Source organism: Cavia porcellus, unplaced genomic scaffold, assembly GCF_034190915.1.
Source record: "Cavia porcellus strain 051 isolate PalLab524CR breed Dunkin Hartley unplaced genomic scaffold, mCavPor4.1 scaffold_9, whole genome shotgun sequence".
NCBI lineage: Eukaryota > Metazoa > Chordata > Mammalia > Rodentia > Caviidae > Cavia > Cavia porcellus.
In genome coordinates, this window is record NW_026947492.1 from 10,681,519 (window position 1) to 10,739,644 (window position 58,126).

At 40.9% G+C, this 58,126-nt stretch overlaps 2 protein-coding genes across 2 annotated transcripts; one reads left to right on the forward strand and one right to left on the reverse strand.

Annotated features, from left to right (window-relative positions):
* Positions 1 to 304: 304 nt before the first annotated feature.
* Ift46 (intraflagellar transport 46) lies at positions 305 to 15,242 on the reverse strand. Its single transcript, XM_003472654.5, has 12 exons — positions 15,044 to 15,242; positions 14,295 to 14,391; positions 10,300 to 10,379; positions 8,419 to 8,555; positions 7,400 to 7,474; positions 7,150 to 7,243; positions 6,295 to 6,423; positions 5,508 to 5,629; positions 5,129 to 5,195; positions 1,724 to 1,784; positions 1,442 to 1,527; positions 305 to 799 (listed from the first exon to the last, which is right to left on the reverse strand). Exons 3-12 carry the CDS (start codon positions 10,342 to 10,344, stop codon positions 704 to 706), a joined length of 912 nt encoding a protein of 303 aa, XP_003472702.2. The 5' UTR covers positions 10,345 to 10,379; positions 14,295 to 14,391; positions 15,044 to 15,242; the 3' UTR covers positions 305 to 703.
* Positions 15,243 to 23,910: 8,668 nt separating this feature from the next.
* On the forward strand, positions 23,911 to 57,238 carry Arcn1 (archain 1). Its single transcript, XM_003472653.5, has 10 exons — positions 23,911 to 24,076; positions 38,309 to 38,572; positions 39,321 to 39,500; positions 39,633 to 39,838; positions 41,126 to 41,290; positions 44,195 to 44,360; positions 47,389 to 47,536; positions 48,244 to 48,352; positions 51,668 to 51,872; positions 55,383 to 57,238. Exons 1-10 carry the CDS (start codon positions 24,074 to 24,076, stop codon positions 55,470 to 55,472), a joined length of 1,536 nt encoding a protein of 511 aa, XP_003472701.2. The 5' UTR covers positions 23,911 to 24,073; the 3' UTR covers positions 55,473 to 57,238.
* The last annotated feature ends 888 nt before the right edge of the window (positions 57,239 to 58,126 follow it).

Sequence of the window (58,126 nt, forward strand, 5' to 3'; positions counted from 1 at the left end):
ACTGGGAAAGCCAGCAGGGCCCAGTACTGCTTCCCAGAGAATATGGGGTAGGACCCTCCTGCAATGGGGGGGGCTCAACATCTACTACACACAAGGTGGGAGAGAGCATTTAACATTAAATTTCTCTGACCTGCCTTGAGGAAAAAAAAAAAGGTGGGGGGGGGGGTAAAAGAAGGCAAAAGGCCAGAGGTAGTGGGGAGCTGTCTGAGGCCTGTAGCTCCTCAACACTATTCTAGTCACTTAGGAAATAAGAGCAATGGAAGTCATGAACCAGGAACTGCAGATACAAAACCAGAGCATCCTATCACAAACTGACACAGCGTTTTAATGTAAAATCACTGCCGACTAACGTAAGGAAGGAAAGAACAGCTGCGCTGAGACAGGGATAGCCAGTTCACAGTGAGCCTGAGCTACACAGTGAGACCCTTCCTGAATGAAAGAGAGTAATGCCATCCCTGTCCCCAGAAGAACATCTTGTAAGTGTTCCACCCGATCTTCATCCTCCAAGACAAACCCCACAGTGCTGTGGGTGTGTAGCCCTCCTGTTAAAGCCACCGGGCAGGCCGAGCCTGTCGGCAGACATGTGCAGTGTTCTCTGGAGGGAGGATACAGTGCAGTGCAGGCCAGCATGGCTGCAAAGCAGGCAGGCACTGGGGCGGTGACAAGGACCAGTCCCCTCAGACTCCACATGGCCTTCGGGGTCTCAGCTGAGGGTCAGCGTCTCTGCATCTCCGGCTTGGGAGGTGGAGTTGGATGGAGGGGTGAACACTTTCTTGCCTTCAGCCAGAGCTTTAAAATGCTGCCAGGAAAGAGGAGAGGGCACGCTGAGTGCACGGGATGTGACAATTGCTACATTTTAGAAAGAGCTGTCTCTTTGAAAACATTTTAAACTCCCAATTTTCTCCCAACCCTGCTCCACACCAATTCCAATGAGAAATCTGCCCAATCTCCTTCTGCTATGAATCCCTTTTCCTTCTGTGCTTCCATTCATGAAGCCACTTGAGCCTCCTCTAAGCACGGATGTCCCCTGCAGGTCCTCATCATCTGAGGCCTGCCTCCTCTGCTGCTCTCTTTCTTTCTTTTCTTTTCTTTCTTCTTTCCCTCCCTCCCTCCCTCCCTCCTTCCTTCTTTCCTTCCTTCCTTCCTTCCTTCCTTCCTTCCTTCCTTCCTTCCTTCCTTCCTTCCTTCCTTCCTTGTGTGTGTGTGCGTGTGTATGGTTTGCCTTGAACTTGTTCATGTGGTCCAGCCTGGCTTTGCGCTCATGGCAGTCATCCCGCCTCAGCCTCCCCCACCACCAGAGTGCTGGGATTACAGGTGTGGGCCACCGCACCTGGCTGCTGCTGGCAGGGATGTTCTCCACTGCTACAGGACGCAATCACAGCAGGCCCGGGACCTGAAGACGCCCTACTACAGCTCCATTAACCTCCCCTGCGTGCCTCACCTGTGAGTTCTTGAACTCTGAGTAGAGGGAAAACAGCAGGTGGAGGGACTGAACGCGACTCTTGTAGACAGGAATGTCCAGGATGGCTGAAATGAGAACAGCTGCCAGGAACGGAACGCGGAGACAGGGGATGGGGGCGCTCTGGTCGGCACAGTCAGCCCCTTCCCAGGCGGCATGTGTGACTGCGAGCTGGGTAGACACCCAGTGAGTGGTTTCAGAAGCCTGAGCACCACCTTCCCAGGGTCAGTGAGCTCTTGCAAGAGCCTAGAATGCAGCGCTCACCACAGATCACATCGATGTACTCGGCCAGGCTGCAGTCCATCTCCGCGGTAGGCAGGCTCACCTACAAGGGTGCAGATGGCCCGCATTAAAGAGGCACAGAGTGCGCGGCACCACTCCCTGCAGGGAAAGGACTTCTACCGTAAGGCAGGGGTAACTCTAATTTTCTTAGGCGCCTCAGAATTCCTATATTGAGGTCTTACCCTCTGAGCCTCAGAATGTCTACATGTGGAGACAGAGTCTTTACAGAAGGAATTATGTGGAGATGAGGTCACTGGGGTGGGCCCTAATCCAGCATGACTGGTGGCCTGACAAGGAGAAATCGGGACATAAGCACAGAGAGGGAAGACTGAAGACAATGAGACTCCAGAAGAAATCAACCCTGCCGACTTGATCTTAGATTCCCAGCCTTCGGAACTGTGAAAAACTGTTCCTGCTGTTTAAACCACCAAGTCTATAGTATTTTGTTACAGTAACCCTTGAAAACTAATACAATTTGCATAGCAATACAATTTCCATCGGTAAGATGGAGTCAGTTGTACTCATTAACTACAAAGATAGTGAATGGTCTATCGAGGCCAAATGATTTTGTAAGTAAAATATACTGATAGGCTGTCTTCTGCTGCAGATCATGAAGAGTCTGGTCCCAGTTTTATGGCTGGGAATTTAGTAACTTGTTCTAACATGAACAGTTCTAGAACACCATAGGAACGGAGCAAATGGACAGAGCATCTCACTCAGGTGACAGACTTTGGATTTAAACAAGTCATACTGTAAGATTAAAAACTACTGGCTGCTTAAAACAGTTTTCTGTTTTTTTAAAAAAATTGCACATATAGTTTTACAACTCTTTTTCATTTCACAGTATATCATTGTTGGCTGGGGATGGGGCTCAGTGGTAGAGCTCTGGCTCTGCGTGCACAAAGCCCCAGCACCACACACACAGACATGCAAAAAAAAAAAAAAAAAAAAAAAATATATATATATATATATATAAATATAAATGTGTTATTTACTTATACTAGAGCAAAATACCAAATAATATTGAGTTGCATAGCCTTTCACTGGATGGATGTACTAGTCTAGCTATTCGATTTCCTGACCAAGGGCTGGGGGGGTGTGGCTCAACTGTAGAGCACTCGCCTAGTATACAAGTCCCTAGGTTCAATCTCTAGCACCACAAAACCAAAACAAACAACAACAAAAACCCTACCTTTCTTCTATACCAAACTCTCACGTTTACATGGGTTTGTTTCTGGACTTTTATGGTCCACTGATTTGCATGTTTATTCCCATGCCAGTCTTTTTTTTTTTTCCAGTATTGAGGACTGAACTCATGGGTCTTTGCACCAAGCTCATCCCCATCCCTTTTTTGAGACAGGGTCTTGATAAAATGCCCAGGCTGGGATCATCCTGCATTAGCAGGAGATTACAGGCATATGCCACCAGGCCTGGCTCCGTGCTAGTACTGTATTATTTACTATAATTTTGTTCTTTGTTTTTTGAGATAGACTCTTCCTATGCAGCACAGGCTGGGCTGAACTCACTGTGATCCTCTTGCTTTACCCTCCTGAGTGCTGGGATTACAAGCATGTGCTATTTATTGTAGTATACTTTCATAATGTGACATCTTATGGGCAAATCCTTTTTCTCCTGTAAAATGTTTATGATGTGTTAAACTATTTTTGCACATTAATTTATAGCTTCAGGAGCTGGGAATTTAGCTCAGCGGCATAAGCGCCTGCCTTGCAAGCAGGCAGTCGTGAGTTCGATCCCCGGTACCGATAAAAAAGGAAAAAGACAAAAAAAAAAAAAAAAACCTTCCAATTTATAGCTTCAATTTCTAATAAATATGGTAAAAACTCTGATGGAAATGGCATTACACTTACATAATATGTTAGAGAGGACCGATAACTCTACAACCGAATCCTTCCATCACAGAGCGCAATCTGAGCCCTCGGTCATTCATATCTCATTTTATGTCCTCTATTAAAGAGTTTCGTTGTGGGTTTGGTTTGTTTGCTTGTTTTTGTTTTGAGGCAGGGTCTGGCTATGAAGTCCAGGCTAGCCTTGAGCTCTCTCTGACCCTAGGGTAGCCTTTAACTCAAAATTTTCTTTTGCTACTATGTCTGCCTCCATTAAAAGTTTTACAATTTATTTTCAGAAAAAATCTTAGCAATCTTCTTGAATTTTTCTTAAGACAGAGACTCACTACATAGTTCAGGTTGAGTTTTTTTGTCTTCTTTGAGACAGGGTCTTACTATGCAGTTCAAGCTGGCCTTAAGCTCACTTTGTAGCCCAGGATGGTCTTAAACTTCCAACAATCTTCCTGAGTGCTGGGATTATAGGCATATGCCATCACACCCAGCCAGGCTGGTTTTGAATTTGCTATGTATCCCACGCTGGCTTTGACCTTGCAGTGATCATCCTGCCTCAGCCTCCCAGCTGCTGGGATTACATACATGTGCCACCATGCCCATTTTATTCTTGGATATTTTTAAAATTTGGAGTAATCTGGGCTGGGGATATAACTCAGTAGTAAAGCACTTGTCTAGCATGTATGAGGATCTGGGTTTAAATTCCTACACAGAAAAGAAAAAAGGAATAATTATAAATGGGACATTGGAATAGCATGAACACCTCCTACGGAAGAGATCTGAGTATAAAATAATAGTGCAAGAAGTACAATGTTCATCAAAGGTATGTGGTAGACAGAATGTTCACAGCAGCACCACTGTGATAACCAAAAACTAAAAAGTACTCACACGCCTATCACAGAATGCATAAATTGTCATAGAACATGTATGTAGTGATGGAATAACCTACAGTTACAAGAAACAATGAAGAAGGGGCTGGGGATTTAGCTCCGCAGCATAAGCGCCTGCCTTGCAAGCAGGCAGTCATGAGTTCAATCCCTGGTACCGATAAAAAAGAAAAAGACAAAAAAAAAAAAAAAAAAAAAAAGAAACAATGAAGAACCACACAAAACAATATAGATGAATCTCCCATAATAGAACAAGAAGACAGCCATAAAGAGTATATTTGGACTTAGAGAAAGTACAAAACAAGGCAAGCCTAGACTTCAAGACAGTGGTTATCTTGGGAAGTAGGAGCATGGGGCTTCCAAAATGGTGCTTTTCTAACTACTAATCTGATGTGCCGGTTACACAAGGGGGCTCAGTCAGTGAAAATGGATCACCACTAATGGTACATGTACATTGCTGATTGTGTGTTACACTGTGATGCTGAGGAGCTGGGGACGCAGTAGAATACTTGCCTAGCATGCTCCAGGCCTTGAGTTCCACTCCCAGCATCAAAAACAGTCAATAGTGACAATAATAACACAGGAAAACGCTGGATCCTCTAATAAACGCCACATGCTCTTACCTCCTGCTTCTTCCCACTCACCTTGCCCAAAAGGTCTTCAAACTCTGGGGACCATTCCTGCATCAGTGTGTCAATATCAGGCATGGGTCTGAAAGTTCAGAGGTAAATATGAATAGGAAACCTAGACTAATGACATCAGTAGCCTGGGATCAGGATATTATAGGATAACAAGAGGTCCTCAATCTAGCACCCTACAATTTTAGGAAAATCTAGACCACAGATCAAATTTACCCAGAGCGCAGGGTTTGGAAGGGCTGGCCATGTAGTAACACCAGAGAGATTTCAATCTTTATGTTTATAAACTAAGCTAGCAACTGTCAAGTTTTCGGGCCCTCGGGTTGACCGTATTTGTCCCTAAGGTTTAGGCAGTGGCTGCAGGCCGACAACTCGAGATCACTACCTGGTGTAGTGCACAGTCGCAGGGGGCTTGGAGCGGTGTAACTCAGAGATGCTCTCAATCCACGTGTCGATGGCTTTGGGATTCTTTTCTGCGTCTTCCAGGCTCTTTACTTTCATATGTTGCTAAAAGAATAAGGAAAAAGCTGGCTAACAGTGTTGAAAACAATTTTTTTGACCAAAAAAAAAAAGAAAGAAATAAAAGTGGAAACAATAAAATATGGTACATCCACACACTGAAATAATATTCACCATAAAAAGTGGTTACTTCCAGAGTTGAGGAAAAGAAAATAGGTACAAGGTTTTTTCTGCAGCAATGAAAATTGTTAGAGAGCAGTAATAGTATACTCACCCCATGAATATACTAAAAGCCAATGAACTGTACAACTTAAAAGCGTGAATTTTAGGGTTTGTACTTATATCTCAATAAGCTGTTGTTAAAAAATGGGGGGGGGGGCCCTGGGGATTTAGCTCAGTGGCATACGCGCCTGCCTTGCAAGCAGGCAGTCGTGAGTTCAATCCCTGGTAATATTTTTTTAATAAAAATTAAATTTAAAAAATGTTTTAAATTAAAAAAAAAAAATAGAGCCGGGACCAGGGATTTATATCAGCAGTACAAGTTCCTACCTAGCAAGTGCAAAGTTGAGTTTCCCTGGAACAGAAAAAAAACAAAAAACAAAAAATGGGCTGGCTGAAAGCCACATGACCCCTTTTGATAGGCTGTAAAGGCCAGCAAGACTGCTCCTGCCCACCCTCTCGGATGGGGCCGTGGCAGGAGGCCGGGACCTTACTGTGATGTTGTGCTGCTTGGAATTCTCTGTCAACCAGAGAGAGAGCACTGTGGGGTCTGACTGCTTGGTAGAAGGTTCATCCAGTACCAACAGGCCAAGGTTGTCAGGCTTCCCGTCAGGACGTGGGACCTGGTCAGAGAAAGGAGAGGAAGCAGAAAAACATTAAGACTGAACCAAGGCCACATCCGCTGTTTCCAAGGTGGTGAGAAGGCGAGAGTCTTCCTGTTCATCATCAGTTCTGGCAGTAAGAAGCTTGTTCATGATATGGTTCTCAGTGCTACTGAATAAAAAAACCCTCATCTACGGCAGCTTAAATACAAACTAAATTAATGGATAATTAGGAAGCAAGTATGTGACAATCTTTTATTATATGATAAGATAAATAGGCACCCCTAAATGACACGTTTTGAAATGTTCTATTTTTTTTCTTTATTTTTAAATTTTATCCTTGAAATAAAATAGATTTGGGAAAAAATAAGAACAATGAGTACAATCTGGAGGAGAAAGCAAGGTTAAAAACTCATATGAAATGAACACGATTAAGTCAAAAAAATTTAGCAGAACTGTTAGAACAGAGGAGTCAGAACAAACAGCTAAGGCAGCGACAGTGAACCTTTCAGAGACTGAGTCCCCAAACTGCAACCCAAAGCCCACTCATTTATTGCAAAGTGCCAATATGCAGTTAAACCTCAATACCAAGATTACAGTTCAGAAAAAACAACTGTCAGCCAATGCTCAGCTGCTGCTGAGGCAGCTTGCCTCACGTGCCGACAGAGGGGTCCCCGCTGTGGCACAGGTGCCACAGGCTCACCAGCACTGACCTCAGGAATCGTTTTTAGAATACACTGACTGTACCTTTAAGAATGCATCAATATCCCCAACAGCTGGGATAAAATCGGGAATGAATGGTTTCAGCTTGTGGTCCAGGTCAATCAACTGGGGGGTGTACCTAGGAAATGACGAGGAAGCAGGAGAGCGAGAGAAAGTTATATGACAATTCAAACTAAAAATAGCCAAAAGACACTGGCCAGTTTCAGACCAGACAGGAAAAAGGTTTGGGGCAAAGTCGGGACAGTGGGGTGTGTTGGGAGATCCCAGTGCTCACCTACTGATGTACTGGAAGAGTTCCTTAATCTCAGCAGAAACTGGCAAATGCTCATAATCTGCAGGGTCATAGGCCCTGGTGGAGGGAAAATACGGTTCATTCCATGCGGTGACCAAGGAGAGCAGAGGTGGCAGAGCCACAGGTCAGCCTGTATTACTCGGAGCACAGGAGAGTGACCCTGCGCCTAACGCAGGAATTCTGGTGTGTGGGTAGTTTGCTCAGTTGTAAAACGCTTTGCTACGTACACACCTTTATCTTCTCTTTCCCAGACTGAGCCTGAAGGTGGGAACCATCTTTTAGGTTTACTTAGCAAAACTTCATGTAATCACTGAACCCAATTCAGAGTGATGTTCTTGGTCTTTTGAGTCAGGGTCATGCTACGTGGTCCAAGCTGGCCTTGAACTTCTGACAGTCCTCCTGTCTCAGCCTGCTAAGCACCACCATGCTCCGGCTCAAGGATACATGAAATTCGAAGGTGGACTTACGAAAACTGTTTAACTGTTATTAAATATATTGTAATTAATGTTTGTTTTAAATTTTTATTTACTTTTTGTGGTACTGCAGATTGAACCCTAAGCTACTCAGCCTTTTTTCTACCTTGATTTTCAGACAGGGTCTCACTAAATTGCCTGGGCTGGGTTCAAACTTACGATCCTCCTCTCAGAGAGGCCATGGCCTCTCAGAGTACAGGGATTGCAAGTATGTGCTACTAGGCCTGGTTTTGCAATTTTTTATTTTAAGTGACATTACAGGACTGAGACAGTGGAGCCAGAAAGGAATAAGCACTGATTCCTGAGTTTCTTTCTTTGGGACAGGCTCTCAATATGTAGCCCAAACTGGCCTTCAACTCCCTCATGTAGCCCACGTAGGCTGGGCTCCAAGTCACGGCCACCTCCTTCCTCAGCCTCCTAAGTGCTGAGATTACACGCGTGCACCACCAAGCCTGGCTGTATGAGTTTGAGATGTACGTAGGCACGGTCTATTCCCCTGGCTTGCGTGTACTCAGGGTCTCCGCTCACCCTTCCAGAGGGGCTCCATGCTCTTCATCATCATCGTCTTCCTCAGAGTCAGTTTCAGAGGAGTCGTCGTCATCGTCGTCATCGTCATTTTCACTAAAGCCCCGCTGAGGTGTCAGCTGTGAGGTCTTCTTCTTTTCCTGGGTAGGGCAAGATAGGGGAGAAGGGCTCAGAGACAGAAGGTGTAATGTGCTGGGCCCAGCTCTGGCCCTTTCCCCGGGCCCTGTCGCAGAAAGGGAAGGTGACACTTCCCAGAAGGGGGCCAAGAGCCTTCTTGTGTTCTGCTCCCGCTCAGTTACAACAGGGGTCTCCACCTTCTGAACCCTACTTGAGGCTAAGGAACAAATTGTATCCAAATGAAACCTACTGGACCTGTCAACTGGGAGACTCTGACAGTTCTGCATAAGCTTTATCTAGACAGACTCAACCCTGAAGTCAGGGACTTTTCAAGAGGATGACAACTCTAAATACAGCAATTCCTTGGCTCATGAATTTAATTCTTCCCACGATTCTGGTTACAGAATTTGGTTCATGATTCTGGCTGCAACTGAATTGCAAGCATAATAGATCAGACAGGGTCTATGTCTTTGCAAAGCTGAGCCTGTAGCATGCCCTCTCTTAGGATGTGAAGAATGACCAATTGGCCCCCTTTAAAAATAGATTGTATTTTATTAAGTTTAAAAATAGGTTTTAAAAGCTTGAGTTAAGTCAGGCATGGTGGCCATCTCAGCACTCTAGAGGCTGAGGCAGGAAGATCCATGAGTTTGAAGCCAGTAGGACTACATTATGAGTTCAAGGCCAGCCCGAACTACAGTACACAGGGAGAGCCTGTCTCAAAATAAAACAAGAAAAAAGCTGGATCTCCCTGTGCTACCTGGCATATACTGGTTTCAGTTTTTTAAACTGTTTCACTTATGGTAAAGCAGCTATTAGCACAAAACAATACATCAAAAATTGTTTGTACTGAGAATTGAATTCAGAACCTCTGCAATGACCTATAACTCAGCCCTTTTTAAAATTTTTATTTTTGAAACAAGTTCTTGCTTAATCACTAAGTTACCAAACTGGGCTTAAACTTATAATCCTCCTGCCTGTTTTCCAAAATGCTGGGATGATGAGTGTGCACCATCACCTTCAGCTCACAGCTCCTGGTCTTAAAGGACAAGGGTAACCCCTGGGCCACCTGCTGAGGCTGAACACAAATGGCTGTTGCTCTGAGCGCATGTGCGACTCCCGCTTAGCTAGGGCCATTCACCTGTGTAAGACTTAAAATTAAAATGTCTTTCTCAAAATATTGTCAGTATCATAGGTTTGACAGTGAAAAACATGCCTACACCAATCACTCAGAATGAGAATCACAAGAAATGCTTACTAAAAATCTAAATTCCCAGGCTTTCATCTTTGAGTTTCTGGATGGGGACTGGGAATCTGTATTTCTAAAGGTAAGTCTCCAAAGGGCTCGGATAGAACGGGTGGTAGAGTACTTGACTAGTATGCACGAGGCCCTGGGTTCAATCTCCAACACCAAAAATAAAGAATTCCAGTTGATTCCTATGGTTAGTAAAGTATGTGAAAACACTGGTCTACTTTATGAATTTTCTCACCAAAAAGCCAGCTGTAAGCCAGGGCTGGGTCAGGGATGTGGCTCAGCCCTCAGTGCTTGCCTAGCATACCAAAGCCCTGGGTTTGATCCCCAGTTCAGGAAAGGGCCAGGCGGCTGGATGCTTTCTGAAATATTTCAAGACCTCAAGGCGCCTGGTTCCTACTCTTCCTCCATGAGTCAAGGGAACCCAAGTCCTGGAGCTAAGTGTGCAGCAGTGTTTCCTGCTGAGTTGGTGTTGCCTAAAAGTACAATTCTATGAGAAGTTGTGGGTTATACTGCACCTTGTTATTTTCCTCTTCAAATTCATCACTGCAGTTATCAGCCATAGTCTTGGTGGGAAGACGGGCAGAATGAAGAAGTCCTTAAAAGAAACGTTTTGACTCTAGGTTATTGTTTCAATGACTTTCAAAGGAAAACATGTTCAGCTTATATCATGTGCTTTAATCTTTCTTTTATTTTGTTTTTTGAAACAGGGTCTTGCTATGTAGTTCAGGTTGGCCTTGAACTCACTACATGCTCTAGGTTGGCCTCAAACTCGTGGTGATCCTCCTGCCTCAGCCTCCAAGCGCTGGGAACACAGGCATGCACCACTATGCCTGGCCTACTTTGACTGTTTTATAAAACAGGATTCATAAGGACATCAAAGTAGAGAACAGGAAACTGAATTCTAGTCATAGTTTTGTCAACTCAATGCAAGATATAATTACTAAACATTACTGTACTTTAGGCATTGGGTTAGAAATTATACAACTGATTTACGTAATATGCTAGTATGTAAATAGTATAAACTGTGCCCTTAATTTACCCCTTGATTAAAAAAATGCTAATCACTAGCAAAGTAAAAAGAATGCTGGATCAAAACTAGATGTGGTGGCACACACCTGTAATCCCAGCACTTGGGAGGCCAAGGCAGGAGGATTGCTGCAAGTTCAAGACCAGCCTGGGCTACAAAGTGAGCTTAAGGCCAGCCTGAATTTCAGAGTGAGACCCTGTCTAAAAAGACAAATGAAAAGAATGCTGGAGCGACAGTGAGAAGCCTGGCTGGAAGGGCAATTCTATGGGCAAATGACAGCCTCTGGGCTCCTTATTCCTACCTCTACGGGATCAGTACTCTTCCTCACCCAAGACTGCTGCAAGGCTCAATTGAGAAGGTTTACATGAAACTGACTTCTCTAGAGCATGGCAAATAACAGCCATAAATTGTAATCCATATGTGTAAAACAAACAACAAAATAGGGCTGGGTTTGGTAGTGCATGCCTGTCATCTCAGAACTTAAAGACACTGAAGCAGGAGGATCTCTATAAATTCGAGGCCAGCGTGGGCTACATTATGAGTTCAAGGCCAGCCTGAACTACATTGTGAGACTCTGTCTCAAAAAAAAAAAAAAAAAAAAAAAAAATTTCAAAGAGCAATAAAATATTTTGAACAGGGCTGGGGATTTATCTCAGCAGCATAAGTGCCTGCCTTGCAAGCAGGCAGTCGTGAGTTCGATCCCTGGTACCAATAAAAACAAAAAAGACAAAAAAAAAAAAATATATATATATATTGAACAATTGAAAATATAATTAGATGCAGGGTATTAACTGGCATGAAAACATGTTAAATGACTTCTGAATCAAATAATGCAAATTAAACATCAATTTTTTGACTTACTAAATTAGCTAAACAAATTATGTTTATGGCTGACATGAGCATGTAGCAAAAAAAAAAAAGCCTAGTGGCTACATGTATATCCACAAAACAGCAGGAACTCAGCAGGAACTCAACAGACAGTCATATACTCTGGTCACAGGAGCATTACTGGCAATAGTCAAAAGGTACAAATAATCCTAGGCTCTACCAACACACAAATAGATACACAAAATATAGTGTAGCCAAACAGTGGATTATTCAGTCTTAAAAGGGAATAAAACTCTGATGTACAGTATGACATAAGGGAAGCTGCAGCACTGTGCTGTATGAAATAAACCAGCCAAAAAAGGACAAATACAGTTTGATTTCTCTTATGAGATACCCAGAACAGGCAAGTTCACAGAGACAAAGTACACTAGTGATTGCTAGGGACTGCAGGAGAAGAATTGGACGTTACTGTTTAATAGACATACGCTTACTGTTTTTAGTACGTATCAGTTTCTGTAGTGATGATAAAAAGTTCTGGAAATAGACAGTGATAATGGTTACCCAACACTGTGAGTGTACTTAATGCCATTTAATTTACACTTGAAATGGTTTTAAAAAGTAAACAAAAAAAGGTTACAATTGTAGGGGATTATACGCCTGTAATCCCAGCACTTGGGATGCTGAGGCAGGAGGACTGCTGTGAGTTCAAGGCCAGTTTGGGCTATATGGTGAGTTCAAGCCAGTGTGGACTACATAGAGATACTCTATTTTAAAAAAAAGTTAAAATGATAAATTTTATGGTATGTGTATTTTACTACAAATACTCAAAAATCCCGTGTCACCTTTGAATCCTAACTCAAAATCGAATCCTGCCATGTATGGGCCTGTAACCCCAGTCCTTAGGAGACTGACATAGAAGGATCACCACAAGTTTGAGGCCAATCAGGGGTACACAGTGAAATGAAGACCAGTCTGAACTATACAGCAAGACCCTGTCTCAAAAGACAAAAGACCCTGTCTCAAACCACGCCGCCCCAGAAGTCAAACCCAATGCTCCAGCAAGTTAGATTCTACAGCATAATAGAATAATATACAACATAATATAAGTTAGATTCTATAGTCTATCTTTCATTTGTCTCTTGTCTCTCTCTCTCTCTTTTTTTTTTTTGACTTTTTGAGACAGGCCTTGCTATGCAGTTCAGGCTAGACTTGAGCTCACTTTGTAACCCAGGCTGGTCTTGAACTTGCGACGATCCTCCTGCCTTAGTCTTCCAAGTTCTGGGATTACAGGCGTGCACCACCATGCCCAGCATTCCCTTCTTGATTTCCTCACTGCAGTCCAAACCACCATCATCTAAACTGAGCCATGGCCAGTCCTTCTCCACTGTCACCTTTGTACCTTTCAATCCAGTCCACACACACCAGCAACAGGGCCTCCAAAGCCCTGCTTGTTAGCTTCCTGCTTACTGACCATATATCACCCCCTACTCCCATAGGCTAATCTTTCTCCTTAGCCTTCCCCGACCACTCTATAAACAACAGGTCTTCTTTCTTATCCTTATTCTCCATAATACACACTTTGATTCCATCACCCACTTTTCACATTTATAGTTATGTTTGTTTACTGCTATCTGTCTCCCATGATTGTAAGTATCAGGATGACAGAGACAATGTATCTTTTGTTTAAACACTTTATATCCAGTGCCAGGCATAAGGCTGGCAAGGCACACAGTAGGTACTCAAAATGTTTAAGCTAGGTGTGATGGCATGTATGTTTACAGGAGGCTGAGGTATGGGAAAACACTTGAACCCAGGAGTTCAAGACCAGTCTGCAAATAGGGAGAACACTTTCAAAAAAGAAAAAAAGTTTGTTGAATAAATGAATGGTATCAAGTTCTCTAAAAATATTGAGATTTTGACTGGAGTTGCAGGGTAAAGTAGAAGCTGAGTGAAATACAGTAAAATACATTTTTGATAAGTTAAAAAAATGAATGATTTAGGGATGACAATGTGCAATGTATACCCATTGTTGCCCCATTGATGTTTTGAAATTTTGTTGTTTTTTTCTTTTTTTCTTTCTTTTTACCCTTGAATAAAATAGATTTGAAGGAGTTAAAAAAAAAAAAAAAAAAAGTCAGGCATGGTGACCCACAGCTATAATCCCAGCACCCTGGGAGGGGTGAGGCAAGAGGATCACAAATTTGAGCCAGGTTGGGGACCTTGTGATTCTCAGGATTGCAAACAACACACATGCCACGTACAAGACAAAAACAAAAAAACAGGGTCTGGGGGTATAAAACAGGGACTGGGGGTGTAGCTCAGTGACAGGGGGCTTGCTTATCCATCACACAGGAAGGAGGACATCTAGCACCATAAATAAAAACAAAACCAGGATCCCCTTTGAGACTGTGAGCAGAGCAGTAACATGCAAAGGTAACACCGAGTAGAAGGAAGATCCTGCAGTCTGGCAAGCTGTGACGTTCCCTCCTTCCTTAAACAGAACAGGACCAATGACAAGTGGAGGAACTTGACTCTGAAAGTTAGCTGTACTATTACATATACTGTAATAAAATCTGACCCTATTGAAACCAAATGGGAATCCACCTTGCTCAGTTTTGGGGGACTATTTCTCTTCTTCGCTTTTCGTCCTCTTACCTTGGCGTCCTGGGGTTGGAGTACAAATAGTCGTCACCTCCTCAGAGTCATTAATCTCTAGCCGCTCATCATACGTCTGGTTTTCAACAATCTTGGTCTAAGCAAAAGGAGATGCGATTACTTAGCTCTTACCATGGGACACACATTCAGCACTCTGACACAAGCATGGGTTCCCCTTCCTCACCTAAGATGCCAGTTTTCCATAATATCTTTATCCCCATCCAAACATCTCCGACGCCTGCTTGGCCTCAAGCCCAGCAGTTAAACCATTGTGCAGCAGCCTTCATCGAGGCTCTGCCGGCCCACTGGCTGGGAATCATGGATGGAAAAGACAGCTAGCCTTCCCACAGCTCTTCCAAAACTGTCTTTCTACGTAGACGATACCTTTCCCTTCAGCTTACGTTAGTTTTCTCAAAGTCGATGAGGTTTCTCACTGGAAACTGTAGAGGTTTAATAAGAGTTGTCTCTGGGGTCGGGGACCGGAAACCGGGTGTGCCGAAGACAGGGCAAACCTCAGTCTCCCTCTGGGTCTCACCTAATAATATCGAAAGTATCACCCATCTCCATCCAGTTTGCTGATCGGATTTAATTTAAGTTGCTTGGGGAGTAAAAGTAGCAGGAATTTGGTGCTGGGAGGGGAGAGGGGAGAAGAGCTATCATGGAGCGAAGAGGCGAATGAGCAGGGGCAGGAGCAGTCCTCTTGAGAGGGCGGACGGCAGTTCCCTCTCTGCGAAGTGAGTACGAATTACCTGGAGCTCCTCTGAATCCGTCTCCGCTAAATGGAAAGAACCCCGGCAGAGGGGGTCCCACTCCAGTGTCTGGCCAGACCACCTGAGGGCTCTAACTTGGAGAAACTAGCCCGTTCTCCGTCGCCAAGAAAACAAGAAAAAAGTCGCGAGACTCGGGTTTACTATCGCGAGATCTGCATGCAGCCGCTAGTAACGCTTCTTCCAGCGTCGGCTCTCTAGGTGCGGGAAAAGCAAGACGGCGCGGATACAGCTTCTCTAGGCTCTCTGGGCGGCCAAGTCGCCTGTTTGTCTATGGTTTAGTACATGAGTCTGTTGTGCCACCTGGTGGTCGAAGCGAGCAAAGCCCGTTGGTGACCTTCCAAACGAAACGGTTTTTTCCCCTTAGGGCAAGCATCACTGGGCCTGCAGTTTCCCTGTATCAGTTTAATCAGTATTTGGACATCCTCTCAGGGACAATTGCAACCACTTTTTTTTTTTGTCTTTTTGAGATAGGATCTCGCTATGCAGTTTAGGCTGGTCTTGAGTCCACTGTAGCCCAGGCTGGCCTCGCACTCGCAATGATCCAGCTACCTCAGCCTGCCGAGCACTGGGATTACAGGTGTGCTCCACCACACCTGACTCTTGCAACCACTTTTTAAATTACAGTCCTTCCCCGTCACCGTGTCCATTGCATGGGACATACTTACACTAAGAAATTATTCCTGGTTTATCTGAGATTCAAATTTAACTCTGTTCTGTATTTTTATTTGCTAAGGAAGACTGTGAGCTTAAGACAGGATGTGTCCATTTAATTTTTAAATTCTACTGCCAGTGCCTTGAATAAATTAGGGTTTTTTGTTTGTTTGTTTGTTTGTTTGTTTTGTTTTTGTCTTTTTCCTTTTTTATCGGGACTGGGGATCGAACTCACGACCATACACCTGCAGGGCAGGCGCTTATGGCACTGAGCTAAATCCCCAGCCCCAAATTAGTTATTTTTTAAAAACTCACTGGACTGTGTCTCGCTGGTGGTAGCAGTTTGCACAGAGCTGGCCCCCCTGCCTCAAAAAATGGAGGGAATTGAGGATTTTCTTCTCACAGATAAGTGGAAGGATGTCAAATCTCTAAAAACAAGGAAGAACAGCCAAGGAGAAGGCAGAGAAAGGGAAGCAGTCCCTGCCCCCGGGTTTGGCAGTAAAGGAGCTGAAATGAACCGGACAGACTGATGTGAAGTGTATTAACAATCTTTAAAATAGAAAAAAATGCCCCTTGGGTTGTCAGTCAAAGAATAAATGAATAAAGAGGTAAGGAACAAATTTTTTTTTTGTCTTTTTCTTTTTTATCGGTATCGGGGATCGAACTCGCGACTCCCTACTTGCAAGTCAGGCGCTTAAGCCGCTGAGCTAAATCCCCAGCCCCAGGGACAAATATTTTTGAATTACAGACAATTTTAGAGGTCAGGGATAAAGAAGCTTAGTGTAATTGAAATTTGACACAGAGGGGCTGGGGATTTAGCTCAGCGGCATAAGAGCCTGCCTTGCAAGCAGGCAGTCGTGAGTTTGATCCCTGGTACCTATAAAAAGGAAAAAGACAAAAAAAAAAAAAAAAAAAAAAAAAGAAAAGAAAAGAAATTTGACACAGAAAACAAGCCAGAAGATGACAAGAAAAGTGACTTTAAAAAGAAAATTAGAAGCATGGTGGCACATCGTTGTAATCCCAGGACTTGGGAGGCTGAGGCAAGAAGATTGCTGCCAGTTGGAAGCCAGCCTGGACTACACAGTGAGTTTAAGATCAGTCTGAACTAATAGACCCTGTCTCCTAAAGATAAAGAAAAAAGCAAAGGAAACAAATATCTCTTTTAGAAAGTTAAAAACGCAAAACAAAACAGGGGTGGTACATACCTGTAATCCTAGCTGCTCAGGAGGCTGTGGGAGGTGTGCTACAAGTCTGAGGCCAGCCTGAGCAATTCAACCAGAGACCGCCTCGAAAAAATGCAAATTATGGTGGCACATGCTTGTCATTCCCAGCTGAGACAGAAGGATCCTCTGGAGGCCAGCGGGGGGTATACAGTGAATTCCAGGTCAGCCTGGAGCGTAGCAAGCTCCTGGCCCAAACAACAAAACAAAGCAAAAACAGGGTGGAGGTTGGGAATGTAGTTCAGTAAGGCGGTGGGACTGCACCTGCCTAGTATGTGTCCCTTGCTCAGTCCCCAGAACCAAAACAATTAAAATTAAATCGACACAAAAACTGGTTTATGGGGCACCATGCGGTATTTCCATACATGTATATATTGTATAATGTTCAAATCAGAGTAAACATAACTATTACCTTAAACATTTATTATTTCTTTGTGGTAAAAAGATTCAAACTCTTTTTTTTCTGTTTTTTTAGACAGACTCTCCCTCTGCAGTCCAGACTGACCTTGAACTCCAGGTGATTCCCTGGCCTTAGCCTCAGTGTGCTGGGATTACAGGCACGGTCACCATGTCTGCCTTTTTCTTTTAGCTTTTGAAAATACAAATGGTATATTACTGTTATTGATAGTCACCCTATTGTAAAATAGGATACTAGAAAAAAAAAAAATAAAAAAAATAAAAAAAAAAAATAGGATACTAGAACTCATTTCTGTTATCTACCTGTAATTTAGAATCCTGGAGTAGTATTTTTTCCTCTCTTCTTGACCTTCTATTTTCTCCAGCCTCTAGTAACAACTATCCTCAATTTTTTTTTGTCTTATTCCTTTTTATCGGTACCAGGGATCAAACCCACGACTGCCTACTTGCAAGGCAGGCGCTTATGCCGCTGAGCTAAATCCCCAGCCCCAACTAGTCTCGATTTTTTTTTTTTTTTGGCTTTTTCGTTTTTATTGGTAACAGGGATCGAACTCACAACTGCCTGCTTTCAAGGCAGGCGCTTATACCGCTGAGCTAAATCTCCAGCCCTATTCTCGATTTTTATAAAGTCACCTTATTAGCCAGGCATGGTGGTTACACACCTGTAATCCAGCACTCAGGAGGCTGAGGCAGGAGGATCAATGTGTGAGTTTGAGGCCAGCCTGGGCTCAAAGTGAATTCAAGGACAGCCTGAACTGCATAGTGAAACCTTGTGTTAAAAAGATCAAAAAAGGGGCTGGGGATTTAGCTCAGTGGCATACGTGCCTGCCTTGCAAACACACAGTCATGAGTTTGATCCCCGGTACCAGAAAAACAAAGACCCAAAAAAACTTTTAAAATTAAAAAATGCCAGTCTCAACCAGCCAGTACTTGGCTCACCTGTCATCCTATGTTCTTGCTTGGTGGCTACTCTGTAAGGCCAGTGGAGCTGGAATGGACATGATTGGGAATAGCAGGTCTGTAATGCAGTGCTTAAAGGTACGAGCTCTGAAGTCCAACAGGTTCATTCGAATCTGGCTTTATTCCTAGCTATGAGCACTTTGGTAGGATAATTCTCCTCTGTGCCTCCTTGTCCAGTGGTCTTCACTAGACTCTTTAGCAAGCTCAGAGCCAACCACAATGATGCACACATGTGATCCCAGCGCCGTGGGAGGCTGAAGCAGGAAGATCACAAGTTTGAGCTCAGCCTGGGCAACTTAGCAATTTAGGAGACCCAGTCCAGGCTCAACGTGAAAAGAAAGAAAGTGGGGTGGTGGCGAGGAAGTGGAGTAGTTCAATGCAAAAGCCTCGGGTTCAAGGGCGATTCGAAGCTGTTGTCTATGTTTAGATTGGGTAAAAGAGAGAATAATGGAGAGGATTCTTGTGAGAATAAATGGGCCAACCCATGTGAAGAAATTAGAATAATGCCTGGTACCTTGTAAGTATCTCATGAAATGTTAAGAAATACACAGAAGATCAAGAGAAAGGCAACGTATAATAACAAGAAAGCTGGATTTGGAGCCCTGGCTCTGTCATCTACTGTGCTTACCTTCTTTAAGGCTCTGGGTCTTCGTCTGCATTGTTGTAAAGATTATAGATAAGATGTGTAAAGTATCTGACACAAAATACGCACTCAACAAAAGATTTGCTCTTATCTTTCACTGCAGACTTGTAGTTAATACGGATGAGGGGCTGGGGATTGAGCTCAGTGGTGCAGCACCTGCCTGCAAGGTCCTGAGTTTGATTGCTGATACCAAAACAAAACAATATAAATATTATATATATATATATAATACTGTAGGGTTGAGCCCAGGATATGAGATAAAATGATAATATGATATGGGAACGAACTACTGAATCAATTATTCTCTGAAAAGCCAGAAATCTAGCATGAGTTGAACTCCCAAAAGAACTAAAAGAAGTAACTCAGTGGTAGAGGGATAGCCTAGCATGTGTGTAAAGCCCCGGGGTAGATCTCCAGCACCGCAGACAAACAAACAACAAAAACCTCCAAAGACCAGATTTGAGTTCTGATTCCATTATTTATTAGTCTAGAAACTTTGGATAACTTGTTTAAGCTTGTCATCATTTTGTTCATATGCACAATAGACGTAAGAACTATGACTTCCTTCTTGTTGTACATGGGTTTCTTGGGGGTTTTAGATTTTCTTTTATAGAGTCAGGGGCCCCGTAGGTTAACAAAAAAATAAAAGAAAGGAAAAAAATAAGATAGCCAGGCGTAGTGACGCACTCCTGTAATCCCAGCACTCAGGAAACTAAAGCAGGAGAATCATTTGCAAATTTGAGATCGGCCTGGGCTACAAAGTAAGCTGAAGGCTAACCTGAACTGCATACTGAGACCCTGTTTCAAAAAGACAAAAAATAAATAAATAAAATGAAAAGTCTTGATACCCAGATCACACGTAGACCAATTAAATGAAAATCTTAAAAAAAAAAAAAAAGATAAAGGCCTCACTGAACTTTCTTAAGATCAATACCAAAAAAAGATCAATAGAAAATTTTACTAAAAAAAGTCTCTGAGCCGGGTGTGGTGGCTCACACCTGTAATCCCAGCACTCGGGAGGCTGAGGCAGGAGGATTGTTGTGAGTTCAAGACCATCCTGGGCTACAAAGTGAGCTTAAATCCAGCCCAGACTGCATAGGGAGACCCTGTCTCAAAAAGACAAAAAATAAAATAAAATAATAACCAAAACAGTTTCTGCCTTCACAGACAGACTCTGCAGTTAGGGCAACTGAAAAGAGAACGGAGAGAAAAGCTGGACTTGAGGGAGGCGTCAGATAACACAAATACCATAAAAGTTTACCAAAAAGAGTTAATACTAAAAGACCCAAAAATCTAAAGACCGAAAAAGCCAGTTCCCCTCACCCACCCGACAGAATGTGAGGAAGAAAGAGCCCCTAAGGACTGTTTGTTGTTTTTTTTGTTTTTTTTTCTACTATTTTCTTTCTTTCTTTTTTTCTTTCTTTCTTTTTTGTATGGATGATCAAACTCACAAGCTCACACTTGCTAGGCAATTGCTTGTGCCACTGAGTGAGCCCCAGCCCCTAGGACTCTTATTTAATATATAAGACACACACACACACACACACACACACACACACACACACATACACACATACACACGCACACACGCACACACATCCCTACACCTATACATATGTATGTTCTCGGTGTTAAATATAAGTATTACAGCAGATACACACATGTACACACATCCCCTTTGCTTAATCAGTAAATAAGCTGCCTTCCTAATAGGCTCTCCCCTTTCACTTATTTATTACAAACAAACAAAAAAATGGCCAGACATGCCTGAGGTCAAAAACAGTAAAAAAAAAAAAAAAAAATCAAATATCGACCAGTGCCCACTTGGAGAATGAGAAACCCAGAAGTCTCCAGTAAAAAGAGCCAGGGCTAAGAGTTTACGGGCTGGAGATACAGATCAGTGGCACAGCATCCTCCCGGCAAGCACAAATTCCAATTTCAGTTCCTGGTACAAAAAAAAAGTTTATGGGCTAGCTGGGCGTGGCGGTGCACACCTATAATCCCAGCAGCTGGTCCGGGTCGGAGGCCTGCCACAAATTCAAGGCCAGCCTGACCTACACAGGGAGACCTAGTCTCAAAAAAAAAAAAAAAAAAATTTAATTAAATTTTAAAAAATTAAAACACGAACAAAAACTCTTGGGTTTTCAGCTCTGATGGTCCCTACCACCTCTCTCCTCCTCCTTTTCCATCTTTTCTGCCCAGTAAACCGCATTTTCTTATCCTGCCTTTTGTTACACTAAATTTGGTGCAGGGTTTAAGATCGCTAAGAGCTGTGTTTTCAGCAAAAACAGTGACATGGTAAGGTGAGCTGTCTGCCCCTAGGACAATGGTTTGTTTACAGTTTGAGTGTTGTACCTAGGGCCGGAGCACACCAGGCAAGCGCTGGCTCGGAGCTGTGTCACCAGCCTTGCATGCTTTTGGTTGTTTGTTCTGTTTTGTCTTCTTTGGCTTCTAGTGTGGGGACTGAACTCAGGGTTTTGGCATTGAGCTCTACCTTCAACCCCTTTATTTTTTGCCGTGAGACAGGGTCTCACTAAGTCCCTAAGTTGCCCCGGCTGGGCTTGTATTTGTCACCTGGGTTTTAAACATGTAACTTATAAGCCATTAAAAATTCTTGCTTTTAGCTGGGTGTGATGCCGCACACCTGCAATCCCAGCACTCAGTAAAGCTGATGCAGGAGGATTTCAAGTTAGAAGCCAGTGTGGTAATTTAGTGAGACCCTGTCTCAAAAAATAAAAAGAGGGGGCTGGGGATTTAGCTCAACGGAATAAGCACCTGCCTTGCAAGTGTGTGGTCGTGAGTTCAAACCCTGGTACCGATAAAAAAGAAAAAGACAAAAAAAAAAAAAAGAGGTGGGGAGGTGGGACGCAGCTTGCTATGAAGGCCCTAGATTCGATCTCAGTACTGTAAAACAAAACAAAGCACTCTCTTAAAGTATACGGTTCAGTGGTTTTCAGAATATTTTCTTCTGTCTACTTTCAGAACAGTTTGTTTACTCAAAAAAATAAATCTCACAACCAGTACCAGCCAGTTCTAATCCCATGAACTCACTAATCTCCTTTTTATTTGTAAGGATTTGCCTATTCTGGACATTTCATGTAAGTGGGCCATAGGAGATGTGTCATTTTGCATCTGGCTTTTTTTATCTAACATATTTTAATACCTAGCATGGTTAATCCAGGTTGTGGTCTATGTCAGTACTTTATTTCTTTTTCTGACTAAATAATATTCAACTTCAATTTCAGGCTGGGGCTTTAGCTCAGTGACACAAGCACCTGTCTGGCAAGCTCAAGGTCGTGACTTCAGTACCCGGCACCAAAATAGTAATATTCTTTTCTTTTTTTTTTTTTTTTTGTCTTTTTCCTTTTTGTCGGTACCAGGGATTAAACTCACAACTGCCTGCTTGCAAGGCAGGCGCTTATGCCGCTGAGCTAAATCCCCAGCCCCTTATAATAGTAATATTCAATTTCATGGCTCTGTTTTTGTTGTTGCCACCTAAGTGGATTCCTGCAGCAAGGAATTTGAGAACGTCCTCCTCCTTCACTTGCAGGACATCAAGGGCTCCGGACATTATGAAAGTTCCCTGTTAAGTTACATGGGAATCAAGAACAACGCTGTACGGACTCCTGTCTGGGCTGCACAGAAAGTGACTATACTATATTGTGTTTGTCCATTATTCTGTTAATGGATTTGCTTGGATTACTTCATTTTTGTCCATTATAAATAATGCTGCTGTGAACGTTGGAGAATACATTTTTGCACATACACACATTTGTCGAGGATAAAACCTAGGGTCTTCGCACTAACCTATATCCTAACCCAATTCTTCTTTTGTCTTGTTTTTTAATTTTGAGACAGAATCTTGTTAAATTGTTCAGGTTGGTCTCAACGGTATGATCCTCCTGTCTCAGCTTCCAGAGATTCTAGGGGTACAGCCATGATGTGGTTTGTGCTGACATTTATTTTCAATTGTCTTGAGTAGGTACCTACTAATAGTGTATGCTGAGTCATATGTTAACTTTAGGTTTAATTTTTGAGGAACTGAAAAACTGTTTTCCAGAAAAGTGGCTGGACTATTTTACATTCTCATCAGCAATTTATGAGGTTTCTAGTTTCTCCATATTCTTTTTTTTTTTTTGATACCAGGGATCGAACTCATGACCTTGTGACTGCTAGGCAGGCGCTTATGCCACTGGGCCAAATCTCCAGCCCCTAATTTCTCCATATTCTTTTCTGTAATTTTTAATCTTTTTTTTTTATCTTTTTATCGGTACCAGGGATCCAACCCACGACCGCCTGCTTGCAAGGCAGGTGCTTATGCCGCTGAGCTAAATCCCCAGCCCAAATTTCTCCATATTCTTGTCAAAGTATTATTACTATAGTGAATGTGAGTAGCACTATTATTATAGATTCTGGATAGTTATCACGGGTGTATTGATTTTCCTAATGGTTGGTGATGTTACACTATTTTTATAAAGGACTTACCTGCCACTTGTGCATCTTTTCTTTTTCTTTTCTCTTTTTGTATCAGGAAATGAACTTGTGACTCCGCACTTGCCAGGCAGGCGCTTATGCCGCTGAGCTAAATCCCCAGCCCCATTGTGTATCTTTTTCGATAAAAGCTTATTCAGATCTATTGTCCATTTTTAGATCGAGCTGTCTTTTTTATTGTTAGTTTGTGAGAATTCTTTATATAGTCTGAATCCTAATCTCTAAATATTCACTCATTATCTTGTTTTATTACTTACATCACCGCTGTTTGCGAGAGTGCTTTTTGTAAACTGAGATAACGAGTAAAAAAAAAAAACAATTTAGGGGACGACGAACAGTGAAAAGACAGAGGCTGAGGTTCCCATCAGTGGCAGGCGCCGGTACATCGCCAGTCCGCCCGGCACCGCATCCCCGACCCCTGCTTTCCCACCCGCCAGCCCCGCCCCCGCCCTTTGACCCGCGCTGCTTCCGGTTGGAGACGTGGCTCTGGGCCGCCATCTTGGGAAGAGGCGAAGCTACAGCGGCTCCTGTCACGGGGGAAGCAGGTCCAAGGCGGCCGCTGCTCCCCCTCCCCGGACCCCAGCCCTAGCCCCAGTGGAGCGGGAGCGCCCCACTGCCGCACTCGCCATGGTAAGACCCGCGCCAGGCCCCGGACTCCCGGGCCCGGGCCCCGCTGGCTCCTCTGCCCGCGGCCGGCCTGGTGCTGGTGCTGGCGCTGGCGCCGAGCAGCCCCGCCCCGAGGGTCTGCAGCCGGCGCCTCGCCGGGTCTCGGGGCTCCTTCTTTCATCCTCGCCCTGGGCCGGGCTCCCGGGAGATCCGCGGGGCCTGGCCCGGGCCCCTCTCGTCGTGTCCACCCGCACCCCATCCACAACCAGCCGGACCCGGGCACGGACCGGTTTCTCTGCGACGGACCCGCCGTGGGTGTCGCGGGGCCCTCGGCTCTGATGGCCGGCGCGTTCCCTGGCGCTCCGGGTCCGCAGGGCTCCGGGTCCGCAGGGCTCCGGGTCCGCTCCGGGCCTCGGGAGACCCTCGTCCTTCTGTTACCGGCTTGTGTATTCGGAAAGGGAAATGGAGGCACTGGAAGGAGGGGGTGATTGCTAACACTCATTCATTGGCCCCGACCGAGTGTCCCCGTAGAGCTGTTTGCGCGACGGGGTAGACACGGTGTGTGCAGAGAAAATCGTGAGCGAGTTGCAGAGAGCACAGGTTTCCGTCTTCCAGGAACTAACTTTCAGGGTGCAGTAGAGTGTGTATGTGGCATATGGTAATCGGGTGTCTCGGGAGGAGGAGGAGGAGGAAGGGGTGTGTTACACTAGGGTTAACTTGCCTTCAGTGTATGATCTTCTTGTACTTCTCCGTTATAAAGATAGCCAAAATTAATGTGCATAAGGATAAGGGAAACCAGAACTGCTCCCGCTAAATCTTGCTATAATTATCACTGTGATTTGTGGATAGTCATAAAGTAGAAGAAAATTTCAGTGGAGCTAGTCATTTTTTTAGTGCATCTTGGATGCCTCAAATCTTTTGAGAAATTTTCTTCCTTTTTTCTTTTTTTTCTTAGTAGCTACTTAGATTTAAAGCGTCTGCCAGTATAACTAAGAAGTGGCAGAATTAGTGTTAATACGGTTCTGGTTTTTTTTTTTTTTTTAATTTTATTTAAAGAAAGACTAAACAAAACGGGTAGAAATAATACATTTTTTTTTTTTTTTGTCTTTTTCGTTTTTATCGGTACCAGGGATCGAACTCACGACTGCCTGCTTTCAAGGCAGGCGCTTATGCCGCTGAGCTAAATCCCCAGCCCCATAATACATATTTTCAAAGAAAAAATAAACAGTAAGAAATCAGTAGTTGATTACATATTGTGCTCTTACAAATAGTTGTTCAAGATACAAAAGTGAAACATACAAAGTGGGGATTCAAACAGCGGCTGCAAACGGTTCTGTTCAACTATCCAACAAAAACTTAGTAATATGGTTATCAATCCTATACACTTAGACATACATGCAGTTGCGTTCTGGTTTTTTGTGTATTTTGTTTTGTTTTTGGTACTGGGGATCGAACTCATGACCTTGCACTTAACCAGGCAAGCCCTTGAGCCAGAACTAAATCCCCAGACCGCGTTGCCCATTCTGCTTGACAACCCTTGGGAAATTCTCGCTTGGGCTCTAAAGGCTTCCCGTGTATGAACTACACCGAGCCAGTTCTTTTGCACAGAGTTCCTTCCGAGGTCTCTCCCCCTTTTAAAAAACGTTTAAAATTTTGATAACATCTAAATTGCCTGGGCTGTGCCTCAATTTGTGATCGTCCTGTTTCAATATCCTAGAGTGCTAGGATTACAGGTGTGCACCACTATACTGGGCTTCTTTGGTTTCACTGATGTGGATGCAAAATGTTCCAAACTGCTACATCTTAGTAAATATATAAATGAACAGATGCAGAAACAAATGGTTTATGATCACTTAATTGTAAAATTGTTATGTCTTGTTTTTTGAGACAGAGTCTTGCTATTGTAGTCTGGGCTGGTCTTGAACTCACTGCATAGCCGTGCTGGCCTTCCACTCATAGTCCTTCTGCATTAGCCTTCTGAGTGCTCAAATCACTTGCCCTGCTAGAAAGGCATCTTTCTTTTTTTTTTTTTTTTTTTTTTTGAGACAGGGTCTCGCTAGCAGCTCAGGCTGGCCTTGAGCTCACTTTGTAGCCCGAGCTGGTCTCGAACTCGAAACAATCCTCCTGCCACAGCTTCCCAAGTGCTGGGATTACAGGCGTGAGCCACCACACCCTACGAAAGGCATCTTTCAATTTTACCTTTTTTCTAATTTTCTGCAAAACAATGAAAAAGAACATGTTATTTTCTTAACACTTGTCAGATACCATTAATGTCAGCTGTTTTTATTACTGAACTCATTATAAACTTGATATTAAAGTCTGACCATAGTAACCATCTGTAAAATTTTTACGTACCTAGGTTTTCTTTATTTTTTGGTATCAGGGATTGAACTTACAACCTTGCAACTTGCCCAGCAGGTACTTGTGCTGCTGAGCTAAACGCCTGGCCTTTACCTAGGTTTTCTTATTTACTGGGAATAAATAGTGAATAAATGTGTTGTGGTAGTCACATGAAATATAAATGATCACAGTAAGTTCAGTTCTCCAAAGTCATTAGTTATTAGAAAATTAGATTTGAGGGGTTTTGTATGTATGTATATGTATTTTTGTAGTGCTAGGGCCTAAATCAGGGACACTGTTAACACTGAGTTATATCCCCAATCTTTTTTATTTTTAATTTCTAGACAGGGCTGAGTTGTCCAGGCAAGCCTAGAACTGGTGATCCACTTGCCTCAGCCTCCTGAGTAGTTGTGGTTATAAAACCCAGTCAGACTAAGGTTTGTGTGTCTCGTCTACAACTAATGGAGGAGAAACTCAGATCCTACATGGTGATTATAGGTCCCATTAGGGGTTATTGTTGCTTATTTTTTTTACTCTTTTATACACAATACAGCAGCTGCACAGCTATTACATTCTTTTTTTGGTTTTGGTACGGGAATTGAACTCCGGATCTCGCACTTGCCAAGCAGGTGCTTATGCCACTGAGCTGTATCTGTGGCACAGCTATTATGTTTTTGTGTATGTTTTTGTTATATATGCAAGAATGAAAATGATTTTTTACTAATTTACCGTATACTTATGTCTTTATATAGGAAACTCACTGCAGTAACCACTAATGATTTCTTTTTTGGTTTTGTTTTCTTTTAGTAGTTTAGGTTTTGTTTTAGAACAGAAAAGTAATGGACTTACAATTCTGAGTAAATTAATTTCTAAGTGTCAGCTTTTTTTTTTTTTTTTTTTTGGTATTGGGAATCGAACTCATGACCTCAAGCTTGCCAGGCAGAGGTGTATGCCGCTGACCTAAATCCCTGGCCCTAAGCGTCAGCTTTTGTATGTGGCCTAAATTTTATAGTAATCTTCCCTCTGATTTTATGTAGAATTAGTTCAAGTAAATAGGAAAGACAAAATAGTACTTGGTGACAGTTGTAAGATGTAGTTTTAGGGGCTGGGGATTTAGCTCAGCGGCATAAGCACGTGCCTTGCAAGTAGGCTATCGTGAGTTCGATCCCCAGTACCAATAAAAAAGATTTAAAAAAAAAAAAGATGTAGTTTTAATATGACTGTGAAACATATATATACATATATATATATAAAATATGTGTATGTGTCTATAAAACAGTACAGTGAATTATAAAGGAGAAAGTGACTGTAGTTCTAGAGTCCTGAAGCATTGAGGTTTAAGAAAGACTGATTTTTTTTTTTTTTTTTTTAGAGAATTGTACGTGTATGTTACATTGCCACCTGTTATTTTTGTACCACCATTGCTTAATTTCTTTTGGTTAAGCACTATACCTTTTAGCAGCTTCATCTTAATATAAAATATGGTTCTCAAGTAATTACTAGTGGAACAATCAATATAAAGTGAAAGTATTGAGTATTACTATGATTTTTTTTTCTTTTTTGAGACAGTGTCTCCTGTTTGGTTCAGGCTGGCTTTGGGCTTACTTTGTAGCCTAGGCTGGTCTCGAACTTGGAACAATTTGCCTCCCTCCGCCTCCCAAGTGCTGGGATTACAAGGAGTGTGCCACCAAGCCTAGCTACTGTGACATTTTCAAATGCTTAGAATTGTTTTTGTTTTTTTTTTTTTTCCTTTTTGCAATTCTGAATCTGGGATCTGTGGACTCAGGTCCTTTTTATTTATTTATAAATAAAGGTCCTCAGTCCTTTTTGTTTATTTATTTTTTAAATTTAGAGATAGAGTCTTGCTGAATTGCCCGGATTGGGCTCAAAGAAAGAAAAAAAAAAGAAATTTAATTCTTTAGGTTTTTTTCACTTGAGGTACTGTCCACTGTATGTACTAAGTCTGTACAAATGATGATGTACTCAAACCATGTATGCATTAAGTTATTTGACAGCTCAACGTAATGAGAGAAGTTTTTGGGTTTTTTTGAGACAGGGTCTCACAACAAACTTACGAATGTGTCAGTAGGGACAATAAAGCACAAACAAAAACCTGGAGTGGAAGCATACACTGTAGACCTAAGAAAGTACTCAGAAGGCTAAAGTTGCCCACAGCTGAATTCAAGCCTGCCCACATAGTGAATTCAAGCCTCCGCAAACCTACCTCCAAAATTTTCCTGTTTCAATTTTCTTTAATAAAGAAACATGATTCCTATAAAGTTGTTTTTTGCTTTTTGGAGACAGGGTCTGGCTTTGTAGCGCAAGCTGGCTTAGATCTCCCAAAGAGGGGATAGGGATTTAGCTTAGCAGCATAGGTGCTGACCCGGCAAGCACAAGGTCATGAGTTTGAGCCCCGGGAACCCCCCCAAAAAAGAATCCCGGAGATCCTCCTGCCTCAGCCTTCCAAGCACTAGGTTATAGGCATGCACCAAAAGCTTGGACTACAAACAATTTTTTACAGATAAGAAAAAAGATATGTTAAACCCTAAAAGAAAAACTTTCAAGAGCCCTTGATAGTCTGACAGAAAAACTGATGGCCCAAAAGTTAGATGATTTCTCTAGGACTGTTTAAAAAACCCACTAGGGTTTTGGGTTTTTTTTTTTTTTTTTTTTTGAGACAGGGTCTCACTATGTTGTTCAGCTTGGCCTTGAACCCACTAGGTAGCCCAAGCTGGCCTTGAATCTGTGGCAGTCCCACCTCAGCCTCCTGAGCACTGAGATTACAGCATGTACCACCTTGCCTGGCTAGTCTGTTTCATTTTAATTCCCATAGAACATGTAGTGAGTATGTAATAGGGGTTCAATAATGTCTTCATTTGGGGCTGGGGATTTAGCTCAGCGGCATAAGCACCTGCCTTGCAAGCAGGCAGTCGTGAGTTCGATCCCTGGTACCGATAAAAAGGAAAAAGACAAAAAAAAATAAAAAAAAAAAATAATGTCTTCATTTAATTCTTACAGTAACATTGCTAAAGTAGAGATTTCCATGCTTATAATCAGCCTTAGAACTTGCGTAATCCATAAGCAAAACGAATAAATTGCTCATCCACAGCATAATCTTTCTGTTCAGGGCTGGGGATTTAGCTCAGCGGCTTAAGTACCTGCCTTGGAAGCAAGCAGTCGTGGGTTCGATCCCTGGTACCGATAAAAAGGAAAAAGACAAAAAAAAAAAAAAAATCTTTCTGTTCTTTATTTCCCGTTCATGTTGCCTTTGTTTTTAACCTAAATTTTGTCTATATGATATGAAGTGTTTGTAATTGCAACTGGAACCCTCAGATACCCTTGAGCTTGTAAGCATTGTTTCTGATAGGCTTATTATTAGATAAGTTATGTTAAATATTGTGTACTTTTGCAGGTGCAGAATTGTAGTTTTGTTGTACATACATATTTGATGTAATTTTTTTTTTCCTTTTGGTCTTTTTGAGGCAGGATCTCCCTGTGCAGTTCAGGGTGGCGTTGAACTTACTTTGTAGCCCAGGTTGGCCTCAAACTCACACATTGTTACTTCTGCCTCAGCCTCCGGATTGCAGAAATTATAGGCATGTGCCACCATGCCTGGTTTCATTTGATGTATCTTTACTTATGTCTTTAGAACTTTACTTACTGAGTTTTTTTGAGATAGTGTCTCTTGTAGCTCAGGCTAACTTTGAACTCACTATATAGTGCGGTCTGGCCTTAAACTCAGTAAGATCCTCCTGAGTGCTGAGATTGCAGACATATAACACCACACACCCAGTTTTTAAAACTCTGTAAGAAGAAAAGAGGCTGGGGATTTAGCTCAGTGGCATAAGCGCCTGTCAGGCAAGCACAAGGTCGTGAGTTTGACCCCTGGTACCAAAGAAACAAACAAGCAAAAAATCAGTTCAGTTGGCTGGGGACTTAGCTCAGTGGCATAGGCGCCTGCCTTGCAAGTGCGTGGTCAGGAGTTAAATCCCTGTTATCAATTTAAAAAAAAGAAAAAGAAAAGAAAATCAAGAAGAAAAGAACTTTGTAAGATTTCCCCACATTTGTCATGGAGAGTTTGTATGTATATATATATATTACATCTTTTTTTGTCTTTTTTTTTTTTTTTTTACCGGTACCGGGGATTGAACTCATGACCACATGCTTGTAAGGCAGGCAATTTACGCTGCTGAACTAAGTCCCCAGCCCCTTATATATTATATCTTAATCCTTTTTTACTTCTTTTTTGCCTCCCCTCACCCAAACTTTATACATTTCTAACATGGGAGACCACAGTTTCCCAGGATTGTGGTCTTCAGTCTTTTAGGGTGTAGGAAGCTATATACCCATCTGTTCTATATCTGTCTACCAATCTACCTGTCTTATTGGCAGTACGAGGTCTGACCCAGGCCCTTCATATTGAGTTACATCTCCAGCCCTGTTTATTTTTTGAAACAAGATCTCACTAAGTCACTGGGTTGCTTAGCCTGGGCTCAAACTTGAGATCTTCCTGCCTCAGCCTCCCAGACTGCTGAGATTATCAACATGGGTCAGTCATCATGCCTGGCTAGGGTATTACATTTATAATATACACCCATTTAATAATATTTCTTACTGCCATAGAGTGATTCTCTATAGGCCATATGAAAATTACTATTCTAGAGGACCTGTGAATTCTCTGAAGTTATGTGTAAAATTTTTTAGGAAGAGTATCAATATCTATTGTTTGAATATTAATGGCAAACCTATAAAAATAAAAGTCCAGTCAGGCATTGTGGCTTACACCTATAATCCCAGGATTAGGGAGACTGAGGCAGAAGGATTGCCATGAGTTCGAGGCCAGTTTAGACTACATAGTAAGATTAAGGTTAGCCTAAACTGCATAGTAAGACCCTATATAAAAAGAAAAAAGCAAAGCAAACCAAAAAGAAGAAACTGTAAAAGTCCATTGTTTTGAAGTGGTATAAATTATTTCAGTGGATGCATGGTAATTATTTTATAGTGCTCTGAATTAACAGTTTCATTGTCATTTGGCCTTCATAATGGTTTATGAGATGATCAGGTGGCACTCCATGTTGTAAGAAAAACAGGCCAAGAGAGGTTAAGTAACCTAAAGTCAGACAGGAAGTATTTAGAAGAACAAAAACTAGAGTATAGATTTTCTGACTTCCCTCTTTTTTTAATTATATGTCAGCGTGGGTCTTTGCAACTTTAGGACATGGGTTTTTTTTGGATTTTGGTGGGGTTTTTTTTGGTACCAGGGATCGAACTCATAACCTCACGCTTGCCAGGCAGGTACTTATGCCACTGAACTAATCCCTGGCCCCCTAGGACACAGTTTTTAATTCAGTTAGTCTTTGGGAAAGAAGCAACCAGTGTAAAATAATCTCAAGTATAAGGCGATTTCTTATTTTCTTTATCAGAACTTGTTTTGAGACCAAGTTCTGCTGTATAGCTCAGGCTGGCCTTGAACTCACTATGTTACCTGGGTTGGACTAAAAATGATCCTCCTGCCTCAGCCTCCCAAATTCTGGGATTATAGGTATGCGCCACTACATCACAGGAGAGTTGTGCATTTTTTTTTATTTGTTTGTGTTTTAGACAGGGTCCCTTTGAACTCACCATGTGTTTGCAACCTGCCCTCAAACTTATGGCAGTTCTCTTGCCTCAGCCTCCTCAGTGCTGGCATTACAAGTGTGCACTACCACGCCCACGTGAACAGTCTTTTTTTTTTTTTTTTTTTTTTTTTTTTTTTTTGTCTTTGAGACAGGGTCTCAGTATGCAGTTCAGGCTGACCTTGATCTCATTTTGTATGTAACCCAGCCAGGCTGGTCTCAAACTTGTTTAGAGAAACATGTTTAACTGATAATCCAGCATATAAAATAGTGAGTTGATTTTTTTTTTTTTTTTTTTTTGGCTTTTTCGTTTTTATTGGTACCAGGGATCGAACTCATGACTGCCTGCTTGCAAGGCAGGTGCTTATGCCGCTGAGCTAAATTCTCAGCCCAAGTTGATTCTTATGATTATCAATCAACAAGGTGACTTTTTATTAGTATATACAAAAATAACATACTTTGGTATTGAAGGAAATGTGCCTAACAATGTATTTACTTGTTTAACATAAATTGAGGGAATCCTTTAATATGAGAGACTGCAGAAGAATCAAGATCCATACAACTTTTTTTTCTTAAAGTGAGAAATCCCTATTTTGATTTTTTTTTTTTTTTTTTTTTTTTTTGTTACTGGAGATCAAACTCACGACCTAGAGCTTGTGAGGCAGATGCTTTTGCTGCTGAGCTAAATCTCTAGCCCTAGTAATACCTATTTTTAAAATACTTTTTTAAGCCAGGTGTGGTGGCGCATACCTGCAGTCATAGCACTGTGGGAGACTGAGTCAGGAACACTGCAACTTCAAGCCCAGCCCAGGCAGTTTGGCAACTTACTGAGACCTTGTCTCAAAATATAAAATGAAAAAAGGGGTTGGGGAAGTAGCTGAGAGTGAAGGCCCTGGCTTCAGTCCTTCAGTACCACAGAAATAAATTAATATTTTTAATTCATATATTATCATGATATATTTTTACTTCTAAAATTATCAGTAATTCCTTAATGTCACCAACCATTTGTTGTTCAGGTATGATTTATACATTGTGATTGGTTGATATGACTAAGAGTCTTTTTTTTTTTTTTTGAGACAGAGTCATACTGTGTAGGTCAGGCAGGTTTTTGACCTCACTGTGTAACCTAAATTGGCCTTGAATTTGCAGCAATCCTTCTGCTTCTCCAGCCCTAGGATTGCAGGCATGTGGCACCATGCTTGGTGATAATTAAGTGCCTTTTGATCTATGGGTTTGCCCTCCATTCCTTTAAATTACTACTTACATAATTTACATACCATAAAATTTGGCTATTTCAGTGTACAACTTTAGCCAGGTGTGGTGGTACAAATCTGTAATCCCAGCATTTGGTGGGCTAAGGCAGGAGTATCACTGTGAATTTGAGGCCAGCCTGGAATATGTAGTGAGACTCTGTCTCAAAAAAGAAGTGTCCCAGCACTTGGGAGACTGAGACAAGAGGGTTGCCTCCAGTTTGAGGCCAGCCTGGGCTACATACATAGTGAGTTCACGGCCATCTTGCACTCCGTAGGAAACCCTGTCTCCAAAATCAAAAAAAGAAAAAGAAAAAAAAAAAGTAACTGTACAACTAAGCAGTTTTAGTATATTCACAGACTTTTCTATCACCATTTTAATCTGTATTGCTACATTTGTGTACATAATGATTATATTCTTGTGGGGAGTTGGTACATGTATATAATACCTCTTAATTCTTTTTTCCATCCCCTTCCTCTCCCTTCCCTTCCCCTCCAGCTCTTGGTCTCCCCTTGTAGGAAATCTGTCTCCCTATTTGCTATCATCTCTTTTATTTTGTCTTTATATTTTGGGTTTCTTGTTTAAAAGAAACCATGTGATATTTAAGATTGTGTGTCGGGTTTATTTCATTTAACATTACGGATTCAAGAAGCCCCCATTTTTCTACAAATGACTCAAGTTTATCCATTTTTATGACAGAGTAATACTTCGTTGTGTGTAAGTGCCTCCTTTTCTTTATTCATTCATCTGTTGAGGAACTGTAGGCCACTCCCAAGATTTAGCTATTATAAATTATGCTGCTGTAAACATGGGTATATGTTTATCACTGTAATGTGGTATCTTTAGCTCTTTCAGGAAGATAGATGGAAGAGGAATAGAGGGCTGGATGGAGTGAAATTTCTCTTTTTAGTTTTTTGAGAACCCTACATGCTGATTTCCATAGTGGTTGCACTAATTTAAATCCCCACCAACAGTGTAAAAGGGTTCCTTTTCTTCCGTGGCCTATACGGCATTTGTTTTTGTTGATTTCTTGATGGTGGCCATTCTTTCTGGAGTAAAGTATTGTTGTTAATTGTGTCTTTATTTTTTGTTTGTTTGTTTTTGTATTTGTTTTTGAAACAGTCTAACTATGTAGTTCAGTCTGGCCTTGAACTCACTATTATGTAGGCTGGCCTTGAACTCATGATGATCCTCCTGTCTCAGGTGATCCTCCTGTCTCCCTAGCGCTGGAATTACCAGCGTGCCTGGCTTCAGCATTATCTTAATTTGTATTTCTCTAATAACCAGAGATATTGTACATTATTTTATGTATTTGTAGGCATTTTTAGTTCTTCTGTGAAGTGTCTAGTTATTTCAGTTGCCCATTTTTTGATTGGGTCTTTGCTATCACCATTTTCTAAGCTGGTAAAATTTGTATATACCCAAAAAGAAAATCCTTACCTGTTATCAGTCACTTCCTATTTCTTCTGTCCTCGGCCCTGGCAAACACTACTGTAATCTCATTCCTTCTTCATGGATTTTATTGACTTTCCTCTCCCTCCTCCAATGCTAGGGACCAAACCCTGAATCTAGCACTTACTGGGTAAGTACTCTACCATTGAGCTACATTTCCAGCCTTTTGATTCTGATTTCTTAGCATAATGGGTTTCGTTCATTTTGTTTTTGGTGTTTTTGTTTGTTGAGGGGGTTTCTGTTCTGAGTGATGATCTTGCTATGCAGGCCAGGCTGGCCTTAAACTCACTATGTAGTCCAGGCTGGCCTCAAATTTATAGTGATCCTTCTGCTTCAGCCTCCTTCACAGGCATGTGCCACCATATCCAGCTCATGTTCGTGTTTTTTGTGGCACAATTCTTTTCTAAGGAATAATTTTGGCGCAAAAAGCTACATTATATTTGGACATAGGTGGCATATGAATCTTGAGTGAACCATCACAGAGATCCTACTTGTCCGATGAGAGCTGAAGCAGCTACCCCATTAAAAAAAAAAATCAATTAACTTATTTTTGCCAGATATGTAGATGGTAGAAACATGAATCTCCTGTGATACAAATTAATGTGAAGACAAATTTCTTTGTTGTTTTTAAAGAGAGAGAGAGGCTCTTGTTATAGAGTTTATATCATCCTTAAACTTGCTATATGGCCCAGGCATGTCTCAGTCCCAGGATTACAGGCATGTGCCACCATCTATGGCTTTAACAGATCTTAAGTCCCTTGAGTTTTATCTTCTAAATAAAATTCAAGTCTGGTGATAATTTTAGATCAGCTTCTCCTGATTAAGGTCATTATTTGTATGCTAAACATTATAAGTGATTTTGTTCTTGTTTGAAGAAATCTTTAGCTCACACTGTTAATTAAAGTTAGAGGCATGAAATAAAGAATTTCTTTAGAGAAATTCGGGTCATGAGTTTTGCATTTGGATACTTTTTCTGGCATCCTTTTATATCCTCAGTATATCTTCTTGCTTCATATCTGGGTGGTGCTAAAAACTTTCAAATAGTAATGGTGAAAGATACATTTTTTAAAAGCAAAAAAAATGACTTAAAGTTTCTAAGACAGCTTGTTTGCCACTCTAAGGGTAAGCAGCTAGTAATTTTTAGGTTATCTGTTTCTCTGTCTAAAACAGTTTTTGATCTTTTTAAAGAGCAAATGTATAATACTTAAATTATATTTCTGATTTATGAGCACTTTTTGTTTTGTATTCTTTTTTTTTTTTTTTTTTTTTTTTTGAGTTGGAATCTTGCTATGTTACCTAGAATTCTTTCTGACCTGAATTCTTTCTGGGCTCAAGCAATTCTCTTGCCTCAGCCAGCTTCTCCTGAAAATACCAATTACTTTTTTTTTGAGACAGAGTCTCATTATGTAGTTTAGGCTGGCCTTGAACTTGCTGTGTAGCCCAAGCTGGCCTTAAGCTTACCGAGATCCTCCTGCCTCAGCCTCCCGAGTGCTGGGATTACAGATGTGCACCACCATGCCTGGCCTTCAGTTACCTATTCTTGAATGGTAAAGGCATTGCATTTCCCTGTAATTCATATAAAACTATATTAATTTTTTTTTGTCTTTTTCCTTTTTATCGGTACCAGGAATCGAACTCACAACTGCCTGCTTGCAAAGCAGGCGCTTATGTCGCTGAGCTAAATCCCCAGCCCCTATATTAATATTTATAAGAATATTTTTTCATATTGACTAACAGGTTTTTTTTCCTTTAAACTTCTCAGGTATAGGTGATAGGTTTTTGTGAAGTTGAGAGGTCCAATCGTAAGATTTTGATATTTCAGAGGTTATAACTTAGCCTTAAAACTTCCCAAATGTGGGGCTGGGGATTTAGCTCAGTGGCATAAGCGCCTGCCTTGCAAGCGGGTGGTCGTGAGTTCGATCCCTGGTACCGGTAAAAAAAAATAAAGCTTTCTAAATGTGTAGTCTTGGGGCTGGGGATTTAGCTCAGCAGCATAAGCGCCTGCCTTGCAAGCAGGCAGTCGTGAGTTTGATCCCTGGTACCGATAAAAGGAAAAAGACAACAACAACAAAAAAAGTGTAGTCTTTTATTTATTTATTTATTTGTACTTATGAATGCTTGAATTCCTTCACTGAAGAGATGTTAACACTCTTGTACTTAATTTTCTTTCCTTCAGTCAGCAACCCTTTATTATTTTTAAAATTAGGTAAAAAGGAAAGGTTAAGGACTTCATTTTTTTTAATTTTAATTTTAATTTTTTAAATTTTACAGAGAATAAAACCAAGCAAAATAAAACAGAAGAAAGCCAATCAAAACAAACCAGTGGAAGTGAGACAGGACTTCAAAACAATAGGAAATCAATAGTGGTTACCATAATGCCTCTTGTTGTCTTCAGAATAGCTGTTAATACCTTTAGACATAGTAAAAATCAAAACAGAAGGGCTGGGGATTTAGCTTAGCAGCATAAGTGCCACTATGACAAACGTAAGGTCATGAGTTCGATCCCAGGTACCAAAAAAAAAAAAAAAAAAAATCAAAACAGAACAGAATAGAACCAATAAAAACAAAACAATAAATGCAATAAAGGACTTCAAAACAAGGTAAGAGTAAATCCAAAATGGCTACTGTAATATATCTTGTTATCTTGAAATAGCTGCCAGTATCATGAGATATAATAAAACCCAACTCAACAAAACAATGAAAATGGTACGACTTCAAAACAAGATGATAGAGAATTACCAATGGCTACCACCTTCGGAAGGAGATCCCTCATAGATGCTACATTGCATATTATTATCCTTTGAATAGATGATCAGAGTACTGGCTTTAGACCTGCAAAGTCAGTGAAACACTAAACACTACCAGCATTAAATTGTATTTTACCTCAGTAGCTATCATTGCAACCTGTGTTTCTCTGGATGCCGGTCACTTACAGGGAGGGTTCTTGTTTCCAACCGGTGTACTGAAGGGGGCTGGCATCTGGCTGTCCCCTCAGCTGCCCGAGCATAGCATGGATGTGTGGTGGGGACTTGTTTCTTGTTGTCTTGTTCGCTTTCTCTGTAGTCTGTGAATGGCCTGGCTTCTTTATTTATTTATTTATTTATTGTCTTTTTTTTTCATTTTTTGTCGGTACCTGGGATCGAACTCACGACTGCCTGCTTGCAAGGCAGGCATGGCCTGGCTTCTTATATAACCTTAATCTGCCCAGTCAACTTGTTTTGTTTGGAAATCTCTGTACTTTTTAGAGAGAAATTGAGGTAGTCCTTGTGTGTGTCAAAGCAGAGAGCAACCCATTCCTGAGTCATAGCATACCTACTAATAGTGAATGTGTAGATTTGGAAAAAAATTTTATTTACTAAATTTTTGTAAGTTATTGAGAAACAGGAAAAAATGACTTCAGTTTCCACTGATATACCTTTGTCTTATGAATTTTATACTGTAATTAATGAAGCAATGGAGTTTAAAAACATTCCCATAGTAGTCATGTCAGTAAATACCTGAATATGTCAGTGTGTGGAAGATATCATGAAATGTTAAGAAAACAGTTGTGAAGAAGTAGTTGCTGAGTACTTCTACTGTATGTGTGTGTTTCTGCCAGGTGCTGTTGGCGGCAGCAGTCTGCACAAAAGCAGGAAAGGCTATTGTTTCTCGACAGTTTGTGGAAATGACCCGAACACGGATTGAGGGCTTATTAGCAGCTTTTCCGAAGCTCATGAACACTGGAAAACAACATACATTCGTTGAAACAGAGAGTGTAAGATATGTTTACCAGCCTATGGAGAAACTGTACATGGTGCTGATCACTACCAAAAACAGCAACATCTTAGAAGATTTGGAGACCTTAAGACTCTTCTCAAGAGTGGTAAGTGTCTTTCTGTAATGTGTTCTACTTTTAATGTTTTACATGTTTTTGTGTATGAAACTAGTTTTTCCTTAAAGGAGCTGATTCCTTGTTACTTTTCAGACCCTGTAGCTTATTGCTTCAGCTTACTTATTCAGCAGACACACAAAATGGGGTACCCTCCTAAAGTATGTAGAAGGAGGATAGAGGAATTACTTTTTTTTTTTAATCGGTAATAGGGATCGAACTCACAACTGCCTGCTTGCAAGGCAGGTGCTTATGCCACTGAGCTAAATCTCCAGCTCCCAGGAATTACTTTTTCATATCCCATTTCTTTAGTTACTCTAACTTGCTTTCGTAGTTCTGCTCATATTTTTTAGACTTACAGATATGGAAATCCAGTGGTACAATGAGTTAGCATGCACTGTGCTTATACAGACAAAAACACAAAGATTTTATGCCAAAGTGTTGCTTAAAAGACTAGCTGAGCATGGTAGCACATGCCTGTGCTCTCACCACTTGGGAGGCTGAATCAGGAGGATTGCTGGAAGTTTGAGGTCAGCCTGGGCTACATAGTAAATTTAAGGACACTCTAAACTACATAGTGAGACCTTTCAAAAATAAATAGATAGATACATATATACATACATACTAGGACGAGCTAAAAAAGAGAATTTCATTTTACTGAAATTTATGTAGCTTAGAGTAAGACTTAGAGGCATAGCTGCTGACAAATTCTAAAACTTCTTTTCCATTGCTGTCTGGATAGATTCCTGAATATTGTCGAGCCTTAGAAGAGAATGAAATATCTGAGCACTGTTTTGATTTGATTTTTGCTTTTGATGAAATTGTTGCCCTGGGATATCGGGAGAATGTTAACCTGGCACAGATCAGGACCTTCACAGAAATGGATTCTCACGAGGAGAAAGTATTCAGAGCAGTCAGAGAGGTAAATGGGGTCTTCCCTGGGACTGGCAGCTTGAATGTCTTTCTCTTATCCTTCAATAATTGATTTTCTTGTTTTTACTTGCTAATGTAGACTGCCTGTACTCAAAGCTACATCATGTGTGTCTTTCTACAGACTCAAGAACGTGAAGCCAAGGCTGAGATGCGGCGTAAAGCAAAAGAATTACAGCAGGCCCGAAGAGATGCAGAGAGACAGGGCAAAAAAGCACCAGGATTTGGGGGATTTGGTAGTTCTGCAGTTTCTGGAGGCAGCACAGCTGCCATGATCACAGAGACCATCATTGAAACTGATAAACCAAAAGTGGCACCTGCACCAGCCAGGTATAACCCAGTGTTTTACAAGCAACCCCTAGAATAACAGAGGAAAGCTGCATGTGTGGATCTTTGGAGTGACACCTGATTTCTAGGCAAGCTATAAATAATGAGTGACTTGATAAAGTCAGATGTGATAATAAATTTGACTGCTTAAAATGTGGGGTCAGGCCAGGGATTTAGCTCAGTGGTTCTGGCACTTGCCTGGTAAATGTGAGGTCATGAGTTCAATCCCTGGTACTAAAAAAAACAAAAACAAATGTGGGGCCAAGACAGCTGTGGTGATACATGCCGGTAACCCCACCACTTGGGAGGCTATGGTAGGAGGGTCACAAGTTTGAGTCTTGCCTGGGCAATTTAAAATAAAAAGATCTGGAGGCAGACATAGTGATATGGATCTTTGACTTCGGATGTTGAGGCAGGAGGATCACTGCAAGTTCAAGGCCAGCCTAAACTCTAGTAAGACCCTATTTCAATAAACCAAAAAAGGAAATAAAAAGCTAAGGAAGCTTTTTATGTGCTAGTTGCACATTTGTCATCCTAGCCCTCTGAGAGGCTGAGGTAGCAGGATTGCAAGTTGGAGCCCAGTCTGGGTATTTTAGTGACTTAGTGAAATCCTGTCTCAAGAACTGGATATGTAGCTCAGTACAGACACCCAGGTTCAATCTGCAGTACTGCCTCCTGCCAAAAAAAATTGGAGGTTAGGGGAAGATGTGGTGTTTATCTATAATTACAGTACTTGGGAGGCTGAAGCAGGAGAATCACTAGCCCTGCCTGGGCATTTTAGGGAGGCCCTGTTGCAAAAGGGGGAGCATGCATATCTGAATGTGGTATTTTTCCTTTCACATAATTTTACAAATTATATCATGACCTCACTTTCCTATGGAGTTGCCTCATTTGGGAAAGGGAGGAAATATTTAATTGTTGATGGATTTTGGATATTTAAATCTTAATATTCAAGGGGAATCTGAGCTACATAAAATTATGTAGAATATTTTATTCAGTTATATTTTGTTCAGTTATATTTATCTGGATGGAAGGTACAGAGTTTTCATCATATCATGTGTGACTATGACAGTGTACATTTGATCTTGGTTTCCTGAAGCTTATATATGAATAAGGACAGGTTGCTATTAGGCCATCAGTCGTCTAGTTGTTCAGCAGTACTAGAAAGCGTGGGTTTTTCTCTTGTTATCTTCACATTCCTCTTTAAAGCCTTGCAATGGGATCAGTGATAAATGTTTTGGTCATTTTGTTTTATTGTGAATTTTTAAAATTTTGTATTCTTCCACACAGGCCTTCAGGCCCCAGCAAGGCTTTGAAACTTGGAGCCAAAGGAAAAGAAGTAGATAACTTTGTGGATAAACTGAAATCTGAAGGCGAAACTATCATGTCCTCTAATATGGGCAGACGTACCTCTGAGACAACCAAAGTTCATGCTCCACCCATTAATATGGAGAGGTAAGGGATGACTTTTTTGGTAAGGACAGATTATACAAGTTTTTAAAAATTTTATTTCAATTGCAAAAATTCTTTTTGTAGTAGTGTGTGTTCGTTTTGTGCTGGGGATCAAACCCAGGGCTTTGGGCAAACACAAGCACATCATCTGCCACTGAGCTGTGGTCCCCCCTTCATCTTTTGTGCCTTTTAATCTTTGCTAATTTGAAAGGTTTACTTGCCAGGTGTGCTGGCACAAGCCTATAATCCAAGCGCTGGGAGGCTGAGCCAGGAGGATCATTGCGAGTTTGAGTTCAAGACTAACTTGGGCTACAAAGCGAGCTCAAGCCCATGCTGAGCTGCATAGTGAGACCCTATGTCAAAAAGACCAAAAAAAAAAAAACCAAAAAACAGGCCGGGGATTCAGCTCAGCGGCATAGTGAGGTTGTAAATTTGATCCCTGGTACAAAAAAAAAAAAACTTTATTCAGAGCATATTGTAGTTAATAGCATAACGTGTTTTTTCTTTTTCTTTAACTGTAATGGGGTGTTCTCAGCCATCTATTTTTGAATTTTAGAACTTATATTGGCTAAATTATTATTACTATTTTTTAGAAGTACCAGGAATGAATTTAGGACCTCATACTTCCTAGTCCTCAGCCCCTTTGCTAAATTAAACAGAAATAACTTATTTTTTTTTTTAATCCCCAGCCCCCCAGAAATAACTTATATGCGTTTCTAGTGTGTAGCTTGTCTCATTTTGGGGAGAAGGTATGGAAATGACATTTTTTTGAGTTTGTCTCTTAAAATGCACTTGGATTACAGGACTAAATCTTGATAGTTCCACACTATATTTTACCTTTTTAAATGTCTTTTTCTAATTAAACTATAAGAAGAGAAAAAAGGTAAATATTTTTAGTAGCAAATTAACATATTTTTATTTTTAAATGTTTGAGCCCAATATCTCTATCTCAGGACTGAGGCATTGGGTGGTAACATTTTTGAGTGATAATCAAGTTCACATATTCATGACTCAGATTTCCTGGCTTGAAGCCAGGCCTTCTTCTCTGTCTGATGGTTGAGGTCAAGTGAAAGATGAGTCTGGGATGATACCTCTTTTGGGTGTGTATGAAAGGATAGTGTTTAGTCTTTATGTGTCCTATTTTGTATGAAGTACACAGTCTTTGATTCTGTAAGTTCCTATGCTATTCCTAGTGGCTGCATTTAGTGAGATAGAAGCTTCATATTTTTAAACAAATGTTAAAGACCGTTACATTTTAGAACTTGGAGACTCTTTCTAATTGAGGTACCCTTGAGCATAGAGAAAACTTTTATGAAAGTAAAGTAGGACGTGCATTGCTTTTAGAGGCCTTTGTGATCTTAATTGTAATGTTTGTTTCTGTGGACACTTAAATTAATACAGAGCGTAAATGAAGTGAGAGACCAAGTATTTTTTGTAGCTTCTGTCATCCACCCCGACAAAAATAATTCTGTTACAAGCCAGGAATGGTGGCGCACCCCTATAGTCCCAGCACTTGGGAGGCTGAGTCAGGAGGATCACTGAGTTTGAGGCCAGCCTGGACTGCAAAGTGAGTTCAAGGATAGGGAAACCTTGTCACAAAAAGACAAAAAAAAGTTCTGTTACAGATTACAGATAGATTATACTTAATTGCTCAAAGCAGCACTTTTTTGCTTTTTTCCTTATTCTGTATTCCTGTAATATAAAATTAAAAGGTTTAAATGCATTACTGTACAAAATTCTATGTCCCACCTAGTCATGCAAGGTTTTAGTTGTGAAGCCAATATTAAATAATTTTCTTGTGTGTATATCCTTTCCGATGGATAGTTTATAATGTGTGAGTGAAAGTCTTTTTTTTTTATAGTACTGAATCTTGCACTCTGAGCTATTAATTTTTTTAAATACAAAGCAGCATACTAGGTACATTTTTTCATTTTTGTTTTTTTAGTTTAATTTTTAAATTTTTTATGAGTACTTATTTGCAGTACATAATGATTACATTCCTCCTGAAGAGGTGGTACATATATATATATTACATCTTAATTTTTTCTACTTTCCCTCTCCTCCTCATCTCTCTGTCTATCCCATTTTCCTTAATTTAGAGGCAGGTCTCCCATTTGAGGACTGGGGAGTAGCTCAGTGTAGAGTCCCCAAAACCATAAAAAAGACAAGTTCCTTATTTGAAGCTGTAAAGCTGTGACATCTGTCTAAATGTAATACCTTAACCTCAGCCAAGTGTGGTAGCACATGCCTGTAATCCTTGTACCTGGGGGGCTGGGACAGGATGATTATAAATTTGAGTCCAACCTGGGCAGCTTAGCGATTTAGCAAGATCTTGCCTCAAATTAAGAAACAGACTGAATGTAGTTGAGTGGGAAAACCCTGGGTTCAATCCCCAGTGCCATAGAAAGAAAAATTAAATAAAAAGTAGTAACTTACTCTAAATTGGATCCTGTACTACTATAAGACCTTATTAGATCAACTGACAAAACTGGCAGACAGTAGATCGAATAAAGTATAATATTAATGTAAAGTTGTAAAGTTTATAATGGTACTGTGCTTATATAAAAGGACATCCCTATGTGTATTTTTTGTGTAATTCTTATTTTTTAAGTTTGATATTTTCAAATAGAAAGTTAAAATTTTCTCACAGCTGTCTAGTACTTAATTGTGTGGACATACCTTTATACATGTAAGCAGCTATACTTGCCATTTCAAAAAAATTCTTCAGTAAATGACTTGGTCTATTGTTTTCACAGGTAAGAATAGAGGATAAGTTCTAGAACAACTGCATGAGAGAGTATAATGCATCAGCACTCTGAAGGAGTTGTTGATAGCTAATCACTATTATACCTTAGGAAAAGAAAATTCTGGTTTCTACCTTATAAACAAATTTTTTTCTGTATACAGTGTGCATATGAAGATCGAAGAAAAGATCACACTAACCTGTGGACGAGACGGAGGACTACAGAATATGGAGTTGCATGGCATGATCATGCTTAGGATCTCAGATGACAAATTTGGCCGAATTCGTCTTCATGTAGAAAATGAAGATAAGAAAGGGGTGCAGCTACAAGTGTGTATTTAGACTTTTATTTACCTTGTATATCCTTTTGTGTGTGGCTGAGTGTGGCAAATTGAACCCAGGGCCTCACACCTGTGAGGCCAATGCTCTACCACTGAGCTGTACCCCTGACACCCTGACAAAATCTCTCTCAACTGGAGTTCCTCAGCTGAATGACAGAACATAGAGCATTGTTTAATTTATATAGCTAGTGATAGGCGGGGCGTGGTGGTGCATGCCTGTAATCCCAGCACTTGGGAGGCTGAGGTAAGAGGATTGCTGCCAATTCAAGGCCAGCCTGAGCTACATTGTCCAGGCCAGTCTGAACTAGTGAGACCCTGTCTCAAAAAACAAAAAACCAAAAAAAAAAAAAAAAACCATATCTAGTAACATTCCAATAAATCTAGATGCATAGGAAAGAAGTTAACTTTTTACATATTGTAGCTAATGAGAATGATGGACTGACAGCAGCTGTTTTAAATTTATTTTTTGCAACACTGAGGATTGAACCCGGAGCCTTTGCTCTGAGCAATGTTCCCAGCTCTTTTTTATTGTTTGTTTATGACACAGTCTCACTAGTAAATTTCCTCACTGCCAGGTTGGGTTCATATTTGGTTTTTATTTGTTTTTTGTTTTTGTGGTACTGGGAATCAACCTCAGGATCTTGTGCTTGCCAGAAGGTGCTTATGCCACTGAGCTACATTCCTGGCCCTGGGTTCAAATTTGTGATCATCCTGCCTGAGTTTCCCAAAGTGTTATGATACAAGTGTGATGACACATGCCTGTAATCCTAGTTCCCTGAGAAACTGAATCAAGAGGATTGCTAATTCAAGCCCTTGGCAATTTAGTAAGGATCTGTTTTAAAATAAAAAAGTAAAAGGATTGGGGATCTAGTTCAGTGGTAGAGCATCTCCAGTGTTGATCCCATTATTACAAAAACATAAAAACACACAAAAAAATCTAAGATTTGAGAGCTGAGGTTATATCTTAGTTGTAAAGCTCTTGCCTAACCTGTGAAAAGCCCTAGATTTAATCTCATCACTGTTAAAAAATACACACAAACCCCTGTCGTTTTTTTTTGTTTGTTTTGTTTTGTTTTGTTTTGGTTTTGGTACTGGGGATCAAACTCACAACTTTGCACATGTCAGGCAGGCACTTACACCCACTGAAGGTTTTATGATTTAATAACATATTAAATTTCACCCTTTATAAAATACCAGTGCTTATTAACTAAATGGCAATATCTAGTGGTACATTTGAACAGCTCATAAAATCATTACAAAATCTGTATGTTCCAGCTGTTACATGAATTGGAGCCATTTTTATCTTTGTTAGTTTTTCTGGTGTCATTTAGATGGTTGATCTTAATGTCTGCTGTCACAAGTACAAAGCATTTTCAGGGAAGAGTTTTTTGCCTTTCCCCAGAATCAGTATTGACTTGTCTTTATTTTTTGTTATTTCTTGATGTATTTAGTCTTTTTGAGACAGTTTTACTATGCAGGCTGACCTTGACCTCACTCTGTAGCCTCAGCTGGCTTTGAACTCACAGTGATCCTTCTGTTGCTGCCTCATAAGAGCTGGGATTGCAGACATGTGCACCTGGCCTCCCTGACTTGTCTTTTGGAAACAGTGCTTATATTATTTAACAACTGCTTGCTGGCTGTTACCGTATACATAGACTGCTATACAAAAGTGACTTTTTTTTCTGTTTTCCCGATAGTAGACTTTTTTACTTTTTACTTTTTGGTGGCACTACTAGAAGTGGAACCCAGAATCTCATATATCCTGTGCAAGTATTTTCACACTGAATTACATCTCAGCTGTTTTTAATTTTGAGACAGTTCTCACACAGTTGCTCAGACTGGCCTTGAATTTGTGTCCTCCTGCCTCAGCTTTCAGAATTACTGGATTCACAGGTATCATAGGCGGTGCCACAGTTTTTTCTAAAAAAGACTAGAATTGAACATGGTAGCACATATTTATAATTCCAGCATTTAGGAGGCTGAGGCAGGAGGTCTATGAGTTCAAGGCCAGCCTGAGCTACATAGTAAACTTCTTGCCTTAAAAGCCAAGATATTTATTTTGATACTGGGGATCGAACTCACAACCTCGAACTTGCCAGGCAGGCATTTATGCCGCTGAGCAAAATCCCCAGCCCCTAAAGCCAAAATACTAAAAAAAAAGTTTCTACTTTATTCTTAGTTGGACTGAGTTTGAAGAATTTTTTCCTTGCCTACTTATATAAGGCCATCACTGCTGTATTACTCTTGGAAAGAACCTGACTATTGGTCTTTTTTTTTTAAACAGACTTGATATGTAGTTCAGGATGGCCTCAAATTCATGGTTATCAGCCAGCCTAACTGGCAAGTGCAAGGTTTTGGATTTGATTCCCAGTACAAAAACAAAACAAAGAGAATTCTGGTAATCCTCCCTCCTCTGCCTTCTCAGTGCTGGGATTACAGGCATGTGGCCTGTACCTTTGGCCAACTGTGGCCAGCTACCTTCTTCTTCTTTCTTTTTTTTTTTTTTTGGAAATAGGCTCTGTGTCTCAAATTCACAGCAGTTTTCCTGGCCATTTTTAATTTTTTAGGAGAGATTTTCCTACTTTAAAGACATAAAATATAGTAATTAAAAATTTAGTTGGGGCCAGGCAGGGTGGCACAAACCTGTAATCCCAGCACTTGGGAGACTGAGGCAGGAGAATTACAGAAAGTTCAAGGCCAGCCTTGGCTACATATGAGTTCCAGGCCATGCTGAACTATAGTGAGACCCTGTCTGAAAAGGTGAAGAGGTCTACTTGTAGTGCATTTGCCTAACAATTGTGCCCTGGGTTTAATCTCCAGTGGTGAAAAAGGGAAGGGATTTATTAGATACCCTATTTTATTTTATTTTATTTATTTATTTATTTATTTATTTTATTTATTTTTTTTTATAGATACCCTATTTTAGATGTTTAGCCCATAGGGTATGAAAGCCCACAGAGGGTTATTTTTTATCTTACCATTTCTGAATCTCATTTTTCCTTGTCTTCTCATTATAGACCCATCCAAATGTGGATAAAAAACTTTTCACTTCAGAGTCCCTGATTGGCTTAAAGAATCCAGAAAAGTCATTTCCAGTCAACAGTGATGTAGGGGTGCTAAAGTGGAGACTACAAACCACAGAGGAATCTTTTATTCCACTGACAAGTAAGTGCCTCTGGCCATTTCCACTGAGCTGATCGACACTGAGAAGTAGAAACGGCCCTGGATTGTGTGCGTCTATCTTCATTGCTATAGCAAAGTTGTTTTTGTGTAAATGTCCTTCAGGTGAATTTGGAGCTGGATATTGTCTGACACACCTGTAATCTTAGCACTCTGGGAAGCAGTGGCAGGAGGATTGCAATTTAAAAGTGGAGCCTGGGCAATTTAATGGGACCCAGTGTCAAAATAAACAATAAAAAGAAGGCTGAGACTTCAGCTCACTGTGAATGCCCTGCATTCAGTCCCCAGTGTTGCAAAAGAAAAGAACTTGGTGTTATTGCTATGTTTTATGTTGTAGTCATTTGCTTTAATTTTTTTTTTTTTGCTCTGTGTGTGCGCGCATGCACGCCAGAGGAGGGGTGGAGAGAGAGAGAGAGAGAGACAGAGAAGGAGAGAAACAAGGTCTTATTATTTAGTTTGGCAGTCTTTTTGCCTCAGCCTTCTGAGAGTCCTGAGATTACAGGCATGTGCCACCACTCCCAGCAAAGTGTTATTTTAAGTATAGTTTATATTAAGATGTCCTAAGCCTGCAGTTATCGGTCAACTTAAATTTGCCACTGTAACTTTCCCACTCTTGACCTAGCCAAAAGGCCAAGAAGTGAATCCACTCTTTCCTTAATGTTTTAGTATAACTGCTTTTCTTTTCTCCTCAGTTAATTGCTGGCCCTCAGAAAGTGGAAATGGCTGTGATGTCAACATAGAGTATGAGCTACAGGAAGATAATTTAGAGCTGAATGACGTGGTTATCACCATCCCACTTCCGTAAGTGGTGTCCCATCATCATTTCTATGCTGACATAGAACTCTGGTCTTTTGGAAGCACCTCGTTGTCTATCCATTCTAAGACATTTCTTTAAAAGACTATTAAGAAAAAAAAAAAAGACTATTAAGAATCCATAAGGCTATCTACTATATAATTCTACTTCTATGGCTTTCTGGAAAAGGTAATGCTCTTGAAACAGAAATCAAGACATAAAGAAGCAGGTACTTCACTACAAAGGGGTAAAAGGGAACTTGAGAGAGGATAGAAATGTGTGGACTGGTTATAATGGTTGTTACCCCAAAGTCTCATGCAGTCATGGGGGCGGGCTTCTAGAGTTTGTGATCCATGGTCCATGCTGGGATTATGGGTGTGAGTGCTACACCTGCCTTGGGTCAGTAACCTGTGTATAAGGGACAGAAATAGTCTTCTTTCTTGTTCCTCTCTTTTGTTCTTATTGCTTTGTTTTCCACTACTATCAACTGTTGCCCTCTGCCTTGGAGCCAGCCAAGTATGAACTGAAATTTCCACAAGTTGTGAGCTAAATAAACCTTTCCTTCCTTAATTTTGAGTGTCAGATTCCTGACACTCAAAATTTTGTCTCAGCAATGAGAGGAAGTAACCAACACAGTGGTATTTATAGGACTTCATGTATTTGTCAGAATGCATTGAGCTCTATATATACTTTATTTTATTTATTTATTTATTTTTGGTCCTTTTCGTTTTTTATCAGTACCAGGGATCGAACTCACGACTGCCTGCTTGCAAGGCAGGTGCTCTATATATACTTTAAAGGGGGTAGATTTTATTAATTTTCAACCCAAGCTAAACAAAAAGGTTCTAGTTGTGGAGGTAATTTCAGATGCACATGTAATCTTTGTCTTGTTCATGTAGTAATGAAGATTTCCAGAAGGAGGAGCTACTTTTCAAATTTCCCTTTTTTTTCAACTTTCAAAGAAATTGAGTCCACCAGATCGAATTTTTCTTTTTTACTTGCTAAGTTTATTAAAAGTCACTGGGGCTGGGTGTGTGGCTCACACCTGTAATCCCAGCACTTGGGAGGCTGAGGCAGGAGGATCATTTTGAGTTCAGGACCAGCCTGGGCCACAAAGTGAGCTCAGGGCCAGCCTGAACTGCATAGAGACCCTGTTTCAAAAAAGCAAAAAAAAAAAAAAAAAAAAAAAAAAAAACCCAGTCACTGGGGATGTGACTTAGTGGTAGAGCTCTTGTTTTGTGTGCATAAAGCTCTGGGTCCGATCCCTTACACCAAAAAAGAAACATAAATAAATTTATTAAAAGAGATGCTGGGTATGGTGGTGCATGTTTTTGCTGTTGTTTTGTTTTTTGGGTTTTTGCTTGTTTGCTTGTTTATTTACTTTTTTGGTACCAGGGATCAAGTTCACAACCTTGCACTTGGCCAGGCAGGTACTTGTGCTGCTGAGCTGTATCCCCAGCCCAATCTCAGCACATTGTGGGATGAGGCAGGAGGGTTGCCATAAGTTTGAGGCCAGCCTAGACTACATAGTGAGTTCAAGGCTAGCCTAAACTATGTAGTAAGATCCTGTCTCAAAAAACAAATAAAACGACCAAAAAACCACATTAAAAATGATAATGTGTTCAGTGGAACTTTTAATTCTTGCTGAAACCTACATTAGTTTGAGTACATTTTCTACAGCTTTGCTAAGGTATAATTGACTTATAATAAACACTATATGTATTTAAATTGTACAGTGTGCTAAATTTTGCCATGTGTGAACCTGTGAAATCATCAGCACAACAAAAATGCCTGTCATCCCCCCAGATTTATTTCCAGTAACTTCTGTGCAAAAAAAAAAAAAAAAAAGATATTCTTTTATATTTGTGTGTATGCAAATAGTGCTATGGGTAGAACCCAGGGCCTTACATATGCTAAGCAAGTGCTCTACCACCTCCTTACATCTGTATTTTAAAAATACTGTCTGTTTTATTACCAGTATCCCTTTAATTAGGGTAACCATCTTGTTCTTCACGTGTTAGTTATTTTTTCAGAACAATAGTTGATTGCCTTGAACCAGTGTAGGATTTGAGCATTGGTGATAGATGGGGGCTTTGTTTGTCAAGATTTATTTTACTAGGTTATTTTTAGGATGTCACATTTTTTAGGCATCTCTGTCAACCCTATGATTGTGGTTATAGTAGTTTCCTGTGTCTTGGTTCAGTTTTGCACTGGTCTCCCGGAGAAGCCCTTAGACATTTTACTATGTGTTAAGAACTGATGAAATTAGAAGAGATCACAATTGGAATGGAGCAGGGCCCAAAGATGGAACATAAAAGAAGCAAGACTATAAAATGGATAGTGGAGGGTTAATAGTTTAATGCCACTCCTAACATTTTCTTTGGCTCTCTTATTTATCCTGTCCTAATGCAAGCATTGTCACCCATGAATTAAAAGACAGCAAATTTAGAATGTGTAGGAAGGACTAGTTGACTGCCTCTCAGCCACATGTGGTAGTACAAAGAACATCCTAAGTAGCCATGAATTTTTTGCAGGCTAAAGGCAGCTCTGTGTCTCTATCCCATCATGTTTCATTTTGTGCAAGTGTGATTATGCCTTTAGCAAACAAAAGTACAGTTATTGGATTATGAATAAACCTACTGGCAGCCTCAGCTTCAGTTAGATGTAAACATTTTTAACTCTTTTAAAAACAAGTCCTGTTGGGATGGTAGCGCATGCCTATAATCCCAGCACTTGGGAGGCTGAGGCAGGAGGATTGCTGTGAGTTTAAGGCCAGCCTGGGCTAGAAAGTGTGTTCTAGGCTAACCTGAACTGCATAGCAAGATTCTGTCTTCAAAAAAGCAAAAATAAATAAATGAATGTACATGGCTGGTTTAGTGGTAGAATTCTCAAAAAAAAAAAAAAAAAAAAATTCTTTCACAGACCTAATTCTTTTTTTATTTTTTTTGGTCCTAGAAATCAAACTCAGGACCTTGCCCTTGCCAGGCAGATGCTGTGCCACTATCCCTAGCCCTGGTGCAGAATTTTTGAAACATAGCCCCCTTCAGACATTTGCAGTCCATAACTTTAAGTGGCCTCTAGCCCCATCTGCCAGATGTAGTGCCTGTTTTTACTGTACTGTGTCTACAAAGGCCATTGAGTGATATCCATAGCTAAGGTGCTAGGACTTAGTTTGATCCTTGATGATAAATTGTGCTAATTTTCTCTAGGTCTGCATAAAAAAGGCCAGATTTGAGTAGCATAGTTAAATTTGGGGTTGGTTTTCCTTGTTGAATTTCTTTGAGCTCTGGACAACTAACTTGACTGGATGCTTTTCACGACAGGTCGGGTGTTGGTGCTCCTGTGATTGGTGAGATCGATGGGGAATATCGACATGACAGTCGGCGAAATACCTTGGAATGGTGCCTGCCAGTGATTGATGCCAAAAATAAGAGTGGCAGCCTGGAGTTTAGTATTGCTGGGCAGCCCAACGACTTCTTCCCTGTTCAAGTTTCCTTCATCTCCAAAAAGAATTACTGTAACATACAGGTACTCTGTTCTAATGGAGTGGGTATGTGAGGAAAGCAAAGAATCAGTGCCTGATAGGAGCTTAATTTCATATCACAGCAGAAATTATCAAAAAGGATTCCATACGTGACTCATGATTTGGTCAAATTCATCACCTGTTGAACCTCAGATTTCTTCCTTAGAGCAGACAAAGTTTAAAATAAATAGAGGCCAAGTGTAGTGATACACATCTATATCCAAGGATGTGAGAGGCTGAGGCAGAAGGATCACACGTTAAAGGCCAGGGGCTGGAGATTTAGCTCAGCGGCATAAAAGCACCTGCCTTGTAAGCAGGCAGTCGTGGGTTCGATCCCCGGTTCCGATAAAAAGGAAAAAGACAAAAAAAAACCAAACAAACAAAAAAAAAGTTAAAGGCCAGCCTGGACTACATAGCAAGACCCTCAAAAAACAATGTATATCAAGGTATTTGTGGACACATAGGTATTGTCTTTAGGGTTTTTTTTTTGTTTGTTTGTTTTTTGGTGGGTTTTTTTGTCTTTTTCCTTTTTATCGGTACCGGGGATCGAACTCATGACTGCCTGCTTGCAAGGCAGACGCTTATGCCGCTGAACTAAATCCCCAGCCCCGTCTTTAGTTATTTTATGTTACGTTATTTTATTTTATTTTAGTTTTGGTACCAAGGGTTTAACCAGGATCTTGTGCATGGTAGGCAAATATTATATCACTATCCACAGCCCTTTTTATTTTTTATTTTTTTATAAGTACTGGGGATTGAACTCAAGACTGTGTGCTTGCAAGGCAGGCGAGTATGGCGCTGAGCTAAATCTCCAGCCCTCCTTTTTATTTTTGAGATAGGTTTTCACTAAATTTCCCAGGCTGACCTTGAGCTGACAGTCCTTCTCTTTCAGCCTTCTGAGTAGCTAGGATTATAGATATTTGTTACCATGCCTGACTCAGTGTCTCTCTTTTTTTCTTTTTTTAAAAGTTACCTATGGGGGGGCAAGGATTTGACTCAGTGGTATAGGTGACTGTCTGACAAGCTCAAGGTCATGAGTTTGATCCCCCGTACCAAAAAATAAAAATTGTCTATTTTTTTAAAAATCCCATGTATTTTAAAATTCATTTACTAAAACATTATTTTATTATTGGAGAGTGTTCTCTTAATTTCTTTCCTAAGATTTTTTTTTTTTTTTTAAATCAGTAAATGTATTGGGGATTTTGAGTGTTTTTTTGAGACAAGGTCTCACTAGGTAGTTCAGTTTGGGCTTTAAACATACATAGCCCAGGATGGCCTCAAATTTGTGGTGACCCTACTGCCTCAGCCTCCCAAGTGCTATGATTACATGTGTATACCACCATGCCTGGCTTATCAGTATATGTTTTGTTTTGTTTTGTTTTATTATTATTATTTTTTTTATCAGTATATGTTTGAGACATACAGTAACGACATTCATCTTGATGAATTGGTACATATACATATTGCATTTTGATCATTTTTATTCCCCCTACCCCAGTTGTCTATCTATCCAACCACATGCTTTTTTAATGCCTTATCACTTAATTTGTGCCCAAGGAATGAAAGAATTTTTTCAATTTAGAAGACAAAATTACTGCTGGATTCAGTGGCGGCACATACTTGTTATCGAAGCTACTGAGGGAGGCTGAGGCAAAAAGATTGCAAGTTTAAAAATTAGCATATCTAAAAGAAAAAAACGCAGTGTGGTGGGATTAGATGTAACTCTTTGACAGAGTACTTGCCTAGCTTATGTAAGGTGAATGAAGCCTTGTATTCAGTTGGAAGGAAGGGAGAGGAGGAGGAAGGGGGAAGGAAGATGGATTTACAGGGGAGGAATCTAAAGTAATGTAAATAATTTTTGAATTATGGCTCAGCTGCATTCATTGGTACAAATTATCATGAGCCGCTTCAATGACAAACCTTATCTTTCAGTGAAATAGATGAAACAAAGCAAACTACATTACTGGGACCTAGTTGTTATTATTTTTTACTTTTTGGAGGTGCTGGGAATCAAACTCACGACCTCACACTTGCCAGACAGGCGCTGTGCCATTGAGCTATATCCCCGCCCTTATTATTAATTTTTTTCCCTCATCTTTTTTGAGACAGGGTCTCACTGTGGAATTCAAGCTGGCCTTGAACTCACTTTGTAGCCCAGGCTGGCCTTGAACTCAAAGTAATCCTCCTGCCTCAGGCACCCAAATGCTGGGATTACAGGTGTTCGCCATCATGCCTGACTTTAGTTGTATCATTTCCTCTTTGATGTGCTTGTTACTTGGTACTGTCTCACCCTGGTGATTGGTTGATTCCAAAGAGCAGTTTTTTCCCTTTCTCAGTGACATAGTCCCATCAGTAGAGAGAGACTACTAACCCTAAGACATTATATAGAAATGGGTACATTTTGCCTGTTTGGGACCATTCAGCAGTTAGGACAGTACAATTACTAACAACCTCATAGAATTCGGACTGGGGATATAAGTCAGCAGCACAAGTGCTTGCCTGGCAAGCACGAGGTTGTGAGATTGATCCCCTCAGAGAAAATATTAACCGGGGCTGGGGGTTTAGCTCAGCGGCATAAGCACCTGCCTTGCAAGCAGGCGGTCGTGAGTTCAATCCCAGCACTGATAAAAATGAAAAAGACCAAAAAAAAAAAAAGAAAGAAAGAAAATGTTAACCAGTGGTTCATGGTTCAGGCCATTACAGGTACTATTATTCTAAGTAATTAATTATACTCAAAATTCATTGTTAGAAGGCCAGGCATGATGGCCAGAAATGTAATCCGAGAACTTGGGATTCAAGGTCTTCTGGGCTACAAAGTGAGTTCAAGGCCTGCCTGAACAGCACAGTGAGACCCTGTTTCAAAAAAAAAAAAAGACCAAAAAAGGAAAAAATTTTTTTAGAAAAAATCTCTTTAAAAAGACACAGCCATAGGGCTGGGGATTCAGCTCAGTGGCATAAGCACCTGCCTTGCAAGCAGGCAGTCGTGAGTTCGATCCCTGGTACCGATGAAAAGGAAAAAGACAAAAAAAAAAAAAAAAAAAAAGAAGAAGAGTTAAAAAGACATAGCCAAGCCCAGAAATCAGTATGGTAGAGTAGCTTAGTGGACTCTTCAGCACAGGGAAATTTGAGAGCAGATCCAGTGAATAATACGGAAGAGTCAAGACTGATTATTCTGATAGAATCTCTGATTTTCATTGGTTTTAGAAGGCAGAGTTGGGCTGTGACTGCTCTGGAGTTCTTGTTTGCTGTGAATAGTACTCCACGTGTCGTCGTCGTCGTCCCCCCCCCCCCCTTGTACTTATGACCTCTGTCCGTCCTTCATGTAGAGATCAGATTAGTCTTGTTGATGGGGAAACTGATGTCTGTGAGCTACAGTTGTGCATTGAACACTTCATTATTATTTATAAGCTGTGTTTAATACTGTTTTTAGAGAATTTGATTTATTCTGTAATGAGAATTTAAACATGGTGTGGACTCAACCTTTTGCTTTACCATTTTTTTGTTTATTTTTCCAGGTTACCAAAGTGACCCAGGTAGATGGAAACAGTCCGGTCAGGTTTTCCACAGAGACCACTTTCCTGGTGGATAAGTATGAAATCCTGTAATACCAAGAAGAGAGAACCGAAAAGGAAAAATTTCAAGTTAATAGAAGAGCCAAAAAATGGCTGAAGAGTTTTTCCAAATTTACAAGCCATTGGAGACCCTTTTTTTTTCCTGATACAATGTACATCTCCTGTGCAAGGACCCTCAACTCATCCCCAGTGTTTGAGTGTCACACAGACATTCTTTGACAGAGAAATGACGCAAACATAAAGGGAAAGGCTGCTCATTTCTTTGGCAGATTTTACGGCCAGCAGGAAAGCAAGCTCTCCAGAGAACGCCCCAGCAAACACTTCCTCTGTCTTTGCCTAAGTTACTCCTTTATTTTAATCCCCAAATACAGTCGTATTTCATACTTGGTTTTTAAAGTTTTCTCTGTAGATTATAACCCTTCATACTTCCTTCCTTTCCGTACACTGAATCAGGCACTGGGATCATCTGTATATAGGCATTGTGTGACTTCCTGGAACAAGGTTCTCTGAACTGTTCTTGATTTTTGGACAATGTAAGTGAACTGTTTCAGGGATATGGAACATAGAAGTTAAAAGACAAAAGCGACTCTCTTTCCCATGTCTTCATCACTCCATTGTTTGCCAAGCTGTTTTCCTTCTAGGGCCTGTCCTTCCAGTTTAAAGTAGTACTGTGAGTCCCCATGTGCTGATATTAATGACAAACAGCTTTCAGACGACGTGGCCCCCTCTTCAGGATGCCTAGGAGAAGGATGGGTATGGCTCCCTGGAATAGCGTGTCTGTTGCTAGCGCTGTCCATACCTACAGTTCTCCACATTTTGGGTACTTGAGCTAAAAGGTAGTAGCCCACAGTTCTGTATCCACTCACATTCCTTAGGGTTTCCATCTCCCTCTTCCCCATCACTCTTTCTTCGGTCCTTTCTAGCAGAAACACGGTTATGATTTTGGAGGCCCTGGTTCAGTAACTATTTGTGCCAGTCCTATCCTGAACCTTCTTACTAAGTCCCTCCTGAATTATCAGGTGAAATCCTCTATTGCTAGAGTTCAGCATCTCAGTAGGCCCTTGTTATATTGGTTATAGGAGTGACTTATGTAACCCATTTCCTTACAGCCAACTCAGCATTTTCCTCCAGCCTCTCTCTCTCTGTGAGACCTGTTGAGTGTCATGGTGTGATTTGTTTCTCAGCTTCTTTTCATCTGTTACTTTTTTTGTGGAGAACAACGTTGCCAACCTGGCCTTGGTTTGTAATCCAGTATTGCATCAGTAGGAAGTGTGACAGGTTGCCGAGAGGCTGCAGGCGCTGGCTGTGAGAAGAGACAAGTGACCCAGGTGGCCTCCTGCACTTACACTGGTGGAGAGCAGCACTCCATTCTGACACCTGGTCCTGCCTGCAGAGAGCACTGTGTTGGCGCAGAGCAACCACAAATGGCCGTAGCTGGAATTGATTGCCAAAGAAATTTTTGGCCTTTCCCTTTCCCTAACTGTATCAGGGGAAAATACTTTTCTCTAGCTTGGTTTCAACATGAAATTTTTCTGAGAAAGGGGCTAGACTATGAAGTCTATCATGTAGTTAAGTAGGCGAGAAATCTTATTAATCCAGTTTTATTTGAGAGTCATTTGTTCATATGATTTTTAAAAAGGCAAGTTTAATTTCATGAGACTTTTTTTCCTGAAATTACTTTTGGGGTAATATTTAAAACGACATTTTGTAACCCTGTAAAATATGTAGGGAATATAACATTCCATTGTACACAAAGAAGGCAGATTCTTTAATCAAATAAAGAGTATTATAAAATGAAAGGTCCACTGAATTCTTGACTCACTTTGGTGCCTGCTTACGGATTCAGGATGCTGTACCAGGATGTAAGGTGGATTTTTTTACAGACAAACTTTACCCAAGATCCAAGAGTATCGTTGCCTTTCCTCCCTCCATTCTGTGTTTCCTTGTGTACTTATATTTGTGCATACACATTCTCACTTGTGACAGTGTGGCTCTTGAATTCACAGATTTGGGGAATATGGGAGTCTTAATTTTGTAGGGGGCAGTTGTAGAGTCAAAAATGAAATGTTAGGGGCTGGGGATTTAGCTCAGCCGAATAAGTACCTGCCTTGCAAGCAGGCAGTCGTGAGTTCGATCCCTGGTACTGATAAAAATGAAAAAGACAAAAAAAAAAAATGTTATCTTTAAAACGTAACCATATGCAGCATCTTGGGACCTTCCCATTTGACAAATGGTAGTAAAAGTAAGCCAGGGAGGCATGACGAATGCCTTGAGAACTGTTAGGAATTCCCTCAGAAAAGTCTTGTCATGTAGTTCAGGCTGGTCCTGAATTCACTGTGTAGCTCAGTGATTGTCCTGCCTCAGCCACCTGAGTGCTGGGGTTACAGGTGTGTGCCACTATGCCCTGGGGAAAAGACTTCTTACAGTTTTTATTTACCTTCAGAAAAACTTAAGCAACTTGTTTGGAAGGCAAATTATTCCCCCTAATTGTGTCTAGAATGAGAAATCACTGGTGGTGGGGCGAGTGGTGCATGCCTGTAATCCCACACTGGAGCCTGAGGCAGGAGGATTGCTGCGAATTTGAGGCCAGCCTGAACTTCATAGTGAAACCCTGTCTCAATAACAAAAAATAAAAATTCAAAAAATGTACTAAATGCCAAGGTTTTGATGGGTTTTTTTTCCCTTAA

Bases quoted from the DNA above. Each gene is read 5' to 3' on its own strand.
- Ift46 (XM_003472654.5), bottom strand. From the start codon at position 10,344: ATGGCTGATAACTGCAGTGATGAATTTGAAGAGGAAAATAACAAG. The intron at 5,630-6,294 runs GTAAGGTCCCGG...TTATTCTTTTAG, and splicing joins CCAAGCAGCACAACATCACA to CAACATATGAAAGTAAAGAG. The intron at 1,528-1,723 runs GTGAGCGCTGCA...TTCTCATTTCAG, and splicing joins GTACATCGATGTGATCTGTG to CCATCCTGGACATTCCTGTC.
- Arcn1 (XM_003472653.5), top strand. The intron at 44,361-47,388 runs GTGTGTATTTAG...TTCTCATTATAG, and splicing joins AGAAAGGGGTGCAGCTACAA to ACCCATCCAAATGTGGATAA. The intron at 47,537-48,243 runs GTAAGTGCCTCT...TTTTCTCCTCAG, and splicing joins ATCTTTTATTCCACTGACAA to TTAATTGCTGGCCCTCAGAA.